Raw genomic sequence first — 72,089 nt, 5'->3', positions numbered from 1 at the left:
AACTCAACATGAAGGAGCCTCTAGGGTATAAGTCCAGAATGAAGCGAAGAAGCAACGAGGAATGAGTCTTCATCGCATAAGTCATGGCAGGACTACAAAGGACTCCCAAGCCTACTATTTGGTCAATTTAGTGTGTCCTAAATTGCTATTTAAAATGTCAATCCGAGAGTCATAAACTGCTGAAGTGAAGTGCACTGTATATGCAAGATAACCGATTTCTTATTTCTTTGTCGTTTTTGAGTTTTGGTTTGTTTTTGGGTTTATCTTCTGTTGATTCCCTAATGTGAGATGGAAAAATTGAAAGTCAAGTATGGATGGCAATGGTGACTTCTACAATGATTTTCCAAACTTTAAAGTTCTCAAAAAGGTTTTAAAATTTGTTGTGATGAAATCAATTCCTAAGAGAAAATAAAAATGTACCAAAACAATGAGCTAGTGACAATGAAGCCCAGTATCCTTGCTGCTGTATAAAAAGAGAAAAAACTGAACTCAAAGCAATTCAAAGACTGTAAGCAAAGCAAACTAAATCACACTACTTCAACTCATATTCTGACCCCTCACCATTCGACTCGCTCTGGCTATAGGAGGTAATCATAAACAAATTGACTAATCTAATATCTAAATTGCATGAAATGAAATTGCATAAAATGAAACTAAGATTAAACTACGCATGCATATTTCAATCCCTGAAAATGACATGAGTAATCTAATCACTAACTTGCAGAAAAGTAAACTAAATCATACTACATCAACTAATATTCTGATTCCTCACTATTTGAGTCGCTCTGGCTATAGGAGCTAACCATAAACAAATGGAGCAATATGAGATCTAAGTTGCATGAAAGTAAATGAGCAAAACAGAACTGAAAGGAATGACAATGCTGGATATAAAACTCAGAACATAAATCAGCAGAAGGATAAGATGATTTCATGTCATTAGTCATTAAAAATTATGTGAAATTGCCCGGGCTGTCTACAAGAACTTGAAAGAAAAATACTGATCAGTTAACAATCATGAGAAAGCATAAAGAAAGTATGGATAACAGTTAACATGAATATCATAACAGTGTAATATATACAAGCAAACGATTATGGAAGCAGTAACATAATGAAAGAAAGCAAGAAACTATATAGTAGTTACAGAGCCTTGGTGTACAGGGGCCCTCTGTAACCTCGGCCAATCAATACTCAGTCACAAATTGAACTTAAGAACATTGTCTTCTCATATGTTAAAATGCAGTCATAAGATAAAGATATAGCACGACACAATGGGCTCGTAAAAACGGTCAAGATTACATATAAAAAGCTAACTATCAAGCGTATGATAACGCGTTATTTATAACTGAGGATGCTACAACTAATTCCTAAATTCTGCACTACCAAATAGACACGTGAATAACCACGTCCTGAGATCTAGCAGTATGGTAGCCGTGACAATTAAATCTAAGGAGTGGTGGCTGTTTGATTTGGTTCACGGATCGATCCACAGGTGTTAGCACACCTCCGGAGATTGAGGAACTTGCCACGCAAATCTTCACATGGTAAAAACAGAGTCATGCCACCACAAAACTCTTAGGTTGACCACTGCTTTGACTGTCCTTGACCATGGTTGTTTGTGAGTGATTCGGCTGAACCAAGGGGACACGCTCCATGTACACATCATTTGCAGCTTGCCCATGTGGCCCGATTCTTCAGTAGACACCTATAACATGGACTTCAACAAAATGGCTGCGGAAACTTGAGCTGGCTGCGGAAAGTGACAAGTTTCTGCAGCTGATTGAATAAAAATCTAAATCAAATAGCAGTCACAAGACATAGTTAGGAAACCATTTTATAAGCTCTTTTTAAACTAATATGCAATGATTTGACAGCTTGGTGGGCCAAGTAAATGGAAAAGAAGGTTGAAAAGGTGTATAGGGAAGATGCAAGTTTGGGACTCAACACCTACTCAAATCGAAGCAGTATGGGCAATAAATGTCAATGAGGTGCTAACTACGATGCCCATGAAAAGGATGGCTCTACCATCATGCCATGATTTAAAAAATCGGCGAGTGAAGATGGTTTACGAACCATAACATGATGGGATCGACCCTATGGCAAGTGTATCGACAAACGGAGGCTAGTATGCAAATTGCAATGGAAAAATGGCTTCCCTAACCTATATTCTAGTGAGAAAACGATAACTTCCATGATGGGTTAGTAGTCATGGAATCGACTCAAAACTGTCGAAAAAGCGTCCAAAATGTCTTGAAAAAATCCATTCTCGACACTCCAAGCTCCCAAGTTAAAAGTTACATGAGACAAAAGAAAATCTAGTTTTGAAAAAATTTGACATTTTCAAAGCATATAAAATAGTTTTTTGACTCACCATTGTTATAGTTTGAGTTGAGAGCACAAGGAGTGGAGAAAAAGATGTAGGTTTTAACCCCGTACATAAATTACCTGCATACGAATTCTAAATCACAGAAAAATAAACAATGCGAGAGCATAACACATAAAACACATATACACAGAGATTTTCCCCTGGATCCCAAAATAGGGACTACCAGCTTGATTTTTCATTATATTCCTTTCAATGTTACAATACATATTTATACATGTCGAAGCATCCAATACCATGGACCGAAAACCATCGTATCCAAAACCATGGACCAAAAACCATAGGTAGGTTCGCCTAACCTAATATAGGGTCCAAAAAAAATTTTCCCGGGGCGCTGCCCCAAACCTCGTAGAGGGGGGCTACCCGCCCCCCGCTGTGTAATCGGCGCAACGAAGGGGGGGCTCCGCCCCCCCTCTAACCCCCTGGTTCACTACGTGGGTTAGTCGTGGAAAGAATATAACACAACACAACAATCTCCCACTTGTTGTTTTCTTTCCACAGGGGGCCACAGTAGAGCTTAGTCATTTTTCCAGCCCTGAAATGCCCATTGTTTCTCTACACCAAGAGAACTTCTCAGAGCTCACAGATTTTGTCAATGCATCTGCAGTATTCTTCAAAGTGTCCACCTTTACCAGCAACACCTTTTTGTCTTCTATCATATCCCTCACAAAGTGATACTAAACATCAATGTGCTTTGTCTTTGAATGATAAGCAGGGTTCTTTGCCAAGAAAATTGCACTTTGGCTGTCACAGTCTATTCTTATAGCTCCTTATACTAACCCCATACTTGAACACAATCTCTGCAACCAAACTACTTCCTTGCTTGCATGAGTGGTTGCCATGTATTCTGCCTCTGTAGTTGATAGTGCCACTACAGATTATTTCTTACTCATCCAACTGACTGCACCTCCAAATAGGTTAAACACATACCCACTTGTAGATCTTCTCTGATCCAGATCTCCAGCCCAGTCTGCATCAACAAAGCCACGAATATCCAACACTCTGTCCAATCCTGGTCTTCCTTGGTAGCACAATCCATAATCACTAGTGCCACGCAAATACCTGAAAACCCGCTTCACTGTTGTCCAATGCTCCTTCCCTGGTTTTGACATAAACCTGCTCAATACTCCCACTGCATGTGCAATGTCTGGTCTAGTACAGACCATTGCATACATCAGGCTACCGACTTCACTTGCATATGGAACACGGGACATGTCCTCTTCCTCTTCTTGTGTCTTGGGACACTGTTCAGCAGATAACCTCACACCTACAGGAATATGAACCTTCACCGGTTTACTATCCTGCATATTAAACCTCTGCAGTATTGTCTCGACATACTTCCTATGGTTTAACCAAAGCTTCCTCTTTGCTTGATCTCTTTTAATTTCCATGCCCAAAATATAGTTTGCAGCACCAAGATCTTTCATGTCGAATTTGGAGGACAATTGGGTTTTTAAATCCTGGATAATTTCTTTGTCATTTCCAACCAGCAACATATCATCCACATACAAGACCAAATAAATAACACGGTAACCAATTAATTTAAAATACACACAATGATCTGCTTTGCTTCTGGTGAAGCCAAGTCCCCGTATAAATGTATAAAATTTCTGATACCACATCCTTGGTGACTATTTTAACCCATACAGAGACTTCTTTAATTGGCATACTAGCTCTTTCTTACCCTTCACCGCAAAGCCTTCAGGTTGCTTCATGTAGATTTCCTCTTCCAAATCCCCGTGAAGAAATGCTGTCTTCACATCCATCTGTTCTACCTCAAAATCAAAAGCAGTAGAAATAGATAAAAGTAATCTAATAGAAGTTACCTTGGCAACTGGAGAAAAAATATCACCAAAATCAATTCTCGGCACCTGGGAATAACCTTTTGCTACCAACCAAGCTTTGTATTTCTCCACCTTCCCTTCTGCATTTGTCTTCTTTTTGAACACCCATTTTCTGCCAATGGGTTTCCTTCCAGGTGGCAACTCCACTAGATCCCAAGCCTCATTTTTGTGCAAAGATGCCATTTCATCAACCATGGCCTCTTTCCAGAGTTTTCCATCCTATGAATCTACTTCTTCCTTCACAGTTCTGGGATCATCATCAGTAACAGACAAAGAAAAATTTGAACAGAAAGTAGAAGGACTATACCTTTCTGGCTACCTTCTTTCTCGAACTGATCTTCTCACAGCCGGAGTTTGTGGCTCTTCATCTTCTGATTCCTCCTCTGCTGTAGAGTCTGATTCTTCCTCCTTTAGCTCAAACTCTATCTTCTCAGGTTCCTTTGGTTGGACTTCATGTTTAATAACATCTTTTACCTCTCTGAACACCACATCTCGGCTGTACACAACCTTCTGTGTGACTGGGTTCCAAAGCTTATAACCCTTTAAACCATCCTTATACCCAATAAAGATGCACTTTTCAGATTTACTATCCAACTTGGTTCGTTTCTCCTTTGGAACATGTACATATGCATCACATCCAAATACCCTCAGATGTGAAAGAGAGGGTTTCTTACCAGTCCATACTTCTTGTGGAGTCTTATCCTCCAACGCTGATGAAGGTGACCTGTTGACCAAGTAACATGCAGTATCCACCGCCTCTGCCCAGACTTCCTGTCCTAACCCGGCACCACTGCGCATGCTTCTTGCCCTCTCCATCAACGACTTGTTCATTCTTTCTGCGACTCCATTTTTCTGGGGTGTATATGGAGTAGTCTTCTGCCGTGCTATACCACACTTCTTACAGAATTCTTCAAATTCCTTGCTGCAAAACTCTCCACCATTATCTGTCCTCAGCACCTTTATCTTCTTCTCTGTCTGATTTTCCACCAGAGCCTTAAATTCTTTAAACCTGTCAAAGACTTCAGATTTCTTCTTAAGGAAATATATCCATGTATTCCTTGAGAAGTCATCTATAAATGATACATAGTACACAGACTTACCCAGTGATGGAACTTTCACAGGTCTAAACACATCACTGTGCACAAGCTCTAATATCTGTTTCGCCCTCTTAGCACCAGAGGGGAAACTCACCCGATTATGCTTCCCATCTACACAATTTTCATAGAAATAAAAATCCAGAGAGCTATTACTCATACCTTCTACCATACCTTTACCATGAAGTATTCGAAGGCCCTTCTCTCCAATATGTCCAAGCCTTTGATGCCACAGCATGGTCTTCTCTCTAGAGACCACTAGATTTTCAGTTCCACTTTCAGGAACCACAGAACTATTGCACCATCAACAACAGTGCTACCTTGCAGCTTGTACAGAGTTCCAGTCCGAACTCCCCGCATCAATACCAGTGCTCCCGAACCATCTTGCATGTATCCTTCTCGAACACTGTTTTTACACCTGCATCATCCAACTTGCTTATAGAAATCAGATTTCTGGCCAATGCAGGAATATGCAAAACACCCGGAAGTGTTCTAACCCTTCCACCTTGCAACTTCAACTTTACTTTTCCATGACCAATGATTCTAGCCTTCCTATCGTCTCCTAAGAAGACATCACCACCATCGTATTTCTCATACTCGCAGAACCACTCTCTATGGGGAGTGAAGTGAAAGGATGCACCTGAGTCAATCAACCATGCCTCATGATCTACATGTGTACTTGAAGAAGCCAAGTACACACACCCACCTTCATCTGAGGTGGTTTTTGCTTCTGCAGAAGGAGCATCATCAGATCCCTTTCCTTTATCATGAGCTTTAGATTTCCAGTCCCTTTTGAAGTGCCCTTCCTTTCCACATTTCCAGCACACCACCTTTACAGTTTCTCTTGGAGATTTAGATCTCCCTCTAGATTTAGATCTCCCACTCGATGACTTATTTTTGTTTCTATTCTGGGACCGTCCTGGTACAGACAAGGCATCACCATTCTGGCTCTCCATATTTTTCCGTCTCATCTCCTCCGTCAGCAAGGCTGAGACTATTTCATCAAACTGCAAAGCAGTTGCATTGCTACCTATTGAAATAACCAGACTATCACACGAATCTAGTAGAGAACACAACAAACTGATGCACTTATCTTCATCTAAAATTTTAATATCAACAGACGCTAACTGACTTACCACAGTATTAAATGCGTTCATATGCTCTGTCACTGAGTCTCCATCTTTCATCCTCAGGTTATACAGCTTTTTTCGCAAGAACAGTTTATTCACCAGAGACTTAGATTGGTACAAAGTCCCTAACTTGTCCCACAAAGCCTTCGCCGTAGCTTCCCCTGATACATTCAGCAATACTGAATCTGAGACACACAATCGTATTGTGCTCTTTGCCTTCCGATCCAACTTCTTCCATTCTTCATCGGTCACTCCCGTTGGTTTAGTACCTGGATCTACCGCGATCCACTGATCTTTATCCACCAACAGATCCTCCATCTTGAGTTTCCACAACTCAAAACTCTGACCATTGAACTTCTCGATCTCTATCTTTCCGCTGCTCACCATCTTCTTTCACCACCAGAATCGATCTCGCAGATCTCCCACTGAACAGGGTCTACCACAGGCCCGAGCGAAACCCCTCAGCAATAAAGGCGTCACCTTGAAGCCAAAACTGCTCTGATACCAAATGTAGGTGTTAACCCCGTACAAACATTACCTGCATACGAATTCTAAATCACAGAAAAATAAACAATGCAAGAGCATAACACCTAAAACACATATACACAGAGATTTTCCCCTGGATCCCAAAACTGGGACTACCAGCTTGATTTTTCATTATATTCCTTTCAATGTTACAATACATATTTATACATGCCGAAGCATCCAATACCATGGACTGAAAACCATCGCATCCAAAACCATGGACCGAAAACCATAGGTAGGTTCGCCCAACCTAATATAGGGTCCAAAAAAAAATTTCCTGGGGGGCTACCCGCCCCCCTCAAACCCCCCGGACAAGGGGGGGCTGCTTCCCCTCCTGTGACCCCCCCACTGCGCAATCGGGGCAACGAGGGGGGGCTCCACCCCCCCTCTAAGCCCCCGGTTCACTACGTGGGTTAGTCGTGGAAAGAATATAACACAACCCAACAAAAGAAGCAAGCTTTGCCTTTTGTCGAATCCGACAGTTCAAATCTTCCCAAAATCACCAAGTAACCGCCAAACTTGTCTTGCATCAATTTGTGATTGGTTTTAAGAATTTAGTTAAAGTTTCACCGTTGAATTTATGTCAAAAAATTTGTTGTGGCATATACAGGTGTTGGCTATATGCAACCTGCGTATACGCAGACCCTAGATGCAACTGTATATAAAACAGACCCACGTATACGTCATTTAAATTTCAAAACAAAAAACTAACAGTCCAAGCTTGTTTTTTTTTAGGATGACCATTACCTAGAGGGAAAGGGAACATGCCACTATTGATGACGAGGTTATGAACGATCAACAGGCCTTGTATGCCTTAAGAGGATGTGGTTTAATAAAATTTTTCAAAATTCCAAAAATGAAGGCAAATACTCACTTGCTCGAAATGCTCATTCACTACTTGAGTGTCGAGGACGACTCATTCATGATTGATCAAATGTCACTGAGGATAGAGATTGAGGATATCTATTTTATCACAGGCCTTTCGTGGAGGGGATAGGTAGTATATTCTATGGGCCGATCACGAGGTAGACTGCTATCGAGGACTATGTGCATATATACTACCCGGGCCATCCAGAAAATATTGGAAGCCAAATTCCAATCAAGCACGTAGAGAGTTTTTCATTGAGGATCATCCTGTTCACTATAGCCAGAGTGAATGGATCAACTTCCTTACACTAGGCTTCACGGCTTGCCATGAGCTTGGCGATAGACTATCTCACCACAGTATTTGATTGGTGTACTCCTCTTCTCACCAACTTGAAGAGCCGCCTATCATCTATCAAAAAGGGACAGACCAAAAACTTTGGGTATGGGACCATTCTGTGCTCCTTCTTTTTTGAGAAGGTCCCAGCGCTACGCCCTAGAGTACCAGTTCTAATCAGTAGCCCGTGAGATCCACAGATGGGCAGGTGGGCTGATATGATGAAACGACTAGGAGGTGGGGACGTACCGCGGATAGCTTTTGACAATGATTTCTTCTCCTGGTGGGAGTAGCAAATCATCGCAGTGGATGATTACCCCTATGTCGGTTCGAACTTCTGGGGAGATCCTAATCTAGCATTACCACCAGCCATGGCATGGGGCGATATAGGTAACAAATGTTTTTGATTTTATGATTTTTATGATTTTTCAAATATGAAAATGAACTTGAAAAATATTTTTGATGGGATTCAGATGACTAATGTAATGATCATATTTCAGATATTGGGCCAGCATGACTAGATGGTTTCCCACGGCATGGATTTCATAGCCGAGGTGCCGAAGAGGTGGCCGCCAATACAGAGCGGGTCCTATACACACTTCAGCAGAAATTGGTGTGGTTAACTCACCAAGTACCGATGGCAGCGGTAGAGGATATCCCTATAGACATGCAACGTTGCGTGGTTGGAATGCCACGGGACTGGGTTCAGACTTTTAGGCATGTGGCTAAGGCTATAGTCGCATACTTGGCTGCTCATCCTGAGCCGACTCATAGATAGTCTGGATATGATTATGGGCATTTGTGTCCCAATTTTTGTATATTATTTTGGACACACTTATGTATATTCAGGATATTTTATGATATATATATTTTATGATATATATATATATATACAGTTTCGACTTTCTGATGCTTGATTTTATTGTGATGAATGAATGATGTGCCAATCTAAATATTGATTAGCAATAGAATCTGCTAACCAATTATGAGATCTTGGAATGTGCAAATAAGTAATGTAAGTAAATGATCTTTCCAACAAACTCACCCTTAAATATTGGCGATATAAACATGGATCCCTAACCCGATAAATGTTATTCAATTGTGACACTATCAGTTGTGAATCAACATAAACTACCAACGAATCAATTCCATAAGCAATAGCTTCAGACAGTAAATTAATGACGGCAGTATACTCAGCCATATTATTTGATGCAGGACCAATGCATACTCCCCTTGACACCATCAACTGACCAGTTGGATAGTAGATCACGCAAGCTGCAGAAGCGAGGTTTCGAGTGTGCTGACTAGCACCATCAGCGAATCCAAAATAGACCAAGTCATCCATCAAGACCTGCCACAGCAGATCAAAAAGTGTTGATATCAAAAACTCCCTATGAGATATGTTCAAAAATACAAAATATACAAAGAAGCCATTGCATAGTTGCTACCTCAGCAAAGTACTTCTTAAGGTAGATCCAATCAGGGGGCTCCACCAACTTGCTCCTAGGGATTTTTATAGGTACATCCATGAACCAATCAATATATTACCTTTGGTAGACATCTGTGTTGGAGCCAAAGGAACCATACAAACATCACTAGTAGGTAGACTGGAGGACCTAGATTCAACTTCATGCAAAGGATGACAGACAAATAAATGATGATGTAAATCTTCCGATGGTCGATCTACAGCAGTCATTTCTTCGAATATCGCTTCATCAGACAGAAAAACTATATCTAAGAAATCTGAAGCAGAAGTGGAATCAAGGGTCCAAGTAGGGGCCACATCACCATCTAACTCCTTTCCTGAAGAAGAAGTGGGATGGTCATCTGTAGAGTTATCGGTAGATTCATATCTAAGCTCTGCTGCAGACATAGAAGATTCTATTTCACCCACCTTGCCATCATTCGATGTGGTCACAGATGAAGATAAGGCTCTAGGATCTGAAAAATAATGATTTTGAACAAACTCTTTCTGTAAAGGATCCTTGGAGGATGAAATTGTATCTATTCTAGCTGTAGGAGGGGGAAGATCAAATGTACCCATCAATGAAGAATACATCCCGACTCCCAGATTCTCAATAGGCAGATGGGGGTTATCCACCATCGGAACAGTAGAATCCGTAGTTGCTCGAGGATCAACTGGAGAATAATCCAATTGATCAACCTTAACAATTTTCCCCTCATGAGGAAAGAAAAGGACTCGGAATACAGTCGAAACGATGGCATCCATTTCATAAAGCCAATTTTTTCCTAAGAGGGGATTGTAATCTAGGTTGGCATCGATGATTTATACTTCGACGTTAACAACCTTTCCTCCAACACCTATAGGAAAGTCTGGGATAATCCCATGTAGCCTATGAGAATGACCATCAAATGCTATCAAGAGGGTGGGTGAAGGAACAGTCGAAGGCGATCCAATGGGCTTCCAACATGACATAGACATGACACACATGGAAGCTCCCTCATCTATAACCGTCCGAAAAATATTAGTTTTTTGGTATGTAGACTTTATCTGGAAAGCCATATGATGAGAAAGTCTCTTTTTGACATTATGCGTATCAAAAGTGAGAGCTAATGAATTATTTGGATCAAATTCCCCTATCGCCGAAAGCAAAGCACTTCGTTGAGCTGGACATGACTAGAGTACCTCTAAAGCAGACATCGCGCATGGACTCTGAGCCAGATCCTCCACAATGGAGTAATTCTGAGCTGCCCTAGCATTAGGGTTGATAGTAGCACGCTTGGCGGAACCTTTCGGTATCTGAGGTATAGACTCGACAGAGGGTCGCTCGATATGAAGTGGATCCGTAGTTCCGAGAACAGTTTTATCCTTGGATGTTTTAGCTTCACCATAATCATGTGACCGTGTGGCCACATTGACATGAGAACCCATCATGAAAACATTTGAGGAATTGTCCCCCTCCTGGTTGCCCCTTGTAGAGGTACCAGGGTTTGAATTCGCACCAGCAAGCAACTGTTGCCCTTGGGGGAAAGGGTTAGTTAAGACAGCCTGGGAGCTAGAAGACCCTTGTTGCACTAACAAGCACTGAGCATCTTGAATTTTGGGGCAGAGATGAGTCAAATGGTCTCCACTGCATAGCTTGCATGGAAACTTAACTTTCTTTTTAGACCCATTTCCACCCTCACCAGCACCATTGCCGGGATTGTTCGCATTACCCTTCCCATCTTGATTCTTATTTTTACCTCGTCCCTTCTTCTTCCCATCAGAATTTTGATTTCCTTTGGGGTTAGAAGCCTGAATGATGTTAATGGAAGAGGGTTGGGAAGGTGAAGGGTTAGACGATGTGACCTGATTGGTAGGAGCAGTTTGTAAAGACAACTACTGCAATTGGCTCAACAAGTTCACCGCATTGGTGTCTATTGATCCAATGATACCATCTGCATGAGGACCTGGCTTCGATTTGGCTATATCAACCTTAGTCCTAGGAGAATCAAGCAAGATTTTTTGAAGAATCCCAGACTGAGAGTAAATCAATTCTAACTGCTGGGCTCGAAAAATAGCTTGTTCTTCAGAATAGACTTCGGATAGAGAGACATCCTTGGAAATCTCAGGTTGTAATGATTTCAAGAACCATTCGAGACAGTATTTAGGAGGAATTTCATCTTTAATGAGCCTATTTCTTCATCTCCATTCTTGAATATGATCAGACATGTGAGTTGTCGTATCCTGACGGAAATTGGCCAGAAGTTCAATTCTAGCATCATAACGGACAAGAAACTAGAAATGGTTTAGAAAAATGTTAGCCAAATCGGCGGATGTAAAGCTGCCCCCTGGCAACTCTATATACCACTTGGCCGCATTGCCAGTTAAGGTGCATTGAAAAAGTCTCAACCTAATCGAGTCATCGATAAGGGAGTTTGATGAGCACCATAAATGGAATCTGGTTACATGGTCGCCCGGGTCTTCACCACCCTTACCTTCGAATTTTTGAATATCTGATGGGAGTTTGGTTGGGACCGGAGGCCAGGCTAGATTGTATCTGATTAGATTATTTTTCAATTTCGTGAGATCTAGCAAATTCAACGTTGCCAGAAAAGGAAGCCTAGGAGGACCTTATGGATTCCACCCAGATTGGGTGGAGTTCCCAAAGTTCTAAAAAGATTGGCCTGGATTTTGAAAGGCACCAGGTTGCCCGAAGTAACTAGTAGAACCCGCTGAACCAAAAGGTGACCCTTGTGGTCCAGAAAAACTCGAAGTTTGACCAACTCCAACCGAAACACCTCCAAAACCAGCGAAGTTCCCTCCTAAAGCATTATAAGGAGTCAATAACCCTTGATAAGGATTCCAAGCGGTAGCTAAGGGAGGAATACTTCGAAATGAACTAACTGTGGAGTACGGTGTATTCCCTTGTTGGCCAAAAAACAGATTCCTAGTTCCTATGCCACTAACTGCAGGGTTAGTCCAACCTTGAAAGGGATTACTGCCTTGAACTATAGAAGAAAAAGGCATAGATCCTATTGTCGGGTTGGAATGTGGTATATGACCACTTCCAAAAGGAAAACCCTAAAATGAAGCTGATCCACTCATCATGGATGTGGAGGCACTGAACGGAACTGATGGAATACCCTGTGAATGGGTGCTAAATGGGAAGAATCCAGAACTGGATACATGCGCTTGGGAACTTCCACTCATCGATGGAATGGAAGTAGACCCAAACAAAGGTGTGCTAGCAGTAGACCCAAATAAATATGTAGAAGGGATGGAAATGGTTCCTCCCCCTTATACTGATATAGGAGTCTGCGTGCCTGTAGCACTTGCGGTGGATGCCATGCTCCCAGCAGTGGTCATCGAAGGGATGTGCGTGATGTGACTTGGAATTGAAGGTCTATGTGTCAGAGTCCCAACGTATAATACTACGTCTGGATGATCAGAAGGCAGAGGCGAATTCGGAGCTGCTAATGGCTCTGAGAATTCTTCTACCTCAATATTATCTTCCAACTGGAAGAGAACTTGAGAAAGAACTAGAGTATTCCTCTTTGGCTTTGTGGTAGTACTAGGCCTGTCTTGTACATGAATTCCCCCAAGTGGAGGATCAATCCCCGATGTGTCTGCTACCATTGGGTGAAAACCACTGGCAGTATTGCCTTTGCGCCTTCTAAGAGAAGGCTCTAAACTTGGTGGTGAAAGACCACGAAGTCTTCGAGACCGTTTAAGCGATCAGTCAACCACTTTGAATTTTTTATTAAGATCTAATTAAAGACTCAAGAAAAAATGAAACTTAGGCCAACTACGAGCACATAGCACACACTAAAAAAGTCCCTAAAAGATATCAGCCAGTCAAACAACTTTCAAGTATTTCCGCTTCGGGTGATGAGGACCGAACACCAAAATACAAGAAAGTGAAGTAGGGGCCTTCCAATGATATTCTAGGATAATGATGGCCTAGGCCTACCAGCGAAGGTATCACAGGAAATTATGCTGACCTCCAAACAATAGCCTGTGCCAGTGCAAGCCCCCAAGCTTCGCAAGGGTGCCCTCCAGAAGTACTACTGAGAGTGATACAATGTCGACCTCAGGTGCCACGAGATTCCCCTCCACAGCCACCTATGTAGATCCCTAGGATAAGCAACTAAGGTTACCAACTCGTGTTAGAAGCCAAGCGGAACAATCTTGAGGTAAGATCCGACAAGTAAGAGAGGGGGTATCTCTCTTCCTTATCTTCAAAAACCCTCGTGCTTAACTCCCAGATTCGGAGCTTTCCTGGTCTCCCTAACACTATTGGATTTGCACTCGTTATTTATACTTCTATGTTTGACAGTTTAAAGTGGCCTTGGAGAGTTTTCTCTCCACTCGCCTAATCCATGGCCCTAAATATCTTAAAACTTGTTGGTATGTCTAGATTGACAATATAAAAAAGTTCTAGTATATTTCAGTTAGCGCTTGTTTTTCAATGGGTTGTTCTTAAGTCAAGGGATAAACGAAAGTGAAACTTGTCGTGTTCTTCGACGCAAAAGAAATTAATAAAAACTAAACTATATGCAAATGCACTTGTTTCGTTCTTCGATGAAAGAATTTCTACCAGGTTCTAAGGAACTTCTAAGAAAGCAATAAATTTCTCTTTTCTTTTCTTTCAACAAGCTTCACACTCACAAAAACTAACAAAAACTATGGATGCCCCAAAAGATGCATAAACTATCCTAATGCAATGAGTATATGCTGGTGCAAAAAACTTAAGACTACTCTAAAGCAAAAGAATGAAAGTAAATTATTTATCGCTTCTAATTAGCCACTTTAGATGTTTAGATAGAATATAAGTTCCTAACGCTCATTTTCATCCAAACGCTAAAAGCAAATCTTAAGACAAACAAAATGATCTTTCACTCACAAAAAGAAACCAAATCAAAACAAGGCAAAAGAAAGAAAAAACAACTTTTCAAAAGCGCTCCAAATACTATTGAAAACTTTGAGACCGAAAAATAGGCAACAAAAACACTTTGCAAGTTATCAACTCAAAATGGGTGAAAACTCAACAAAATAGGTGTTTCAAGATGCTCTTAACTACCAAAAAGCAGCAAAAAGAGCTTGGTGACAACGATCAAAAGAGCAAGAAAGACAACTTTCAAAATCGTCACTCAACAACTTTCAAAAAGTGAGAAAAGCAAATGGCCACAAGATGCAGTTTTGACACAAAGAAAGAAGATCCCAAAGATAAAGTTTGTCACAAAGATTGAAACCAATCTTTCTGCGTTGGAAGACCAGAACAGCCAAGATTCTCAGAAAGAAATATCGTATGCTCAAACACAAATGATGACACTTGCGACAAAACAAAAACAAGACCAAAACTTTCCACAATAGGAGAGAATTCGAAAGCAGAAACTTGTTGCAAAACCAAGGACTGACAACAAAAATTGACTGCTCAGGAAAATACTCAGACCAACAAACAAATCTTTTGAAACAGAAAGACTTGACAAAATCTTGGAAAATTAGGGCATATGTGACTGTGTCAATACATAGTGGCATGTATATGCGATTCAGCCCAAAGAAACCTGCATATACACTGGTTCATATGGGGAAACTTGCGTACATACACTACTGTAACCTGGAAAAACTGCGTATATAATAGTTCACAAGAAAAAGCAAAAAAGAGGTCTGAAGAAACTGCTTAGACTTGAAGTATGAGTTCATGCAGGAACACACAAATTAGTTATAGCAAGAACACCAATGGCTGAGCCCTAATTGGCTTAAATTAACCCAAACTAGGAACAACGATACTGTTGTCCCCAGTGGAGTCGCTAATTCTATTGAGGGACAAAGTCCCCTAGGGTTTTGGGTCAACACCCTAGCAGAGCGGGGGTTATCTACAGTAAAAAACAATAATTCCACATAACCATGATACTTAAATAAGCAAACTACGCGAAGAGATGTGTACCTGGGGGTCCTTCATTCGGGTAGATCCAGCCAGGGTTCAAACCCTCTTGGAGTTCCTCTAGATACTTGAACCTGCAAAACAGCCAATTCAAAGAAGCCTAGTAATATATGGACCAAGTATCATATAGAAATCAACTTCATAACATATTGAAAGATGGTTAGTTATACAATTGAAACAATTATTCATATGTAAACCATAACAATAACATCATATGCATAAAGAAGATTGATTTCGGGAACAAGACAAATGTTTCTTTATTGCAGATAACTAAAACAAAGCAAGGAATGATATCACCTGAATCTTCCTCTTGCTGGCTCCAAGCGGAACCGTCCTTCGGATCTGTCCAATCCCAAGTCTTCAAAAGGCTCCTTCCATGACTCACACAAAGATATCTCAACTAGTGAAATGACATCATAACTCAAGGAAACAAGGGTTTCCTGTAGTGGGGGAAGTGTTGGAAGCATAAGGATCTTCAGACCTGATCAGGGATAATCTCAATAGAGTAATTCTCTTTCTTCTCTCCCACCTAAGGCCTTCCCATTGAAGCCATTTTATACTTCTCCCAAAGTAGTTTTTTAGTTTGGAATTCGTTGGGAATAGTTGGGCCACAGGCACTAATAGGTAATCAACAGGTAAAACCTGTGATCTCCGCCCGAAATTAAGGAGATTTAATTTTTTTAAGTGTTTTAAGACATATACGCGGGTTGGGTATACACTGACCCGCATACACATGCATTTAGCTCAGGGCAATGTCGCGTACAGGGAGTAAAACACTATTTTTTTAAGTATTTGGACCAATTCTATAAGGAGGGGTTTCCCTAGGCCATAAATTCAGCATCACAAATATCAAGGGTGAGATTTGGAGCTATAACAACTTTAGGCTCATTTATGGGGTTGAAGCGTTAATTCCTATGGAGTATATTGTACCTAGTCTATGTATAGCAGCGCTCACAGGTATGACGGATCATGGAGCCCTAGAGAAAAGGCTCGCACAACTGGATGAACTGGAGGAAGAGATATTTTTAGTTGGATTTCATCAATAGGTCCAAAAGCAACACAAAAAGGCTTGACATGATCGACACATTAAGCTGCGCACATTTAAGGTAAATGACCTGGGTTTTCGATATGGTAGTAAGTTCGACAAATTTCCAGGAAAATTCAGGATGCACTGGTTAGGGCCCTATGTCATTAAGGAAATTATCGATGGAGGAGTGGTACAACTGGTCAAATTAAATGGAGAACCCTTCTTAGGAAAGGTGAATGGCAGTCGCTTGAAGCCATACACCGGCGGTTCGGCCATGTGACTAGATGAAGGTAGCATAGTCTTAGCGCTCCAGGTAGCTGAAAGGAGGCACGGGAATATAAACCCAGTTGGGGAGCTGCGCGATTGGAGAAGCAAGGAAGTGTCACTGGGTCTGCGGCAACGCAGAGGGAGCTGCGCTACCTAGGGAGAAATCACGCAGGTTGGCTAGAAAGTGACTGTTAAAGTCACTATTCATGAAAAGAAGGCAGAAGTGAGGCCAATTGGAGTAGGCAACCAACATTTAAGACGAAATATATGGCACAGATCCTTGAAAATCTGCCACCAATCTGACATTAATGAACCGATTTTGGGGAGAACGATCAGATTTGAATTCAAAATTCCCTATAAATTACAAGTGGTTTTCGAACAAGAAATGCTTAGCATTTTGAGTATTCAGCAATTGAGCTCTCAGGTGCCTATGAATCATGAGCAATACGAGCTTCTGATAGCTTCTGGGGTCTATGAGACTTTGCTGACAGACACACAAGAATTATTGTAGAATATCATGTTCACACCCCCCAAAGTTATCAATACCGAACAAGTAGTAGAGGAGCTGGCACAGGAAATGGAAAGGGAGGCAGAAGTAACTGCTTCAGAAGTGGCTGAAGTATTGGCAGAGGTCCCTAAATCCCTGAGAACGCCAAGACCGAAGCCAACCCTGTTATAGACATATTTAGGCACTACAAATCCAATCTCATATGTTGATAAACCAAGGGCTGTTTAACCCCTAAAAGTGTTGTTTCATACCCTAAAGAATCATGGTCAACTGATTACATCATTCCCCAAAAGTTCCACCTGAAAAACCACTCAGAACTGGCCAAAAATGGACCATACTGACTGCTCCACTGTCAGGGTGCGATGCATACTGAATTCTACACAAGCCAAGTGCAATGCATACTGAAGAGGCCTTCTATGGAGTGCGATAAGCGAGAATTGACAAATGTCTGAGACAGTTTGGTAAGTGGATTCTCATGGAATCTTCTAGAAACTTCTCCTATGACACTTGCCTCTCTGAATTCGCCCAGGGATGAGTAAGAGATCCAAGAAATCTCCAAGTGGAACCAAGAACAACAAGTGGAATGACACTAATAAAAAAACCCACAGATGACTCACACCCTTGCAGACATCTATAAATGGATCCCTCATCTGAGAGATCTAGAGGTTGGAATTTTGTAATTTGTAAGGAAGTTCTGATAGTTTATCTTTGAGAAAGAGCACTGTATTGTTGGGTGATCTTGCTTTTCATGAGGTCAAGAGGGCTTTGATGCTAGGAGGATGATGCTGGATCAGACAACTGGGTTGTAATCCTCCCTTATATTTTAATAAAGTTCTTTGAGTTTTCCTCCATACAATCGTGTATTTTTTAATCTTGTTGTTTGTGAATGCAATTGTATGTTCAATGTATTTCTGATTCTGCATTGTTTATGATATAATAGATCAAGATGCTTTGATAGTTCTTTGTTACTGTGTTCTACAGGTACTCTCCAAGCGGGATAAGTACAGAGAGAAGTTGCAAGCTCTGTCAAGGGGGAGAGAGATCAAGCAAGGAGTCAAGCTGAAGATCCAAGTTGGTCCCTTTTCTTCTCTCTTATCTATCATACATAGAGGAAATCACAAATTGCTTTGATTGTTTGTTTCTAGGATAGTTGTTAATCCTAGTGGGGCTAGCAAATCGAAAAGACACTAATTTTCCCAGAAAAAAAATGGTGACCATACTGGGGATCGAATAGATGTTTTGTTTGTTTTGTTGTTTGATTTATAAACTATATACGAAGCCTAAAGTTAGCCAGATAGCCTTCGAACTACTCTTGCTTTGTAATTGCAAAGTAGATGAATGCTGCTTCAGTCAATCTCTGGTTTAGTTTAGGATTTGAACATCTGACTTACAAGCATTCTAGATGCTCTTTTGGTAGCTTAGTAACCTCCCAAGATCATACCCCTGTACTTTGCTCTTTACTGTCCATAATAGCTCAGCTTAACTCACTGAAATCAGCTACAAATTTGAGCCAAAACCCATCTGGAAGCTAGTATGCATTGCACTTCCTAAGTGTAGAAGGTGCGATGCATCCCTGTTTCTGTGAAGAAAAAGTGCGATGACTGAGTAATCCTATTTCTCTTCCTGAAATTTGGGGTTTTTTGTCTTTGTTTTCAGCTCTATTTAGTTGTTTTTGCTGCTTGTGAACAACATCTCATTTCTGAAGCCTACTTGCTTTACATAGTTCAGCCTCCATTGATTAGGATTAGTAAATGTTTTTATGTATTTTTCCATCATTTACAATCCTTTGTCGAAAATTTGCTTGAATCGATCTGTCGTTTTGGTACAAAAGTGTCGTAACTGTCGTTTTGTCTCAAAAAAGAGAAGTGTTGTTGAGTTTTCCTTTTTTGGATAGTCAATTGAACTTTTTGCCATGTATTTGATTTGATTTGTTGATATTTGAAGTGTCAAATCATTTTCTATTCGAAATTGAAAAGTGTTGTTTAAGTCTTCCTTTCATTTTGAAAAGAAATTGTCGAAATGTCGCTTTGAGTAAAAATATTTCAGATCTTTGCTCTACTTAGTTTTCCTTTTTGGCATTTTTCAAATTAAAGGGAACAAAAAACAAATACATGCATTTACATTTGAATTTAGACTGTGTGCGGAAAATGATTTAGGAAAAGTGCATTTAGTGTGTGCTCTTTGCTCTTTGTTTGAAAGAATCGTAATCTTCTTTCTTTAGTAGCTAGGATTTTCATTGCTAAAAGTGAACAATGATTGTTTATCATTGTAGATTGCATTTTTAGGAATTTTACATCTACATCACGCGGTGAACCTTTGAAAGGAAAACTTCTAAACAAGATCAACTCTAAAATAAATTTCAATGAACTTAATAACGCTTTGGAACTTAACGCAACACATTTAGAGGTCTAGGCTAGAGACGTGTTCCGGCGTCATAAAATCTAGTAACTATCGTTTTCATCAAAGGTTGGGTGATTCCTCCTCTTTGATATGACAAGTGCTAGCACGGACTTGTGCTCCTTGTACCATCGAGTATATATTGGGAGACCACAATAGGCTTATATCCTCTATCCATAGGAAGTCATATCTGCCGCCCTATTGATCGCAATGCACTGAACACAACATTCAGGAAGATTGACTGCCATACATAAGTCCTTGGTAATTTCTCTTTAATTTACCACCAAGGTGTATATTGCAGTTTTGCGATTGGTTTAGTAATCCCTCTGTCTAGATTTCCAGAGTAGTCACTTTCGTTCCTTCTCGACTCCTTAAAAGAAAAGGTCCATTTGAGCACTTGTCACTTCAGCCTCATTAAAAATTGAAGGGGACTAGAGTCATCTTTAGCTTTTTCTCAACTCTTAAAAATTGAAAAGGAAAAGTTGTGTCAAAGCGTCATTAAAATTTATTTGATTTGGAATAACATTTTTTTCCCCTTAATTTTTGAGTTGATCGAGTAATCTGCAATCGTGGAAGAAAGTCAATCAAAACCCCATCGTTCACGGCGACTAGCGAGTCAACCATCTTTGACTTCGGAAACGGAGCCATTCCAGGAAAAACAGTCTCGTTTAATTGAGTCCAATTCACCTGATTTATTTGAAACTTGTGTTTCAACATCGTCAGAGACTACAGTTACTCCGATCATTTCTGGTACATCTGCCTTTACAGAAGAAGTTCCGCAGTTACAAGAGGACATTAGAATTGATCCTAGTGTAATGGTAGACACTTCTATACCTGAAACAGCTCCATCTAGAGTTGATCCAAAGACTGAAGTTCACTTACCTGAACATCTAGAAGTTGAGTTCCAGAATTCAGAAGGTGTCACCCCTCCAGTATCTGTCACTACAGAAGCTATACCTTCTTTGGCTCCAAAAATATTTTACGGACCTGATGGTCTACCTCTTCCACCTGGACTGATTACTATAGAGGAGATAGTAGAGGATCTTCCATCCAGTACCCCATTACATTTTGGAGCTGGGATCCACTTATATCCTTCTACCCCTGAAGTTAGTTCTTTTAATCATCCTTCATCGCAAGTTCCTGTCGAATCGCTAGGAAATATTTTGGATAGACTAAATATGTCTGAGCAACCATCAACATCTAGGACTTTTTCATCTGATACAGCTACAGCAGAACTTCCTGCTGCCATTCCTATAATGTTTGCTGGTATACCATCTATCCCAACTAGTTATCAATCACTAGCTGGAGTCCACTCAGGGATTGTTTCGACGACATGGTCTATTCCTATTTGTTCATCCGGAATCCCATCTGGTATTTCTTATGTTGAAACTCAGCAAATTGATCCTGCATGCTAGTATCAATTTGGGCAGACTAGTCTTCAAATACCGATATATCCTTTGAACACTTGACTGCCGCCATATGGAGGACAGTATGCTTTTTCATTGTTCCCTCCTGGAGAACAACCATATGAGAGTTTACAACAAAATTTAGGTCAAACTAGAATTACATCCAACTGTTGGGTACCAATACTGCCTAAACAACCAAGGGTTTTATATTCAATGCAATCGACTCAACCTATGTCGAATATTCCCACTACACTTGCTATTGTGACTGTGTCGCAAGTACAAGCACTGCCTCTTGTATGTCAACCTCAAGTCTCTCAAGTTGTGATACAACAACCTCTTGTCTCTACGACTCAATCACAACCTCAGGTTAGTGCTTCCTTACCTGGAATGACTCAGGCTCAAACAAGTATTATCACCCCGCATCTTGGTCAATCTTCCAGTAATGGGCAACAACAAATGGTTCAACAACCATGGCTGGTGCAATACCAACAACCGCAATTCCAGCAAACTTACCGAGGACTTGAGAAACAAGGATTTGTAGGTAATGGCCAATCACATTTTCAAAATGGTTATCACCAACCATACTATAATGGTTATGTCCAACAACCTTATCAAAGTTACCAGCATCAGATACATTATGTTGGTATGCAAAGACCCACTGCTTAGGCGATCCCATCTTATCCTGGGTATGCTTCACCAAATCTGAATCAACAGTTGCCTTTTGTAGCAACTCTAGAATTACCAAATTTGAACTAGCTGACAAATGATCCAATTGCATACGCTCCTTGGTGGCCAGCGATTCCTCATAAACTTCCCTCCGATATTCCTAGATTAAATGGAAATCCAGGTGAAGATCCATCGAATCACGTAATGACTTTTCGTTTGTGGTGCTCATCTAATACCCTAAATGATGATTTGATTAGGCTTCGCCTTTTTCAGAGAACGCTCATTGGTCCGACAGCGAAATGGTATATTGAATTTCCTAGAGCTTTGTTTGACAACTTCAGTGCCCTTGCCACCACTTTTCTAACCTATTAGAGTCGTCTGGTTAGTCCTCCGCCAGAGATCAAAACTCTTTATGGATTTCATTTTTAGGTGTCCCACTCCATTCACTCAGCTGCATTCCGCTAGGGGCATGCCATGATCTGACAGAGAAAGGTCATGCTAGTCATTTCCCCTCATGTCTGGCTCCCTCTGGCTTAGTTCTTTGTGTCAATAATCACCAAAGTCCATGACAGTCAAGGTCTGGTCCGTTAACGGACAAAAGTCATTTTTGGTCATTAGGTCTAGGAATTAAACAATTTGGTCTTTAATATGTCCAGTAAGCCATGCAGGCCAGAGTGATGCCCTTGCAAAGTAATGATTCGTAGAGTTTCATCGTCATATTGATAAACTTCGACTATTCTTCAAAACTCTGTTTTAAAGAAAAGTCAAACAGTGCTATTGATGACAAAATTTTCAAAAAGAGTCTTCAGTTGATTTCTTCAGGTGCAGTCATGGTTTCCTTGGCCAAATGCTCTGTAATGCAATCCCTGCAAAAAGTGTCGAAAATTTCATCATTTGAGCCAAAATTTAGAGAAAAAGTGAAAATTAGGGTTGTATTAAAGTCAGTGAAAAAGTGTCAAACAGGACATTAGAAAAGTGGGTTTTTTAAAAAGCAAATTCAAAACATGACCTCCAAGCCTATATACACAAGTTTCCATCATAAATCCAAGTCATTTTGCAATCAAAGAGCTTAGAGAAGCATTGCAAGGTCGTGGAGTGTGAAATCGCACGATTTGGAGCAATTGGAGGAAGATTCAGGGTGAGCGGCACACACAGGCAGGGGCGCGGCGCACACACAGGGCGCGGCACACACAGAGCCCACCTGCAGTGTTAATTTCTAACCAGCACGGTGCACACACAGCGTGCGGCGCACTGGGCTTTGCACACGGTGCACAGAGACAAAGCGCCAAGAACGTGCCAAAACTCCCTCAAATCTTTTGTGAAGCCCCTCCAATTGCAAGGTAGGCTCTCAAACTCACTTGTGCATCAAATTTGATAAATATATGGTGGTTTATTGCTGGTGATTGAATGCAAAAACATTTCATAAAGTTAAACTCAAGAAGACACCAAAAAACCATTTTGCTAGGGTTGTGCCATTATGTTGTTGCTGCCAAGGCTTTATTTTTCCTACCCTACCCCTGTTTCATGGCATCTGAGGTTTCATCAGAGTATGAGGAGGAAACTCACAGTGACACAGCTTCAGGAGAACAGGCTCCCAGGAGACATCATAGGAGTGGAAAACATGTTAGGGATGAGCCAAACACCCTCACTGAGTTGCAGGCATGCCCTCTTGCTATGTCATGTTTCCAGCACCTAGCATGTTTTGAATTTTGTCAAAGGGTGGCAAATGTTAGAGTTCATCGTGAGTTGGCCCATCTTTTTGTGATTCACCTACATGGAGGTCAGTCTACCTTGGTCGGGGTCACCTTCACATTGACACCCGAAACTATCTCAGTGGCAACAGGTATACCAAATGTTGGATAACAGTGGCATACGAAGAAGAAGGTGGATAGACATCATTATGAGCCTTGCATTAAGGCTAGTTGTTTGAGGCAGCTCACGAGAGTTTTCCCATTTAGATTTTTGAGAGATGAGTATGCTCCGCTCATGAAATTGATCATGAAATACTTCAGTTGTGAGGGGAGCTTTTCTCGCCTTTATGCCTATCACGTCAGGTTGCTCATGCACTTTACCAGGGTGTGGATGATGAACCTCCCATTTTTCATTTGCGGGAACATAGAGAGGATGAAAAATTTCATGCAGCATAAGACCCCTCAGCAGCAGCTCAACAATGTTTATCACTTTGCTCTTATCCGGATTTTGGTGGATCATCAGTTGGGATTGCAGGGTATTGCTTGGGAGGACTTCATCTCCTGTGACTTCTTCAGCGCTCCACAGGTAGTATCAGAGGCAGAGCATGAGATAGGTGGTCCATCTCATCAGTATGAACGCCATGAGACTGCTACTATGCCAGTATTCATCACCTACCAGAGAGGTAGTAGACATTTGTTCGCAGCGGCAAAGCGAGTGTTATCTCCACCCTGGGTGGAAGGGGCCTCACTTCCGACATCAACATCACAGGAGCAGGGCAGAGGTAAGGAGCCAATGCAGGAGGAAGGGCCATCAGGTGAACGAGAGACTGAATTCGTTCTCCTTCATGATGATGAGACAGATACAGAGCCAACAAATGCAGAGCTCAAAGAGATCATCCAGGAGCAGCAATCAGAGATTGAGGCCTTATCCCTTGACTTGGAGAGGGCCAAGTGGAACATGAAGTACCTGGAGTAGAGAAACAAACAGCTAGAGGATCAACAGGTGATTAGGGAGCTGCAAAACATTCGTGAGCATCACCAAGCTGCACAAAGGAGAAGAGTTGAGCTCACATCATTGGAACAAGAAATCAATGAGGATCGGGAGGCCAATCTCAAGAGAGTGAACATGCACTTGGAGAGGCTGCTGGACAAGGCTGACAAGGACCTTGCTCTACTGAGACACATGGCTTTCCATTACAGGGCACGAAACATGAGTGTAAAGGCCCGAATAAAGAGCTTGAAGGTGAAATTGAGGAAAGAAACAAGAAAGGAAAAAGAGAAAGATCGGCTTCGAATCTTGGATGAGGTTTCCTTGGCACATCATAACACTCTATAGAGAACCTCTAGCCCAAATTTCAAGGAATTTGGGGAATTTTTGGTCACATGACAAATTTTTGGGCAAAACACAGGTTTTTTCTCCCAGTGGCGGCGCTAAAAATTGGGAGCTCCAAATGAAGAATGGTTTGAATTTTTGGATTCAGCATGGAAAATCACGACTATTGGTGCTTGGACAAGAAATTTGGGCAAGATCTGAGTCTTCAGGAGGTCAAAAACACCCAAAAAATGGCCTCTCTGCCCCTTTTTTGACACACAGGAAGCAGTCTTGGGAGAATGAAGATTTGGAGGGGCAAATGAACACCAAATTCATAAATTCCAGTTGGGCTAGAAATTAGACAGGACAGGCTTTCCAAAAATCCCACTTGGGCACATTTTGGACACTTGCAAGTGCTCCAAAACAGGCCCCAAAGTAGCGCGGTGCACAGAGGAAAAATTGCCAAATTTGCTTCCGTTTCGCGAAATTTCGATTCGCGACTTCTCCAAGTGGGCCCGCTCATCTACACTTTGGTTTTTTGGCACCTAAGGTGGAATTTAAAGTATTTTTTTCCCCGGATTGGCTTCTATCCAAGTGGCGAAGGAAGGCAAATGGTCACCCAAGCCATTTGTCATGTTTGTAACGCTGCACCTGTAGCTGATGGTTGGCTCTTCATCTCCATTTTGTAATGATTCGAGTAACTCCCCAACCCTTGGGCGTTCTATCTCTTCATGGCACATTTTATATATTGTATGTAAGCTATTTGCAAAGGGTTGGTTGGCTTGTAACTTCTGGGAGACTGTGGGAAAGAAACTCTGTTTCTTCATTGTATATTTTTGACAGAGAATTAATGAAAGGCAGCCGCTCTGTTTCATGAGATTCATGTGGTTGTGAGTGTAGCAAATGTGTCTCTTATGTTTTCATATGTATTTCGTTATGTTTCATAATTCAATTCATGTTCATTTCCAGTGAAATTTTCTGAGTTAGATAAGGTAGAATTCAATTTTATTGCTCTGCCTGGGGGAAAATTTCATGTTTTAGTGTTCTTCTTCTGTTGAAAAGGATTCATGTTCCTATGCCCTTTTCACTCTCCTAAACAATCTCTCCATTCCGCGTTATTTCAAACTAAATTGCTACACTTTGCGCTTGCCTTGCCTCATGAAGTAATCTGTGCCTTTGTATTAAATTCTCTGTTCTTTGCTGACCGTTTGTCCCATACCAACCTAGAAGCTCGGTCATTCATAAAAATTGTTTCTTGTATCCCTTTTCACTTACTAGCCTAAGATCAATATTTCACTGTAAGTCATCTCAGACCGTTTTTGCTTATCTATTCACTGAGCGTGACTCAGAGAGAGCCCTCTCCTGTTCTAGTAGGGCTAGCTACCAGACTGAGCGTGGTTTGTGGTTACCCTGAATTTTGTCTTCCTTAAGCCTAGGGCAGATTTAGGTGCTAACATAATGGCGACTCCACTGGGGAGGAAAATGGTTTGCTTGAAGATTGTTTTTCCCCACTACATATCTCATGTTCAGAGCTAATTGTTGATGGTGAACAGTGATCAGACATAAGAAGGCTGAAATCATTCACCTGGCTACTCCATTCACTGAAGAATCCAACAATCAATCCTTCATGGTGACTCCACTGCAGAGAGATCAGTAGCTTTGAGATTTTCAAAATGGAGCGGGTAGCAAGAAGATACGCTCCCATGAGCCGAGATCACATCCCAGGTTTTCCAAATAAAATTCCGAAGGTAGATTGGTCAAGGAATCTGCCTACATTTAAAGATGATGGTAAGAAGGACGCTGCTTTACATCTAGTTCGATTTCACATGCATATTTGCAAGTTGAAGGTTGATTTTCCTGAAGATTGTTTGATGAAAATGTTTATGGCTACCCTGGAAGATGAAGCCCAATCTTGGTATGAAAGTTTATCACCTGCTTGTATCTATTTTTTAAAGGATTTTCATGCCCTGTTCATTGAAAGATATCAAGAATCTTATCCATCATTAAATCTAGTTCATGACTGTTTTAAACATGCTTCTACTTTTATTGAAAGCCTTGAAAGATACTATGAGGATGATAATTTTATGGATGATGAGATCATGGAAGCCTTGTACGAGAATCCATTTTAGCAACATGAAGAGAAACTAGAGGAGTCCCATCAAGATGCTTAGGAAACGTTGCAGCAGAATCAAGATCTTTGTATGGTGGAAAATGAAGGAATTTTGCATCTTGACGGTCAACATGAATTACATGAAATAGATCAGCAGGTTGAAGAGTTCCATATGGCTGAAAGTGATGAAAGAAAAAGCGTCGGTTCAGATCTGTCCATAGAAGAAGACAGCATGCAAGGAAGTCCAGTTCTAATTCCAGAATGTGATAATGTCAAGTCACCCATTTTAGTTTCAGATTCAGATTGTGATGACCAAGAAAACCTTGTACTAAGTTCCATGAAAGAGAACTCTGCTGTTAAAATCATCTGGGATGAAGAAGGTAGGGTTATGGATCCAAATGTTCTCATGTCATCAGAACACAGTCTTCATGAAGAAATAATCCAGTCAGCTCAGATCTTTGCTCAAGTAAGTGAAAACGTTCCTCTAGATGAATTTGTGGTAGATGATATAAAGGATTGTGTTGGGTTTCAAGAATCATCTGAAGTTTCTTTTCTCTTGATTGATGAATGTAATGAGGAACATGATAATCTGGCTGTCATATCATATGAAGATGACCTACAGTATATTCAGACCACAGAAAATCAGATCATTCAGGATTCCCTTTCAGATTCTTCTTCATATGTCTCATGTTTTGAAATGTTTTTCCAAGAGGAGATCTGCTCATCTATTTGTTCAGAATTTTTTGAGGATCAGGGAAAGACTTTTACTGAAGAAAGATCAGAATCAAAGGAGAAAGACACCTTGCTTTTTCAGCAGGAGGAAAGACTTCATGTTTTTCAGGATCCAATGGCAGATTTGTTGCAGTCAGCAGTGAAGGTGATTATTGCGGTATTCAATGATGAAGGGGATCATGGTCAATTATGTTTTTGGAGGCCTAGTTACCAATATCTATTGTTGACCAGAAGATCTGATCCAGAGAATCAATCAAGGAGGCATCTACTTGATTGGTTACATTGGAAGACACATTACACATGATTGTACATATTGCATTAGTACGCAGGTGGCTATCATCATGATTTGAAACCTCAAATCTCGATGGACTGCTACCATTGAATAAGTTTTGTCAGTTCTTGTTTTAGTTAAGTCAGTCATGAGTCATTTCCTTTTGCATTGATTCGGCTTTTTTAGTCATGTTGGTTTCAGTCTGTCAAGTTTGAGTCAATTTTTTGGTCATTTCAGTTTCATAAATGAGTCAGAGTCCTGTGTTGTTGTTGAAATGATGACTCCATAGCCCAATGGATGAAAGGCACTGTCTATCTCCTCCAGAGATCTGCTGTTTTTGGCACCTCCAAGGAGATACAATCCCCCATTGGAGCCAATGTTAGAGTCGGTCTGGTCAGTCCTCCGTCAGATATCAAAACTCTTTATGCATTTCATTTTTAGGTGTCCCACTCCATTCACTCAGCTACATTTTGCTAGGGGCATGCCATGATCTGACGGAGAAAGGTCATGCTAGTCATTTCCCCTCATGTCTGGCTCCCGCTGGCTTAGGTCTTTGTGTCAATAATCACCAGAGTCCATGACAGTCAAGGTCTGGTCCGTTAACGGAAAAAAGTCATTTTTGGTCATTAGGTCTAGGAATTAAACAATTTGGTCTTTAATATGTCCAGTAAGTAATGATCCGCAGAGTTTCATCGTCATATTGATAAACTTCGACTGTTCTTCAAAACTCCGTTTTGAAGAAAAGTCAAATAGCGCTATTGATGACAAAATTTTCAAAAAGAGTCTTCAGTTGATTTCTTCAGGTGCAGTCATGGTTTCCGTGGCCAAATGCTCTGTCATGCAATCCCTACAAAAAGTGTCGAAAATTTCATCATTTGAGCCAAAATTCAGAGAAAAAGTGAAAATCAGGGTTGTATTAAAGTCAGTGAATAAGTGTCAAACAGGACATTAGAAAAGTGGGTTTTTTGAAAAAAGCAAATTTAAAACATGATCTCCAAGCCTATATACACAAGTTTCCATCATAAATCCAGGTCATTGTGAAATCAAAGAGCTTAGAGAAGCATTGCAAGGTCGTGGAGTGTGAAATCGCGCGATTTGGAGCAGTTGGAGGAAGTTTCAGGGTGCGCGATGCACACAGGCAGGGCCGCGGCACACACACAGGGCACAGCGCACACAGAGCCCACCCGCAGTGTTAATTTCTAACCAGCGCGGCGCACACACAGTGCGCAGCACACTGGGCTTTGCGCGCAGCGCACTGGGCTTTGTGCGCGGCGCACACACAGCGCGCAGCGCACTGGGCTTTGCGCGCGGCGTACAGAGACAAAGCGCCCAGAACGTGCCAAAACTCCCTCAAATCTTTTGTGAAGCCCCTCTAATTGCAAGGTAGGCTCTCAAACTCACTTGTGCATCAAATTTGATAAAGATATGGTGGTTTATTGCCGATGATTGAATGCAAAAACATTTCATAAAGTTAAACACAAGAAGACACCAAAAAACCATTTTTCTAGGGTTGTGACATTGTGTTGTTGCTGCCAAGGCTTTATTTTTCCTACCCTACCCCTGTTCCTTATTCCCCTATGTCATTTTTCCTATTATTACCACCCTAACACTACCAAACTCGTATCCCCTTTCCCCTCCACCTATTGCTCAATACAAACCCCAAAACCCTACCTAGTTAAAACCCCAAACCCTAACATATCAAAATACCCAAAACCCCTACATATCCCTAAACAAAATTCTCCCTATAACCCCTATTCACATTACATTACTCCCCTCCTAATACTCCCTTGTTTCATTGTCCCCCTTGGTGGAAGATTTTCAAAACAACCTCCAACTTCACCATCATCAAAGGGGCAACCTAAATTCAGTTTATAAACAGCAGTCATGGCATCTGAGGTTTCATCAGAGTATGAGGAGGAAACTCACAGTGACACAGCTTCAGGAGAACAGGCTCCCAGGAGACATCATAGGAGTGGCAAACATGTTAGGGATGAGCTAAACACCCTCACTGAGTTGTAGGCATGCCCTCTTGCTATGTCATGTTTCCAGCACCTAGCATGTTTTGAATTTTGTCAAAGGGCAGCAAATGTTAGAGTTCATCATGACCTAGCCCGTCTTTTTGTGCTTCACCTACATGGAGGTCAGTCTACCTTGGCTGGGGTCACCTTCACATTGACACCCGAAACTATCTCAGTGGCAATAGGTATACCAAATGTTGGAGAACAGTGGCATAGAAGAAGAAGGTGGATAGACATCATTATGAGCCTTACATTAAGGCCAGTTGTTTGAGGCAGCTCACGAGAGTTTTCCCATTCAGATTTTTGAGAGATGAGTATGCTCCGCTCATGAAATTGATCATGAAATACTTCAGTTGTAAGGGGAGCTTTTCTCGCCTTTATGCCTATCACATCAAGTTTCTCATGCACTTTACCAGGGTGTGGATGATGAACCTCCCATTTTTCATTTGCGGGAACATAGAGAGGATGAAAAATTTCATGCAGCATAAGACCCCTCGGCAGCAACTCAACAGTGTTTATCACTTTGCTCTTATCCGGATTTTGGTGGATCATCAGTTGGGATTGTAGGGTATTGCTTGGGAGTACTTCATCTCCCATGACTTCTTCAGCGCTCCACAGGTAGTATCAGAGGTAGAGCATGAGATAGGTGGTCCATCTCATCAGTATGAGCGCCATGAGACTGCTACTATGCCAGTATTCATCACCTATCAGAGAGGCAGTAGACATTTGTTCGTAGCGGCAAAGCGAGTGTTATCTCCACCCGGGGTGGAAGGGGCCTCGCTTCCGACATCAGCATCACAGGAGCAGGGCAGAGGTAAGGAGCCAATGCAGGAGGAAGGGCCATCAGGTGAACGAGAGACCGAATTCGTTCTCCTTCATGATGATGAGACAGATACAGAGCCAACAAATGCAGAGCTCAAAGAGATCATCCAGGAGTAGCAATCAGAGATTGAGGCCTTATCCCTTGACTTGGAGAGGGCCAAGTGGAACATGAAGTACCTGGAGCAGAGAAACAAACAGCTAGAGGATCAACAGGAGATTAGGGAGCTGCAAAACATTCGTGAGCATCGCCAAGCTGCACAAAGGAGAAGAGTTGAGCTCACATCATTGGAACAAGAAATCAATGAGGATCGGGAGGCCAATCTCGAGAGAGTCAACATGCACTTGGAGAGGCTGCTGGACAAGGCCGACAAGGACCTTGCTCTACTGAGACACATGGCTTTCCATTACAGGGCATGAAACATGAGTGCAAAGGCCCGAATAAAGAGCTTGAAGGCGAAATTGAGGAAAGCAACAAGAAAGGAAAAAGAGGAAAAAGAGCAAGATCGGCTTCGAATCTTGGCTGAGGCTTCCTTGGCACATCATAGCACTCCATAGAGAACCTCCAGCCCAAATTTCAAGGAATTTGGGGAATTTTTGGTCACATGACAAATTTTTGGGCAAAACACAGGTTTTTTCTCCCTGTGCCTAAAAATCGGGAGCTCCAAATGAAGAATGGTTTGAATTTTTGGATTTAGCATGGAAAATCACGACTATTGGTTCTTGGACAAGAAATTTGGGTAAGATTTGAGTCTTTAGGAGGTCAAAAACACCCAAAAAATGGCCTCTCTGCCCCTTTTTTGACACACAGGAAGCAGTCTTGGGAGAATGAAGATTTGGAGGGGCAAATGAGCACCAAATTCAAAAATTCTAGTTGGGTTAGAAAGTAGATAGGACATGCTTTCCAACAAGCCCACTTGGGCACATTTTGGACACCTGCAAGTGCCCCAAAACAGGCCCCAAAGTAGCACGGCGCACAGAGGAAAAATTGCCAAATTTGCTTCCGTTTCGCGAAATTTCGATTCGCGACTTCTCCAAGTGGGCCCGCTCATCTACACTTCGGTTTTTTGGCACCTAAGGCGGAATTTAAAGTATTTTTTCCCCAGATTGGCTTCTATCCAAGTGGTGAAGGAAGGCAAACGGTCACCCAAGCCATTTGTCATGTTTGTAACGCTACACCTGTAGCTGATGGTTGGCTCTTCATCTCCATTTTGTAATGATTCGAGTAACTCCCCAACCCTTGGGCGTTCTATCTCTTCATGGAACATTCTATATATTGTATGCAAGCTATTTGCAAAGTTTTGGTTGGCTTGTAACTTCTGGGAGACTGTGGGAAAGAAACTCTGTTTCTTCATTGTATATTTTTGACAGAGAATTAATGAAAGGCAATGGCTCTGTTTCATGAGATTCATGTGGTTGTGAGTGTAGCAAATGTGTCTCTTATGTTTTCATATGTATTTCGTTATGTTTCATAATTCAATTCATGTTCATTTCCAGTGAAATTTTCTGAGTTAGATAAAGTAGAATTCAATTTTATTGCTCTGCCTGTGGGAAAATTTCATGTTTCAGTGTTCTTCTTCTGTTGAAAAGGATTCATGTTCCTATGCCCTTTTCACTCTCCTAAACAATCTCTCCATTCCGCATTATTTCAAACTAAATTGCTACACTTTTCGCCTACCTTGCCTCACAAAGTAATCTATGCCTTTGTATTAAATTCTCTGTTCTTTGCTGACCGTTGGTCCCATACCATCCCAGAAGCTTGGTCATTCATAAAAATTGTTTCTTGTATCCCTTTTCACTTACTAGCCTAAGATCAATATTTCACTGTAAGTCATCTCAGACCATTTTTGCTTATCTATTCACTAAGCGTGACTCGGAGAGAGCCCTCTCCTGTTATGGTAGGGCTAGCTACCAGACTGAGCATGGTTTGTGGTTACCCTGAATTTTTCCTTCCTTCAGCCTAGGGCAGATTTAGGTGCTAACATAACCCACTTTCAGTTACCCATAAGCTACGAAACGGGGATAGAACTCCTTACCAACTTTAAACAGAAAACAGCCACTCACATATCTAATCATATTCATGAGTGGTGACGTCGTCGTCGAATGGTAAAGACGTATGTTCCTGATCAACTTCTAGCTGAGTGGTTTATTAAGTCATTATTGCCTTCTATTACTGAGGATGTGGCGAAGGGAGGAGTTGTCACTGAAGAGCAAGTCATTGCTCATGCTCAATATTTAGATTTAATCTATACTCAGTCTGGCATGCTCTACGACAAAATTCCTAATGCTCCTAGACCAGAATTTTCCGTTCCTCCCCCTCCTAAATCGAATAGGGACTCTCACGCCGGTGATGGCGTGATCGGTACCTCAAGTACGCAAACCGCAAAGGCTCCATCTGGTAAAGCCCTTATAGTTTCTAGTCAAAAAGCAAATGACAAACCTCTTGCCTCAGAGATTAATGCCATGTCATCTGACAAGGGCAAGAATCCAAAGCAACCAGGGGGCAAGAAAAAAGGGAAAAATAATAAGAAGAAACAGGAAAATTCACCTCCTGAAAAATCTTTTGAGAACCCTGCTGGGCAAAAGAAACCTCGTTATCCATGTTTAATATGTAACGATGAGCATTTCACGAAATATTGTCCACATCGAGCTGAGGTTGCAAAATTTTTAAAGACTTCAACTACCTCAGCGGTATTGACTGATCCGTTTTCGAACCCAGAAACTAATCTGGTTGCTATCAATCATGCTTCCACATCCCAAGTGCTTATGTTATCCATCTCAAAGCAGCAAAATGATGCTTTGATATCAACAAGGAATAAAGATTATGGGAATCCACAGTCTTCAAACAACAAGGCTACAAATCAACCCAGTAGTTGGACAAGAACTTCGCCAGAAGTTGTTCTACCCATCATTCCTGAATTAACTATAAAATTGCCAAAGAGAGTAGTACATAAACTGACATTTAATCCTCATGCCCGAGCAGCACAGAATTATAATATAGTGGAGGGTCTGGCTCAATCACCATCTGCTATGGCGACACTTGAAGTACTACAGAATTTCCCCTCCCAAAAGCAGTCTTTGTTATCAGCAATAGGTGGGATTGATCCAGCGGATTCCAATCTTGTGGCCTTTAACCATAAAGGATATGAACCCAGTTGCCGGCACAACTCGCTTTCCTTATACAGGTAAAATCCCTCAGTAAAATTGTTCATCGCACAATCATTGATAAGGGGGCATCTACCTGTATTATGTCAATGAGTTGCTAGAAAACTTTATGTTCACCACCCTTGTCACGATCATCAACGACATTAAAAGCGTTCAATGGAAGAATATACACTTCATATGGGAACTTAAGTAACTTGCAAGTTGAATTGGGGGCAAGACAGTATAAATTGAAGTCGAGGTGATTGATGGAAACCTTGACTACAATATCTCACTGGGAAGGCCCTAGATTTATGCCATGGCTACTATTGTGTCTACATATTTTAGAAAGACTGCATTTCCCTTCCAAAGAGGAATTATAATCGTTGACCAACTAACCTTTTTCCTCGACAGTTCACAAGATACTAGAAGCATTCCATTGATCAATGGAAGTTCTTAATCACTTCAAAATGTCAGAGTAGGTCTCCTAAAAGACCCTTCCTTAATGGGTACTTTTGCCCTCCCGCCCCCAAGTAATCTGGCGGAAGTGGCCACAGTGGAAACCTATCATATGATAGCTTCTACATCATCAAAGATAAAGAAGAACTCGGACCATTTTGATAGTGTGGATCATCACGAGGTATTGCCCCCAAGCCCCATAGAATCTTTGTAGCAAACAATTTTTTGGGCCTGGGCAGCGAACCCAAATCAACACTCAGCGAGTGTTTGGATAGATAGGTCTCTAGAGTATGGTACCTCTTTCGATCCTTGGTCTCGTATACATTCTACAGAAGAAGGAATCATTCAGTCGATGATGATAGGAAATACACCATGGGAAGATTATCACCATCGTTCCCACCTTCAAGATAACAGTGAATATTATTAAAGAGACCTTAATCATCCTTCAGTTTTTGACTTTCTACCAAATACTGTAAATACAGTGGATTCCGAGCGAAATTTGTCCAATATTGAGGAAACTATCGCCATTAATATCTCGACCAAACCTAATGTTGTAGAGAATATTCATGTTGGCAAATCTTGTTCTCCTTCAGAACTGGAAATATACTGCACTCTCTTTCGTGAATTCAGAGATGTATTTGCATGGTCATATGAAGAAATGTCAGGCATTGACTCGAGCATCGTTGAACATGAAATCAAGATGTATCCAGATGTCAAACCAATACGACAATGGCTTCGACCGGTTCACCCAAAGAAAGTTGTTGCCATTAAGGTAGAAGTTGAAAAACTTTTGCATGCTGGTTTCATTTACCCTGTTCCTCTCACTGATTGGGTATCGAATATTGTTCCTGTGATGAAAAAGCAAGGAGCAATTAGAGTGTGTGTTAATTATAGGGATGTAAATCAAGTGTGTCCAAAGGACAACTACCCTACACCCTTCATTGACCCGATAATTGATGAATGTGCCGGATGCGAAATCTTTTCATTCATGGATGGATTTTCTGGGTACAACCAAATCAATATCCGCCCACAGGACCAGTCAAAGATTGCATTTATATGTCCATGGGGCACATTCACGTACCATAAACTACCTTTTGGTTTGAAGAACACAGGGGAAACTTTTCAGAGGGCAATGAACTATGCCTTCCATGACATCAAGCACATCGTTCAACCGTATCTCGATGATCTACCAACTCATTCGCGAAAGTGGACTGATCATCTGTAGCATTTGAGAGCCATATTTCTATGTTGTAGACACTACAAGATATGACTCAATCTACACAAGTGTGTGTTTTTTGTTGGTTCTAGTCGATTACTTGGTTTCGTAGTTTCTAAGGACGGAATTCAACTCGACCCATGTAAGGTTCAGGCAATCCTTGACATGCCTCCACCTTCAAATTTTCTTCAGATTCAGAAACTCCAAGGGAAAGCTAACTTTCTAAGGAGGTTCATTCCAAATTACGCCAAACTTGCTAAAGGTTATACACGTCTTTTGAAAAAAGAAGTACCCTTCAACTGGGATCAGGTTGTGCAAGCTTCTTTTGATGCTTTAAAAGGTTCCCTAGTAAAAGGATCATTAATATATGCTCCTGACTATCAAAAAGACTTTAACCTGTATCTTGCCACTACAGATACAACCATCACCATGGTTTTAGTGCAAGAAGACAATGGAATAGAACATCCTGTATATTATTTAAGTCGCAACTTAAATGATACAGAAAGTAAGTACTCATGTGTTGAAAACCTGACTTTAGTAGTTGTTCAAGTAGTATAGAGATTTTGACACTATATTCTCTTTCGAAAAACTACCATTTTGTCAGATTGCAACCCTATGACCTACATTCTGTCGCGTTAATTACTAGGGGGCAAATATTCCAAATGGATGGCCATTTTGCAAGAGTTTGATCTAGAATTCACCAAATCCAAATCAAAGAAGTCTTTCGTTTTCACAGAGTTACTTTGCGACCTCCCATCGTCATCCAACGATTTAACATCTAAAGCATCAATCGTGGATGAGACTGTTTCTGATATCATCAAGCGATCTATGGTACGGAGATATACTATTCTATCTCCAAACCCAAAATTTTAGGCCAAATACTTCTCACTCTTAACAGCAGCGTATTCGATACCAAGCCCGTTGGTGATACACTTTACTGTCGTGGTGTCGATACAATTTTGCGAAGGTGCCTCATGCATGAGGAGGCTGAAAATTTCTGAATGACTGTCATTCAGATGCGTGTGGGGGGAATCTATCTGGTTGTGCTACTGCACAAAATATCTTACGAGCTGGTTACTTCTGTTCCACTATATTCAAAGATTGCATAATTGCAGTCAGAAGTTTTCATGCTTGTCAGATTTTTGAGCGCAAAACCAGATTACCACTTGCACCACTGCATCCAGTAGTTGTTGTTGGGCCATTTTCTAAATGGGGCATTGATTTCATGAAATGTAACCCCACCTCGGTCGGGGGGAATGGGTATATTATAGCTGTTGTCAACTATTTTACAAAATGGGCCGAGGCGATGCCTACATTAAAAAATAGCAGTGAAATGACTGCTCTTTTCTTTTTTAATCATATAGTCTCTAGATTTGGTGTTCCACAGGCTATAGTCACATATCATGGATCGCATTTTCGCAATCACATGATGGTTGAATTGACTGCAAATTAGGACTATCCCACGATAATTCTACTCCATATTATCCGCAGGCTAACGAACAGGTTGAGGCAATCAACAAATTCCTTAAGCGCATGCTGCAGAGAAAGATTGGAGTCCACAAGAAGAATTGGCATTTAATCATGTACTGAGCTTTGTGGGCATATAGGACATCGGTGAGAAAGGTGACTAGATTTACGCCCTTTCAGTTGGTGTATGGTCTGGAAGTTGTCTTACCAATTCAGTGCGAAATTTCATCTCTTAAGCTCGCAATTGATCTGCTTCCCGAAACTTCGGAGGAAGAGGCTCATTTCTTGGAACTAATCCACTTGGATGAAACCCATCGTGACGCCGCGCTGGCTAACGAAGCACATAAGAAATGTGTCAAGGCACAATTTGACAAAAATGTCAAGCCTTGTGTCTTCTCAAAAGGTGACCTGGTCTTACTTTATGATCAGGACTCTGACAAATTGGGAGCAGGTAAGTTCGAACCATTATGGATGGGCCCCTACATTGTTAAATGAGTATTGACAAAAGGAGCCTACGAGCTGGTGGATTATGATGGGATTCCACTATCGCAACCCCAGAACGGGTTGTACCTCAAACATTACTATGCTTGATTAAGTGTAGTACGCTCTTTGTATATATGTTTTGTTACATTTTTGTTTTCTTTTAGAGTTTTCATTTTGGTTAGGTAATCCACTTTGCATTTGTTGCAGATGTCAGACTTTTTGGAACCATTTGTTGGATATTCCGACAGAGCTAGTCATAGTACGCGGAACCTATCTTCTGCAACCTAGGCCATTTTTGCTCCAAGCGGTGAGTTAGTGAGTTTCAAGGGGATATGTATTGGTCAATCAACGAACAACATCACTAAGTATAGCACATTGATTGAGCTTCTCTCTGATGCCATTTCACATGGCATATGCTGACCTATTATCAGGCTAGATTCGCAACTCGTCATCCTATAGCTTATGGGCGTTTATTCCATTCGAAACCCAGCTATTTATCGTATGTTCCTAAGAGTCAAGATTTTGGAAAGACAGTTTGATTCCATTCAATATCAACACATTTCCAGAAACTTAAACACATTAACTGATTCATTAGCAAATTATGTGTTAGATAGACATTTGCAGCATTTGTAAAGAAAAGCATTTCACATTAACATTTGCATCAGGATCGCATAACTTAACCAAAATAAAACTTCGAAAATCAAAAATATATAACTGTTTATAATTTTTACAAAATGTTTTGTGTCCAAGACAAAATCAGTCATATGACCAAGAAACTCAAAAATGAATGCAGAAAAGCATCCTAGACTAATGATGCTGGTGATAACATGTCACCACCTGTGCGATCATACGCAAGAGCCTAGTCCATCGACTTGGCACGCCAGTAGTATGGCGCTATAACCTCAGAGGTAACTCGTCAGTCCTCACATCCTGAATACCGAGAGTGAGGCCCTCGATCTAATCCTGGAGCATTGACAGGGTCTCCACTATGTCCAGGTCGTGAAGGATGCCCTCCCTACAGCCTCTCCTGCTGGAACGTCAGTTGCCGCCCTTGGGCGTGCTGCTGGTCACACTGGCCCAATATCTGCACAAATATATGAGTTTGATTAGTCTTGATAACTTTTAAAAACACAAAAACATTATAAAACTGATAAAAAAAGATGTGGTTGAACCATTTTACCCATAACACTCCACTGCTCGCCAGCTAGTAATGCCAAATCCGGGTCACCTCAGAAATCCATCCCGACGTATGGATACTCTGCGAAGACCATCTCCTAATGGTCAAACCACTCGAAGAAGGCATCAGAGAAGGAAATCTGTGATTGACCAGCATGTCTGGCCATAAGATCAACCCATCTCTGCATCCGTGGGTCCCTCGGTGCTGGCAATCCCAGTGAAATGTTCTGAGGTTGCATCAGTGGAATCCTCTCCAAGGTAAAAGTAGTCAATATGGAACCATACCCAAAATTCTTGGATCTTCCATTCTTTACCTGGAGAGCTATTCTTTTGTGATAGGAAGTATTGCCTCACACTAGTTGAACATCTTTGGTTCCAGGCATTCCAAGGCATACTGCATGTAAGATCTGTTTTCCAAATGAAGAACCGCTCTACCAGCCAATCCGATCAATGACATCTTGGATATTGATCTTGCCATCTCTGCTGGGCTGAGATCCATCTCTACAGAACTGACAAATATAGTCCCTCAGATTCACCCCCACAGGTGGATCCTGATAGTGGAAGAGGGGCACCACACCTCAATAACCCTGTCAGAAAGTAGATATCCCCGACTGTCAATGGAATAGACTTGCCTCTGATATAGAATACCTAGTTGATTAGATCCCAAGCATCGAGAACATACTGCAACAAACTGATTTTTTGCCTCATGGTAGATATACGAAAGAATTTGAGCAAGCCACAATTTCGTAATGCAGTAACTGTGCCCTGATCGTGTAAGGCAATCATGTCCTCTTCTTCATGTTCGCGTTCACGCCATGTGATGACCATCTTGATCCAACAAATATCTGAGGCACAGACAAAAGATGAATTAGGGTCCAAATTTGAGCAAAAACAGGCAAAAATTTCATGAGAAATCACTATGTAAAGTTTCCCTTCTGCACCCATCGCACCCTACCTTTGAGCAAGGTGAGATGCATACTAATTGGCCAGTGTACAGCTTAGTATGCATCTCACCTTTCGATATAGTCTAGGTGTGATGGTTGGAGAACGATTTCTTCAAACCCCAGGGGCCTAGAAAGAAGGGAAAACTTGCTCAGAATCAAGAAAAGATGGAATGAAAATGAAGAGCTCAGGGTTAGCTCCTACCCGGTCCTGACAGCGCGGAGAATAGTCCACTGGATCTCCAAAATCAGCTAGTGAAATTTGAGGGGGAAAACCACTCCAGAGCTCCAAAATCCAAAATTTGAAATGAAATGATGAAAATGAAAGGTAAAACTACTTTTTATGTTACTATTCACGTACTTCAAGTAAAATGTTAGTTTTTAATTCATTTTTCGAGCATATATATGTATTTCTAATCAATTTGATGGAGCAATTGAGCAGGTTGAATGACCGACGAAAGAATCTAACATGTTAAACGGTGAATTGAACATATTTGACTATTGTACTGAGCATATGTTGTCGCATGGTTCAAGCTCATTAAAAAATGAACCAGGCTATGAGCAATGTTAACGCATGGTTCAAGCTCGTTAAAAAATGAACCTACCACTGAGCATATGTTCCCCCAGAGTTCAAGCTCATTAAAAAATGAACCCACCTTCGGTAAATAACCTTTGTGATCACAATTATATCAACCTTTTGAACCTTGGTTGTGTTCCTTCCATCACCTCCATCCTTTTGGCCGATCATATGCTTCCACTTGATTGTTTACCATTTTTAGGAACAGCTGCAATGAGTGGTCCTATTAGCCACCCTCTTCACATCATCATGTTTTGAGAAGTTCCAAGCTTACCTGGAACCAGTTGCTACCCTAAACACCACTCGTTCCTAAAAACGAGTCTCCTTTAAACTCTTTTCAGACTCGTTAAATATGAAAATATTTTCGAGCAATTGGCCTTTCCAGCTCGCTAAAGTGATTGGAAGTTCCATCCCTCGGTATATTTTAATCTTTTTCAGACCTGAGGGATTATCTCATGAAAAATTTTGAGCGCTTGTCTTTTCGGCTCACTAAAGTTATTGAAAACTCATCCCTTGTGTATTATTTTACTTTTTTGGACTTAAGGGATTATGCTACAAAAAAGAACTACTGGAGTTTCCTTTTTGTCCCTTTTCAAACTCTCTAAACATGAAAAGGACCGAGTTATCCTTGTCATTAAACTCATTAAAACAATAGCGACAAACTTGTCCACCCAGACAAGAATGAGTTTCACTGTCGCTAGGCTCACTAAAACATAGCGACAGGTTTGCTCGAAGGGAAAATCATAGAACAAGTGTATGTTATCCTCCTCAAGCTTGACAAAAATAAAGAGGTACTGGTCAACAATGATTGGGGAAAAAGGGAAAAAAACTTGAAGAATTTTATTGGTAGCTGGTCACTCTTGAACATGACACTTTCACTCCATCACCATGATTGAGTCGGGTTGGGTTATTCCGTTCACTGGTCATATCACCATTGGTCCTCCATACCATCCACTTTTGGGGTTAATGCTACCAATCCATCTTAGCGTCACCAATATGTTCAAGAGAAGTCATTTAGAGAATTCACCCTCCATTTTTCATGACCGCCATTCCTGAACCTTGTATCATCAGATCATGTTTCACCTCCAGAAAATCATTTGCTTTGTTTCGTGTCATAGATGTGGGATACATTAAGGCCCTCCTATGATGGGTCACTTCTTGTCGACATTAGCTCATTATCCAAGAAGTTGACTCAGAAACAACCCTTTCAGTACTTTGAAGCTTGCATGCCTCAATGGCAAGTTTCTCACTTCCGACGACAGGTTTACATCAATGGCCTTTGACTGAAAGATTTTGCGTGGTGTTCGACATCGGATCATATATTCACACCACGTGAATTGTACTATAGTACCTTGAGGGTTATTATCATTATCAGTGATTCCTCTCACGACTGTTAACAGCTTACATTATTGGATGGTAATCAAGTGACGCCTTTCCATGTTCGACTTCAGGACATCTTTTCACATGGATCGACTTGTATATCGGGTGAAGATTGAACGAGTTTGAAGACCCCGGATCTAGTTTCATCCATTTGGGAAGTGATATATTTAGGAATATAAAGACATCAAATGTACACAGAAGCTGCACAGATGATCATCCAAGCTAGGGATGATGACTCTACATATAAATAATCACCAGTCTGCAACTGCAGATGGTTATCTGTTCTATGTACATGAAAATGTATTTATAAAGCTGAGCATGGGAATGCCCGCCTCAGCTAGATCATGAAAATAATATGATGATGATGTATTGTATTGTATCTTATATAAGTCACCTTCCAATTCGAATACCTTGGATCCTTATGATAAAGCATTTCACCTGACGTTAAAAGATTTACGACTTCATGCTTTAGGGGCAACTGTTATAGACATATTTGGGCACTTGTTACAAGGAAAAGTGTCTATATAGAACTGCTCTATCCCACTAAGGTGTGACAGCTGCCTTAGAAACAAACAGAGAAAAGCTACTTTCGTTTTTCCTTTATGAATTATAGATAGAGAGGAACAGAAAGACCAACCTCTATCTTGCGCTAATCTCCTGATTTGATTCCCCTCTTCTTTGATAGTCTTTAGCTACCTGCTCCCTTCCACGCCCAGCTTCACAAAGTACCTGTAAGATCACAGAAGCATAGCACTATACAAAGACATGGATCTATAATCATAAACAATCTAGGATCAGATGTAAATTGACCATACAAATGTAGCAAGCATCAATGATACAAGAGCATGGAGGAAAACTTGAATAGCTTTTATTGATAAACAAGAAAGAGCCAAGAGGAGTTACGACCAGTTGTTCTGACCCAGCATCAACCTCCCAGCAAAGAAGCCCCTCTTCACCTCAAACAAAGCTTAGATCACGCAACAATCTGATGTTTGTCTCAAGAAACCAACATCAATTCCTTACAATATGCAAAATTCTAGCCTCTGGATCTCTGGGATGAGGGATCCATATATAGATATCTGTAATGGAGATGAGTCAGCTCATGATTTGATTAGTGTCTTCCCTCTGATAGTTCTTACTTCCACTTGGAGATTGATGGTCTCTTACTCATCCTTGGTCGAATTCAGTGAGGCAAGTGTCACAGGAGAAGATTCTGGAAGCTTCCATTGCCTCTCCACCTCGCGGAATGACACTGCCATTTGTCATTTCTCGCCCATCGCACCCCACAGAAGGGATTTTTGAAATGCAACGCACCCACACAGTGTATTTAGGTGAGATGCAACGCACTTGGCCAGTGGAGCAGCTGAAATGATCCTGTTTTGACCAATTCTGAGCAGTTTTTCATGGAGAACTTCTGGGAGAAGCTGTAATCTGTTGACCTTGTTCCTTTAGGGGTTAGAACAACACTTTTAGGGACTTAGGAGCCCTTGGATTATGGACATTTCATGCTTGGGGTTGTAGGGCCCAAAAATGTCTATAACAGTTGCCCCCTAAAGCATGAGGTCGTTAATCTTTTGATGTCGGGTGAAATGCTTTATTATGAGGATCCGAAGTTCTTTCAATGCTGGGAGGAGACCTGTAATAAGATACAATACAATACATTATCTTCATAATATTTTCATGATCTAGCTGAGGCGGGCATTCCCATGCTCAGCTTTATAAATTCATTTTCATGTACATAGGATAGACAATCGTCTGAATGTAGACTGGTGATTCTGATAGAGCCATCATCCTTTTGATTGGATGATTATCTGTGCGGCAATGATGTACATTTGATGTCTTTATTTCCCTGAATATATATCGCAGCCCGGATGGATGAAACTAGATCCGGGGTCTTCAATCTCGTTCGATCTTCACTCGAAGTACAAGTCGATCCATGTGAGAAATGTTCTGAAGTCGAACATGGAAAGACATCGCTTGATTACCAGCAAATGATGTAAACTGTTAACAAGCGCGAGAGGAATCACCGATGATGATAATGACCCTCAAGGTACTGCAGTACAATTCACGTGGTGTGAATAAAGGACTTGGCGTCGAACACCACGCAAAATCTTTCGGTCGAAGGCCATTGATGTAAAATTGTCGCCGGAAGTGAGAAACTTGCCATTGAGGCATGCAAGCTTCAAAGTACTGAATGGGGTGTTCCTAGATCAACTTCTTGGATAATGAGCTGATGTCGACAAGAAGTGATCCATCACAGGAGGGCCTTAATGAATCCCACATCAATGACACAGAACGGAGCAAATGATTTTAATGGAGGTGAAAACGATCTGGTGATATAAGGTTCAGGGTGGTGGTCATGAAAGAATGGAGTATAAATGTATGGTAGTGGGTGAGACACAGGTGAATTCTCTGAATGACTTCTCTTGAACATATCGGTGACATTGATGTGATGGATTGGTAGCATTAACCCCAAATGTGGATGGTATGATGGGACCATGGTGATGTGACCGGTGAATGAAACAACCCAACCCGACTTGGACACGGAGTGGAAGTGTCATGTTCAAGAGCGACTTGCTACCAGCAAAGTTTCTTCAAGTTTTCTTCCCAATTTTCCCCAGTCATTGCTGACCAGTACCTCTTTATTTTTTTCAAGCTTGAGGAGGATAACATATGCTTGTTCTATAATTTGCCCTTCGGGCAAACCCATCGCTATGTTTTAACGATCCTAGCGATAGTGAAACTCGTTCTCGTCTATAGACAAGTTTGTCGCTATTAATCTTTTTAACGAGTTTAACGACAAAGATAACTCGGTCCTTTTCAATTTTAGAGAGTCTGAAAAGGAACGTAAAGGTAACTCCAAAATTCATTTTTCGTCATCTAATCCCTTAAGTCCGAAAAAGTATAAAACAATACAAAAGGGATGAATTTTCGATACTTTTAACGAGCCGAACAAAACAAGCGCTTGATCTTTTTGTGTAATAATCCCTCAGGTCCAAAAAGATTAAAATTTAGAGGAGGGATAGCACTTCTTGTCCCTTTAACGAGCTGGAGAGGCCAATGGCTCGGCAATCTTTTCATATTTTACGAGTCAGTTGAAAAGAGCTTAAAGGAGACTCATCTTTTGAGGAACGAGTGATAAAATGGGTAGCAACTGATTCCAGGTAAGATTTGGAATTTTCCAATCACGGCAGTGTTACAAGGATGGCTAGTGAAATCACTCTTCGCAGCTGTTCCTCAAAATGGGTAAACAATCAAATGGAGGTGAATGATCGACCAATGCAAAAGTGGAGGTGATGGTGCAAACACGATCAAGGCTTTAATGGCTGAAGTACTACATTCACGATGGTTATTTATCGGGGAATAGTTCATTTTTTAACGAGCTTAAACGCGGGGGGGAACATTTGCTCATGGCTTATGTTTATTTTTTAACGAGCTTGAACCTTGCGGTAACATTGCTCGATTGAATGGTCCCTTTTTTTACTTTACCATAAATAGCTTTGTTCTTTCAAAGATTGTACTGTATTTTCAAATGCCTCATCAAACTAGTCAGAAATGAACAATATATGCTTGAAAAACGAGTTAGAACACTAATATTTTACTTTGAACTAAGTAAAAAGTAATGAAAAAGTGTTTTTACCTCTCATTTTACCATTTCATTTGAACTTTGGTTTGTTGGAGCTTTGGAGGTGCTTTCCCCCTTTGACTTTCATTAGCTGATTTCGGGAGATTCTGTGGACAATTCTTGGCGCCGTCTGGACAAGGTAGGAACTAAACCTGAGCTCTTTCATTTCATGTTTTCCATTTTACATTCTGAGCTTGATTCCTGGTTTTTCTGAGCCTCTGGGGTTTGAAAAACTCATTTTGCCTTCAGCGCACCCTCTGTGTATTGAAAGGTGCGCTGGATGTTGGCCTGTCTAATGGACATCTGACATGCAATGCAACCAGAGCACTACTGTAGGTGCGATGGGCACAGAGAAGGAATTCTGTGCACAGTTTTTAATGGAAATTTTGCATGTTTCTTACCAAAATCAGGATCTAACTCTTCTCTTGTTTGTTTTTCAGAGATCTTTGGAGTAAGATGACCATTACATGGCAAGAATGTGAACATGAAGAAGAGGACATGCTTTCCCTACATGATCCGGTTACAGTAAACGCACTGCGGAACTGTGGCTTGCTGAAGTTTTTCCGCATTTCTAGCATGAGACAACAGATCAACTTACTGCAGTATTTGCTCGATGCTTGGGATCCTACCAACCAAGGTGTTCCAGATCAGGGGCAAATCTATCCCCTTGACTATAGTAGACATCTATTTCTTGACTGGCTTGTCGAGGCGGGGTGCCCCCATCTCCTTATCGGGTTCGGCCCGAGGAGGTGACTCTGTGAGAGATTATGTTTGCCGGTACTGTAGAGAGGGATCTCAGCCGAGTAAAGACGGCAAGATCATCATCCGTGATGTCACTGACAGGCCCCTCAGGACTATTCTGTTTACTTTTGGTAGGATGGCTGGTGGTGTGGCTCTTCATGTAGCCAACTGATCTTATATGCAGTATGCCTTGGAATGCCTCCAACCGAAGGTGTTCAACTGGTGCGACGCAGTACTGCTTGTGATGAAAGAACAGTTGACCAAGATAAAGAGTGGTAGGTTGAAGAACTTTGGGTATGGTTCCATTTTGACCGCCTTTGCCTTGGAGAAGATACCACTGATGCAGCCGCAGTATATTGCACTCGATTTACCTTCACCTACCGAACCACGTATGTAGAGATGGGTTGGCCATATGTCTAGGCATGCTGGTCAGTCTCAGATTTCATTTTCTGATACCTTCTTTAGGTGGTTTGATCGTCAGGAGATGGTTTATTCCGAGTATCCATATGCTGGCATGGACTTCCGGGGTGATCCAGATTTAGTACTGCCGGATGGTGAACAGTGGGGCGCCATTGGTAAAATCTTTGACCATATTCCTGTTTATCGTTTTTCATTTATAATGTCCTTGTGCTTTATTCTATCAAGACTTTAATCAAACTCATGTGTACATGCAGATGTTGGTCCTGTTCGTCCAGTAGCTCGCCTGAGAGTGCCAGCTGCCGCCCCAGCAGGAGAGGCTGTGGGAAGGGCTATCCTTCGCGACCTTGATGTGGCCGAGACTCTCACAGCATTACAGGAGCAGGTTGAGGGCCTCACTCTTGGTATTCCAGATGTGAGGACTGATGAGCTGCCCTTGAGGTTGCAGTGGCATACTACTGGTGTGCCAAGACGATGGACTCGTCTCTTACGCATGATCGCACAGGCTGTGACTTGCTATCACGAGCATCATTAGACTAGGGTGCCCCCTAGCATTTTGAGTTTTTTGGTCATTTGACCGATTTTGTCTTGGTTACAGAACATTATGTGTAAACCATAAACAGTTATATATATTTTTGATTTTCGGAGTTTTATTTTGGTTAAGTTACATGATCCAAATGCAAACATTGATGGTATGTTTCTTTTTATAAATGTTGCAAATGTCTATCTAACACATAATTTGCCAATGAGTCAGTTAATGTGTTTAAGTTTCTGGAAATATTTTGATATTGAATGAAATCAAATTGTCTTTCCAAAATCTTAACCCTTAGGAACATGCGATAAATAGTTGGATTTCGGACAGAGTAGATACCAGTGAGTTGTAGTATTACGAGTTGTGAGTCTAGCCTGACAATTAGTCGGCGTATACCATGTGTGATGGCATCAGAGAGAAGTTCTATCAACGTGCTATATTCAGCGATGTTATTTGTTGATCGACCAATACATACCCCTCTGAAACTTACTAACTCACCGCTTGGATCAAAAATAGCCCAAGCTGCGGAAGATAGGTTCCGCGAACTACGACTCGCTCTGTCGGCATATCCAACACATGACTCCAATAGGTTTGACATCTGCAACGAATGTAAAAAGTGGATTACTTGACCAAAATAAACACTTTAGCGAAAACAAAAACATAACAAAAGCATACAGGTTACCATTACGCATAGTAACTCTTGAGGTACAACCCGTTACGAGGTTGCGCCAGTGGAATTCCATCATAATCCATTAACTCGTAGGCTCCTTTTGCTAACACCCGTTTAACAATATAGGGGCCCATCCATAAAGACTTAAATTTACCTGCTCCTAATTTATCGGATTCTTGGTCGTAAAGCAAGACCAAGTCACCTTCTGAGAAGACACGGGGTTTGACATTTTTGTCGAACTGCGCCTTGACTCGTTTCTTATGGGCTTCGTTAGCCAAAGCGGCATCACGGTGGGTTTCATCCAATTGGATTAATTCCAAGAAACGAGCTTCTTCTTCTGAAGTTCCGGGGAGGAGATCAATTGCGAGTTTGAGAGACGAGATTTCGCACTGGATTGGTAAGACTGCTTCCAGGCCATATACCAGTTGGAAAGGTGTAAACCCGGTTGCATTCCTTAGCGATGTTCGGTAAGCCCACAAATCTGAGTACAGGATTAGGTGCCATCTTCTCTTGTGAACTCCAATCATCCTTTGCAGCATGCGTTTCAGGACCTTGTTGATTTCTTCAACTTGTCCGTTGGCTTGCGGATAATATGGAGTAGAGCTGTCGTGAGACAACCCTAGCTTGGCAGCTAATTCGACCATCATGTGATTGCGAAAATGCGATCCATGATCTGTGACTATAGCCTGTGGTACGCCAAATCTGGCGACTACATGATTGAAAAAGAAGAGGGCAGCTGTTTCACCAGTATTATCTAATGTAGGCATCGCCTCGGCCCATTTGGTAAAATAGTCAACTGCGACTATGATATACCCATGCCCCCCGGTAGAGGTGGGGTTACATGTCATGAAATCGATGCCCCATTTGGCGAATGGCCCAATAGCAACTATTGGCTACAGAGGTGCGGGTGGTCTTCTGGTTTTGCTATCGAAAATTTGACAAGCATGGCAATTTCTGACTGCGGTTATGCAATCCTTGAACATTGTTGGCCAAAAGTATCCTGCTCGTAATATTTTTTGCGTTGTAGCATAACCGGATTGATGCCCCCCACACGCGCCCGAATGACAATCATTCAGGACTTTTTCGGCCTCCTCATGGGTGAGGCACCTTCTCAGAACTGTATCGATACCGCGACGGTAAAGTGTATCACCGACGATCATGTAGTCTTTTGCTTGGTATCGAATATGTTTTTGTTCGGAGCGGGAGGTGTTTGGCCTATATTTTTGGGTTTGGAGATAAATTATTATATCCCCATACCATTCATTGCTTGACGATATCAGAAACAAACTTTCGTCCATGATTGTTTCATCGGATGTTTCATCGTTGGACGATGATGGGAGATCGCATAATAATTCTGCGAAAACCAGAGCTTTCTTTGACTTGGATTTTACAAATTCCAGATCAAAGTCTTGCAGGATTGCTATCCATTTTGAATATTTGCCCCCCAGCAATTGTCGCGACAATATATAAGTCATGGGGTTGCAATCTGACAGAATGGTAGTTTTTCGAAAGAGGACATAGTGTCGAAATATCTGTATCGCTTGAACAGCTGCGAGTGCTAGCTTTTCAACATAAGAATATTTGCTTTCCGTATCATTTAAGTTTTTACTTAAATAATATATAGGATGTTCAATTCCATTGACTTCTTGAACTAAAACCATTGCGATGGTCGTATCTGCTGCAGCCAGATGCAGGTTAAAATCTTTTTGATAATCAGGAGCGTACATTAATGATGCTTTCATTATGGATTCTTTTAAAGCATCAAAGGAAGCTTGCGCAACCTGATCCCAGACAAAGGGTACTCCTTTTTTCAAAAGACGCGTATAACCTTTAGCAAGTTTGGCGTAATTTGGAATGAACCTCCTCAGAAAGTTTGCTTTCCCTTGGAGTTTCTGAATCTGAAGCAAATTCAAAGGTGGAGGCAAATTTATGATTGCCTAGACCTTACATGGGTTGAGACGAATCCCATCCTTTGAGACTACAAATCCAAGCAAACGACCAGAACTGACGCAAAATACACATTTTTGTGGATTGAGTCGTATCTTGTAGTGTCGGCAACGTAGAAATATCGCTCTTAAATGCTACAGGTGATCAGTCCGCTTTCGCGAATGAGCCGGAAGGTCATCGAGGTATGGTTGAACGATGTTTTTGATGTCATGGAAGGCATAATTCATTGCCCTCTGAAACGTCGCCCCTGCGTTCTTTAAACCAAAGGGTAATTTTCGATATGCAAATGTGCCCCATGGACAAATAAATGCAGTCTTTGACTGGTCCTGTGGGCGGATATTTATTTGATTATACCCGGAGAATCCATCCATGAATGAAAAGATTTTGCATCCGGCGCATTCATCAATTATCTGGTCGATGAAGGGTGTAGGGTAGTTGTCTTTTGGACAAGCTTGATTTACATCCCTATAATCAACGCACACTCTAATTGTTCCTTGTTTTTTCATAACAGGGACAATATTCGATACCCAATCGGTTAGAGGAATCGGGTAGATGAAACCAGCATGGAGAAGTTTCTTAGCTTCTGCCTTAATGGCGGCAGCTTTCTTGGGGTGCACCTGCCTTAGCCGTTGTCGTACTGGTTTGACATCTGGATACATCTTAATTTCTTGTTCAACGATACTCGAGTCAATGCCTGGCATTTCACAATATGACCAAGCATAGACATCTCTGAATTCGCGAAAAAGAGCGTTATATATTTCCAGTTCTGAAGGAGAACAACATTTGCCAACATAAATATTCTCTACAACATCTGTTTTGGTCGAGATATTTATGGCAATAGTCTCTTCAATGTTGGACAAGTTTCGCTCGGAATCCACCGTGTTTATAGTATTTGATAGAAAATCAAAAACTGAAGGATGATAAAGGTCATCGGAAGTATCTTCTCTACAATCCGGAAGAAGGGAACGATGGTGGGATTCATTCCATGGTGCTCCTTCAATTACCATTGATTGGACAATTCCTTCGTCGGTGACATGCACTCGCGACCAAGGATCTGAAGGGGTACCATATTCTTTAGACCTATCTATCCAAACGCTTGATGAGCGTTGATTTGGGTTTGCCATCCAGGCTAGGAACATTGATTGCTACAATATTTCCGTTGGGCTTGGGGGCAAAACCATTGCATGATCCATGTCGATATCGTTTTCTGAGATCTTTTTAGAAGATATCATATTGCAGGTTCCTACCGACGCTACTTCCGCTAGGTTGATTGGAGGTGGAAGGGCGAAAGTTCCCATTAATATAGGATCTTTTAGTAGGCCTACTCCGATATTTTGAAGTGAATGGGGGCTTCCATGGATCATGGGAATGCTTCCTGTAACTTGAGAACCATTGGGGAGGAAGTTTTGTTGATCGACGATTGTAATCCCTCCTTGAAAGGGAAATGCAATCTTCCTAAAATAGGTCGACACAACAGCAGCCATAGCATATATCCATGGTCTTCCTAGTAGGATGTTGTAATCAAGATTTCCATCGATTACTTCAACATCTATTTCTACCGTTTTCCCTCCTAGTTCAACTTTCAAGTTACTTAGAATACCATATGGGGTATATGCCCTTCCGTCGAATGCTTTTAATGTCATCAAAGATCGCGACAAGGTTGGAGATCCTAAAGTTTTCCAGCAACTCATTGACATAATGCATGTAGATGCCCCCTCATCAATAATTGTCTGATGAACAGTCTTGTTGAGGGCTTTCACTTGAACAAGGAAAGCTAGTTGAGCTGGTAATTGAGGATCGTATCCTTTATGATCGAAGGATACAAGATTGGAATCCTTTGGGTCTATCCCACCAATGGCTGATAATAAAGCCTGCCTTTGGGATGGGCAATTTTGTAGTACTTCAAGAGTCGACATAGCAGATGGTGATTGGGCCAAATCTTCCACTATATTATAATGCTGTGCCACTCTAGCGCGGGGATTAGATGTCGACTTGTGTACTACTCCCTTTGGCGGTTTTATTGTCAATTTAGGAATGATGGGCGGTGCAACTTCTGTCGAAGTTGTTGTCGAACTACTAGGTTGATCTTTATCCTTGTTGTTCGACAGCTGTGGATTCCCATAATCTTTGTTCCTTGTCGATATCAAAGCATCATTTTGTTGTTTTGAAACCAACAACATTAGCACTTGACACGGGGAAGCATCTTCACTCTCAACCAGATTTGTTCCTAGATTTGGAAACGGATCAGTTAACACTGTGGAGGTTTTTGAATTCTTGAAGAATTTTTTATGCTCAGCTCTGTGTGGACAATTTGCGGTCCAATGATCCTCATCGCATATAAAGCATGGATTTTTTGGTTTCCTATCTCCAGGAGGGTTTGAAGAAGATTTTTCAGGTGATGATTTCTTCTTCTTCCCTTTTCCTTTCTTCTTGCCCCCTGGTTGCTTGGTTTCTTTGCCTTTATCTGTCGATACGGCATTTACTTCCGAGGCAAGAAGTTCATCTTTTGCATTTTGACCTGAAATCTTACGGGCCTTTTTGGATGTAGCCTTTGTCGATTTCGTGTCTGTTGTGCCAATCACGCCATCGATGGCATGAGAGTCATTATTTGATTTAGGAGGAGGAGGAATTGAGAATTCTGGTCTAGGGGTGTCAGGTATTTTATCGTAGAGCATGCCGGACTGAGTGTAAATCAAGTCCAAATATTTCGCACGAGCGATGCCTTGCTCTTCTGTTACGACTCCCCCCTTTGCCACATCTTCCATGATGGAAGGTAGTAATGACTTGATAAACTATTCAGCTAAGAGCTAATCGGGAACATACGTTTTTACCATTCTACGATGACGTCGCCACTCATGTATATGATTAGATATGTGAGTGGCCATCGTCTGTTTGAAGTTGGTAAGGAGTTTCGTTCCCGTTTCGTACCTTATTGGTAATTTAAAATGGGTTAAAAAGGTTGTGGCTAAGGTACTGAAGTTGTCGAATGAAGCTCTAGGCAATTTGATGTACCATTTTGCCGCTGGACCCGTTAGCGTCCTCTGAAAGAGGCGAAGTCTTATCGAATCATCATTTAGGGTGTTTGATGAACACCATAGATGAAAGGTCATCACATGATTCGATGGATCTTCACCTGGATTTCCATTAAATTTAGGAATATCTGATGGAAGTTTATGCGGAATTGCTGGCCACCAAGGGGCGTAAGCGATTGGATCGTTTGTTAACTGATTTAAATCAGGTAACTCTAAAGTTGCCACGAAGGGTAATTGTTGATTCAGGTTAGGTGAAGCATACCCAGGATAAGATGGGATTTCCTGAGCAGTTGGTCTTTGCATACTGGCATAATGCATTTGATGCTGGTAACTTTGGTAAGGTTGGTGGGCATGACCATTGTAAAATGGTTGATTTTGACCGTTTTGAATATACGGTTGTCCACTATTTGCAAAGATTTGTTGCTCAGAGCCTTGGTATACTTGTTGGAATTGCGGTTGTTGGTATTGCACTAGCCATGGTTGTGAAGCCATGTGTTGTTTCCCGATACTAACAGTTTGACCAAGATGAGGGGTAATTGTACCCGCCTAAACCTGTGTCAATCTACCAGTCGGCGATTATGGTTGAGTTGCAGGGTCAAGGGGCTGTTGCATTGCAACCTGAGAAACCTGAGGTTGGCATACAACAGGCAGCGCTTGAACTTGCGACACTGTCACAATAGCTGGCGTAGTTGGTATATTTGACATAGGTAAGCATTGTTGCATTGAGTATACAACTCTTGGTTGTTGAGGTAGTATTGGTACCCAACCGCTTGAGGTGGTTCCAGTATAACCCGAATGTTGTTGTGAACTCTCGTATGGATATCCTCCCGGAGGGGATAATGAAAGGGTATACTGCCCCCCATACGGTGGTAATCCAGAACTCAAGGGAATGGTTTGCCCTTAGGGGCCGGACTGCCCAAATTGACCTCCAAATGGATCAATTTGTTGAGACTCAACATAAGAGTTTCCGGATATTATTCCGGATGAACAAACAGGAACAGACCATACTGTCGAAATGGCCCCTGAGTGGGCTCCTTCTAGCGGTTGAGAGCTAGTTGGGACAGATGGTATACCGGCGAACATTGTTGGAGCGATAGCAGGGAGTTCTGCCGTCGCTGTGTCAGACGACACAGTCCTAGATGTTGACGGTTGTTCAGACATTTCTAGTCTATCCAAAAGATTACCTAGCGATTCTACAGGAGCTTCCGCTGGTGGTAGACTAACTTCTGATGAAGAAGGATATAGAGTGATCCCGACTCCAAATTGCGATGGAGTACTTGTTGGAGGATCTTCCACAATCTCTTCTATGGCAATCAGACCAGGTGGAAGGGGAAGACCGTCAGGTCCGTAGAATATTTCTGGTGCCAAAGAAGGTATGGAATCGGCAGCGACAGATGTTTGAAGAGCAAGACTCTTCGAACCGGTTGAAAATGGAACTGGTTCGGTAACACAAGTGTTTACTCTCAAACTAGGATCAGTATCACTATCCTTCTATGGCTGCTGAACTTCTTTTGTAGAGGCAGGGATTCCAGAAATGTTTGGAGTAATCGGAGTCTCTGATGTTGTTGGAACACTTGTTCTAACTTTAACAGGAGATTTAGAACCGGTTAAACGAGTTCGCTTTGTCCGTACTAGCTTCAATTCCAGAGACAAAGATGGTTGACTCGTAAGCCTCCGCGAACGACGGGGTTTCAATTGACTTTCTTCCACGATTGCGGATTACTTGATCAACTAAAAATAAAGGGGAAGTATGTTTCCGAATTAAATGAATTTTAGACGCTTTGACACAACTTGTTTTTTCAATTTTTAAGAGTCGAGAAAAAACAAAATATGACTCTAGTCTCCTTCGATTTTTAATGAGCTTGAAGTGACAAGTGCTCAGATGGACCTTTTCTGTTAAGGAGTCTGAAAAGGAACGAAAGGGATTGCTCTGGAAATCTAAGTAGAGGGATTACCAAACCAATCGCAAAACTGCAGAATACTTTTTACGGTACGGCAGTCAATCTTCCCGAATGTTGTGTTCAGTGCATTGTGATCGATAGGGCGGCAGACACGGCTTCCTATGGATAAAGGATTACGCCTATTGAGGTCTCCCAAAATATACTCGACGGTACGTGGGAGCACAAGTCCGTACTGGCACTTATCGTCCCAAAGTGGAGGAATCACCCAACCATCAGTGAGAACAACAGTTACCAGGCTTTACGACGCTGGAATACGTCTCTAGCCTAGACTTCTAAATGTTGTGCGTTAAGTTCCAAAGCGTTGTTAGATTCATTGAATTTATTTTAAGTTGATCTTGTTTATGAAGTTTGCCTTTCAGGTTCACCGCGAGATGTAGATGTAATTCCTAAAATGCAATCTAAAATGATAAACAAACTTTTTATCTTCTTTGTGCAATGAAAATCCTAGCTACTAAGGAAAAGAAAGACAGAATCTTTTCACAAAGAGCAAAGAGCACACTCTAAATGCACTTTCCTAAATCAAGCCAATCAGACTGTCTATATGCAAATGCACATGCATGTATTTGTTTTCGACTTTCTTAGTATATGAATGCTAAAAAGAAAGTTGATGCAAAAATCTGAATTTCTTTTCAAGCGACAAATATCAAAAAGTTTCTTTTCGAAATCAAAAATGGAGACGATCACAGCATCTTATGATTTTGAAATGAATACTTGTCCTTGACACTAGAAAAATTACAAATTCAGACCAAAAGCAATAGTAATAGGATAATCGACTATCAATAGCAATCAAACTCTTTCCTACAATTGAAATCGACACTTGCGACAGTTTCAAATCAAAGGACGACAGTACGATTATGCTACTTTTGCAAAGGAGAACAGTAAATGACTCAACAAACACACAAAAACATCTACAGTTCTTTTGTACAAAGGAGGCGGAATAATAGCAAGGAAAAGGGGTTTCAAACAGACATATATTGATCACAGGCAGCAAAATTCAGGAATAGAACTGGAAAGAATGAATCACAAAAACCAAAACTGCACAGAGCCTAGTCTGATCAGCACACCTGTAACACAGAGAATTTGAAATGCAGCGCACCTTGTCCACTCGGGAAGTGCGCTGAAGTTCAGATCCTCTGAACAGTACCTACGCTGGGCCAGAAACGAGACTCTGTTTGGGTTTCGGGTCACAGTTTGCAGTTTAGTTCTTGGGTTTTGGCCGAGCAAAAAGCAATCAATAATGCAACAATCAGGGGTAGATCTAAGGAGGATCTAAGAGCTATCACAAGGGCAATCAGATAGTTTGTGAATCAGTTGTTTAACTCATAAACAGATCCAGTAGATGGATTGAAATAGCAGTTATCTACTTTGCATTTGTTATGGCAAATGCAGTTCGAATGCTACTTGTAAGTTTATGAAACAAACAACAAAGAATGATAAACAAACAAACTAATTATCTCCCCAGCGGAGTCGGCATTTTGTTATAGGGAAAAGTGTCTATATAGAACTGCTCTATCCCACTAAGGTGTGACAGTTGCCTTAGAAACAAACAGAGAAAAGCTACTTTCGTTTTTCCTTTATGAATTATAGATAGAGAGGAACAGAAAGACCAACCTCTGTCTTGCGCTAATCTCCTGATTTGATTCCCCTCTTCTTTGATAGTCTTTAGCTACCCGCTCCCTTGCACACCCAGCTTCACAAAGTACCTGTAAGATCACAGAAGCATAGCACTATACAAAGACATGGATCTATAATCATAAACAATCTAGGATCATATGTAAATTGACCATACAAATGTAGCAAGCATCAATGATACAAGAGCATGGAGGAAAACTTGAATAGCTTTTATTGATAAACAAGAAAGAGCCAAGAGGAGTTACAACCAGTTGTTCTGACCTAGCATCAACCTCCCAGCAAAGAAGCCCCTCTTCACCTCAAAAAAAGCTTAGATCACCCAACAATCTGATGTTTGTCTCAAGAAACCAACAGCAATTCCTTACAATATGCAAAATTCCAGCCTCTGGATCTCTGGGATGAGGGATCCATATATAGATATCTGTAATGGAGATGAGTCAGCTCATGATTTGATTAGTGTCTTCCCTCTGATATTTCTTGCTTCCACTTGGAGATTGATGGTCTCTTACTCATCCTTGGTCGAATTCAGTGAGGCAAGTGTCACAGGAGAAGATTCTGGAAGCTTCCATTGCCTCTCCACCTCGCGGAATGACACTGCCATTTGTCATTTCTCGCCCATCGCACCCCACAGAAGGGATTTTTGAAATGCAACGCACCCACACAGTGTATTTAGGTGAGATGCAACGCACTTGGCCAGTGGAGCAGCTGAAATGATCCTGTTTTGACCAATTCTGAGCAGTTTTTCATGGAGAACTTCTGGGAGAAGCTATAATCTGTTGACCTTGTTCCTTTAGGGGTTAGAAAAACACTTTTAGGGACTTAGGAGCCCTTGGATTATGGACATTTCATGCTTGGGGTTGTAGGGCCCAAAAATGTCTATAACAGCACTGCAACCCCAATCTCATATGTCAATAAACCAATGGCTCTTTAACCCCTAAAAGTGTTGTTTCATACCCTAAAGGATCATGGTCAACTAATTACATCATTCCCCAGAAGTTCCACTTGAAATACCACTCAGAACTGGCCAAAACTGGACCATACTAACTGCTCCACTGTCAGGGTGCAATGCATACTGACTTCTACACTAGCCAAGTGCGATGCATATTGAAGAGGCCTTCTGTGGGCTGCGATGAGCGAGAATGGACAAATGTCTGAGACAGTTTGCTAAGTGGATGCTCATGGAATCTTCTAGAAACTTCTCCTATGACACTTTCCTCTCTGAATTCGCCCAGGGATGAGTAAGAGATCCAAGAAATCTCCAAGTGGAACCAAGAACAACAAGTGGAATGACACTAATAAAAAACCCATAGATGACTCACACCCTTGTAGACATCTACAAATGGATCCCTCATCTGAGAGATCTAGAGGCTGGAATTTTGTAATTTGTAAGGAAGTGCTGATAGTTTATCTTTGAGAAAGAGCATTGTATTGTTGGGGATCTTGCTTTTCGTGAGATGAAGAGGGCTTTGATGCTGGGAGGATGATGCTGGATCAGACAGCTCGGTTGTAATCCTCCCTTCTATTTTAATAAAGTTCTTTGAGTTTTCCTCCATACAATCGTGTATTTGTGAATCTTGTTATTTGTGAATGCAATTGTATGTTCAATGTAATTCTGATTCTGCATTGTTTATGATATAATAGATCAAGATGCTTTGACAGTTCTTTGTTATTGTGTTTCTACAGATACTCTCCAAGCGGGATAAGTACGAAGAGGAGTTGCAAGCTCTGTCAAGGGGGAGAGAGATCAAGCAAGGAGTCAAGCGAAAGATCCAGGTTGGTCCCTTTGCTTCTCTCTTATATATCATACATAGAGGAAATCGCAAATTGCTTTGATTGTTTGTTTCCAGGATAGCTGCCAATCCTAGTGGGGCTAGCAGATCGAAAAGACACTAGTTTTCCTAGAAACAAACCCCAACCAAGGAAACCGGGAAAGATAAGAAGGGCAAGCATCCTTTCATACCGATGCACACCTTGCCAAGGAGAAACCCACCAAATCCCACTGCACAAGAGAAAGGCAAGGCTATAAATCTAGAAGCAGAGGAGGAGGATATCGAAGACATCATGATGGACGATGAGGATGTGGGAGTGGAAGTAGAGGAGGCTGAAGCCCAGGGTGCGAACCCCACTACATGGTTGCCGAAGTATGTCCCTCCGCACAAGCCTAAATCCAAGGTCCCAAAGGACATTGATGAGAGTAAGACTCCCCTGCAAACCCCTCTACTACTGGATGAAATTGCTTTCAACAATCCACGTTTGGCATGGGTGTCGATACTGAAGCTTGAATATTGGGACTTGGCGGACCACGAGAAGTTCCCGCACCTGGTGACCGAGCAGCTAATGCGCCACATCATAGACACGAATAGGGGGATGACTGCCTTTGAGCCGCGGAGGTGGCTCAAGGGAGTAGAAAAGGCAGGGTTGCTCAACCTACTCTGGGTGCTACACTATAACTGCACCTCGGTGACAGTTTTACTCATCAAGCAGCTGCTATGCTTGGTGCATGATGGGTGTCTGTGGCTGGAGGAGCTGATACCCATCACCAATATGTTGATTCACCGAATAATGCGCCTGTTGTATATAGGTGAGAATCCGACAATGATCTTTGGTGGCAAGGGTGGCGAGTAGGCTCTCGCAGAGTCAATGAAGGAGAAATTCAAGTTGATGAAGAAGCCACAAGGGTACACTATCTCTAGCATCTGTGACCCCACTGTGAAGGTAGCCACACAGATCCTTGTAGTGAAGGTGAAGCGTAAGTGTCGTGTCGATGAGGTTCCAGCGCCTGTCGTCGTGCTCGTGCAATAGTGCATGGAAGGAGTCCAGTTGAACTACCTTCGCGGAGAGTTCCCGATGAACTTCCGCAAAGCGCAAAAGCTCAGCAAGATGTTCCTTTATACATGGCTCTTGCTGTCCATTCTGCTAATAGCATGGGAGCTACCAGAAGACAGCTAGTTCCCTTTGGTCGCACCAGACCTCCCTGAAGCAGCGAAGTACGCTTCGCTGTGGGCGACCAAGGATGCGTAGCGGGTTCAGGACAACAAGATCTTTTAGATCTTGATGGAAATGAATATCAGGATGACCATCAATCGCAAGCCAGGATTGTTTCCCAGAGCTATGTTGAGTTTAAAGCTGATTTCCATCGAGAATCAATTAAGGCATGGAAGGACCCTACGCAGAAGTGGCACAACTTACCATATATGGCCACTGATGATACCATCGATGCAGTTCTTGATAAATGGCTGACAGGGTGGCGCACTACCATGGACTTGGCAGTGGGTGGAAGCAAGTCCGCTACACAGAAGAAGAAAAAGCAGGCCAAGATGAAGATGGCGCAGCTGGTCAAGAAGAGGAAAAATAAGGCCACTAAAAAGGCCCAGACACAACAAGAAAGAAAGGAGGCAGGTGGCACAGAGGGGGCTTTGACAAAGGCATGCAGTCATCTTCACTTGAGACTGAAGAGGAAGAAACAGAGCAGCACGACGCGGACCCTTAGGAGATGTCCACCCGCATTAAGTGCCCAAGAGAGCTGGAGAAGGGAGGGTCCAGAAAGAAGTCCAAGGCAACCAAGACTTCGCTGGACCCTATCACATTGACGGAGGGTGACTTACATGATATCGGTGACACAGTCAAAGATGGCACCACGAAAGCCCTACAGCAATTTGAGCAACAACAGCAGATCATCCTAGGGGCCATCCAGACTGGGTTGCAGGAGTTGTAGACCCACGCATCGCAGGATGGTATGGTGTCTACCAGCTTGGCTATCGACACTTCAGAGGCTGCCGATATGCTGCACATGAAGGCTTCCAGTGAAATAGTGCTACCGAATGGAGCACTGACCACGAAAAATGAGGCTCATAGGCCCACTTTCAGCACCTTGAAGGGAGTTGGGCTGAACCTAGCAGCGCTTCCACTCAAAGCACTCCATCTCTTGCAGGATGGAGTAATTGCAGAGCTGAGGGCCCGTGAGCATCGTGCCCTCCAGGTGATCAGCGAGCAGCAGATCAACAATTAACAGATAGCCCTACAGAGAAATGTTGCCATCACCGCTGAGGCCGAGGTGACCAACCAAAGTAAGAAGATTATGCAGGTCATTGAGGAGGCATGCAGAATGGTCCTAGAGTTAGCCATTCTAGAGGAGGAGCCGGTCGAGGTCTACATCCGCAAGTTGGCCTCAAGAGTGCGCGGCACTCAGACAGAGATGGCACGAGTTCAGCTGGAGTTGATGTTAGGAAACAAACTCACAAAAAGATAGAAAAGATAGATCAACGCCTTAGAATTCAGCCTCTTTGAGGGGGAAACCTCCTTTACATTACACAAATGAACAATTCTTGGATGCTACAAATGACTAAACCTCCCTTCTATATATAGGAGTCTAAGGGTCACAATATAATCAAGCCTACCTAACAGTAATAACATAAGGGCACAAAAATAACAATAGTGGGTTTCTATGGGGAATACTAATAACAATATGGGGACAATAGGGGCACAATAATAACAATAAGGGATACAATGACAATAGTGATGGGGTAATCACTAGTATTATAGGGGCCTAACATGCCCCTCTCCTTCTGAAAAGTGTTATCCTCAATGCTTGAGTAGTTCTGGATGCTTCTGTATAAAATTCTCATCCTCCCATGTGGAATCTTCAACAGATAAGTTCTTCCACTTGATTAGATACTCCAAAATTGATCGATTTCGTAGCTGTTGAGTTCTTATTTCTGTGACTGCTTCTGGTTCCAATATGATTTTTCCTTCCTCGTCAATTTCTAGCAATATTGTTTGAATTGGGAGCTTGTCACCTATTACCTTCTTTAAACATGAAACATTGAAAACTGGGTGCACTCAAGAAGCTGCAGGAAGCTCCAATTTGTATGCCATAATACCAATCTTTTGCAACACCTTGTATGGACCATAATACTTTGGTGATAATTTATTATCCTTCTTAGCTTGCTTGAGGGACATATGTTTATATGGTTGTAGCCATAGGAATACCCAATCACCTCCATCAAAACTTCTTTTGCTGCGATGTTGATATGCCTATTGTTTCATTCTATTCTATGCCAATGTGAGGTTATCCTTTAAGAGTTGGAGAACTTGTTGTTGATGCTCAATGTGATGTTCCACTACTTGAACCTTAGAATTTTCTTGTAAATATGATGTGATGGATGGTCGATGATATCCATAAAGTGCCATAAATGGGGTCATTTTTGCTGCAGTATGGAAGGAAGCGTTATACCACCATTCATCCAGAGGCAACCATTTGACCCATTGTGTCTGCTTACCAAATACAAAGCAACGAAGATATCCTTCCAAACATTTGTTTACTATCTCAGTTTTCCCATCAGATTGAGGATGATAAGATGAGCTATGAGATAACTGAGTACTGAGACAAAAAAATAATCCTGTCCAAAAATTTCCAGTGAAAATGGGATCTTTGTCGCTTGCAATAATATTTGGGTTTCCATGTAGCTTTTGAATTGTTTCCATAAATGCAGTAGAAATTGTACTGGCTTTAAATGGATGTGATAATGCACAAAAGTCTGCATACTTGGTAAGTCTGCCAACTACCACCATGATGACACTCTTTCCTTCAGACTTGGGTAAACCTGTGATAAAATCCATTGAAACCTCCTCCCAATGTTGGCTTGGAATGGATAAAGGTTGTAATAGACTTGGGGTATTAATTGTTTCAACTTTATTTTGTTGGAAAACCAAACATTCCGCCACAAACTTTTGAATATCCGATTTAAGGCCATCCTAAAAAAAATCCTTCTTAACCCTGTGGTAAGTTTTTAAAAATCCTGAGTGACCTCCTAAGGGAGAAGTGTGCAATTCCATAAGAATATTTTGTTTGAGTTGGGAATTCTTACATAGGTATAAACGATCTTTGTACCATAACGCATCATTTTTGCAGCTAAATGTATCAGATGTACTGGGATCTTGTTGTAAATTTCGAATGAGTGCCCACACTTCTTCGTCATTCTTCCATTCCTCCCTTGCTTCGTTTGTCCAATCTAGTTGGATAATAGAAATGGTGCACAACAATGCTTCCACATCCTCATCCTTTCTTGAGAGTTCATCTGCCACAACATTTTGCTTCCCTTTTTTGTAGATGATTTCAAAGTCATAACCCAACATCTTTGTGACCCATTTTTGTTGCTATTCAAAGGATAACCTTTGCTCTAAAAAGTATTTAAGACTATCATGATCCATTTTTACCTTGAAGTGTCTTCCCATTAGGTAGGGTTGCCATTTCTTAAGTGGATGTAGTATTGACAACATTTCCTTCTCATAAATAGCTTTGTGTAAATACTTTCCCTTGATTGGACAACTTTCGAAAGCAATGGGTCTTTCATCTTGCATTAAAAAAACACCAATTCCATTTCCTGAAGCATCACATTCCACAATAAAGGTTTTTGTGAATTTCAGCGTAGCTAAGACTAGTGTTGGGCACATTGGCTCTTTAAGATGTTCGAAAGCCTTTGTTGCTTCTAGAGTCCATGAAAATGCATCTTTCTTCAATAATGTTGTTAGAGGTGCTGCTATTCTCCCATAATTCTTAACAAACTTGTGATAGTACCATGTCAACCCGAGAAATTCTCGCAGATGCTTTATGGATGTGGGGATTTTCCATTCCTTAATGGCTTTAATTTTGTTAGGGTCTACCTTAGCACCTTCATGAGATACAATATGACCCAGATATTCCACCTCTTGTACTCCAAAGAAACATTTGGATCTTTTTGCATATAATTGTTTCTCCTCCAATAGTTTGAGCACCCTGTCAACATGTTCAACATGATCCTTCCAAGACTTGCTATAGATTAGTAAATCATCAAAAAATATTAACACAGATTTTCTAAGGAAGGGTTTGAAAATGGAATTCATCAAACCTTGAAATGTAGAAGGTGCATTGGTAAGGCCAAAAGGCATGACCAAAAATTCATAATTACCCTCATGAGTTCTAAATGTTGTTTTCAGAATGTCTTCAGTCTTCATTCTGATTTGATGATATCCTGAATGAAGATCCAACTTGGTGAAGTAAATTGATCCATGCAATTCATCAAATAATTCATCAATGATAGGAATGGGAAATTTATCTTTAATAGTGAGCTTGTTGAGGTCCCTATAATCCAGACACATGCACCATGATCCATCCTTCTTGTGCACCAATACTACTGGAGCAAAGAAAGAACTTTGACTAAGTTGAATTATACCAATCTCTAGCATTTCTGCAACCATATGTTCAATTTCACTCTTTTGGGCATAGGGATATCTATACATCCTAATGTTTGGAGGAACACTTCCTGGAATCAAATGAATAGCATGATCATGATCACGAATAGGTGGGAGACCTTTTGGAGTCTCAAATACCTTGGAATGATTGTCCAAGACTTTTTGGAGATCTGGAGAAATAAATGATTTCGATGTGGGAACCTTTGGCGAACATAATTGTGCAATTAGACCTCGTTGTTCCTTCTTTAGAAGCTTTTTCATACTGTTAGAGCTTATTATCTTTCCCAGTTTCCCTGCAATACCCCTTAATATAACTTCCTTTCCTTCTGCATAAAATTTCATGAAAAGTTCTTGAAAATTAAAAGCTATTGTACCCTAGGATTATAGCCATTGGACTCCTAGTACAACATCAACACCACCCATTGGAATGGAAAGCATTGGGCTATTCAATACATAGTCTCCCATGGATAGCTTGATATTATGGCACTTTCCCAAGAAATTTATGGTTCCTCCACTTGAAACCATCACTTGACACTCTGGTGTTGGATATAGGAAGCAATTCAATTCCTTTGCTATCTTACAATGAATAAAATTATGGGTACTTCCCGAATCAATCAACACTATTACCTTTTTCTTCTTTATATGTCCTTCTATCTTGATAGTTTGAGGAGTGGTAATTCTAGCCAATGCATTAAAAGATATGGTCGGATTCATTTCTTATTTATCTAAGGTTTGTTCCTGGAGTATATCCTCTTCTTTTGACATTTCTTGTTCATTTTCTTCCTCCTCTTCACAATCTATGTAGAATAATTTCTTCTTAGCACACTTATGACCTTTAGTGTATTTGCTATCACAACTGTAACAAAGCCCTTTTGCTCTTTCTTCTTCCAATTGATGTGGTGTCAAAATTGTAGGTTGTGGAAGGCTAGGGGCAACAACACTTCCATCTTTATAGTTGTGAGTGGTAGGCTTCCTGGTTGCCATAATTTTGCTTTCCATTTTTCTTGCTAACCTGAATGCCTTCTCCAATGAATCAGGTTCCCAAAGGCGAACCTCATGTTGGATATTATCCTTTAAATTCCCTATGAACACATCAATCCTATGCTCCTTTGGAATATCTTTTACCCTTATTTTCAATTTTTGGAAGTCCTCAATGTGCTCCATCATTGAACCCTTTTGTTTGAGATTTATCAATTGGCTAAAAAAGGTGTTGCTTTTTGTATCCTCATAATGTGCTATCATTTCTTCCGTAAAAATTTCCCAAGTGACAATTTGTTTACGAGACCAAAGCCATCGATACCATGCAAATTGATTTGGTTCCAAATATAAATTTGCAATACGTACTGTTTGTGTGTTTTACAAATTATGGAGATCGAAAAATTGCTCCATCTATAGTATCCATGTTCCGGGATCCTTGCCATCAAACTTCCTCATATCTATTTTTGGAACATGGTGGGTCTTCAATCCAACATTAGAGTCTATGAAATCATGATTAACATTTCTTTTGTTCTCATCATGAGTTTCCTTTACTACCCTTTCACCATTAGTGACCATTTCTTGTAGCAACTTATTCAAATTTATCTTCAATTCTTCCATCTTATCGTCCATGCCATTCATCTTAACATCCATGCCATTCATCTTAGCTTCCACACCATCCATCTTAACTTGAATGCCATTCATATTAGCTTCCACACCATTCATCTTGGCTTCATTTACCTTTAGTGAGAGTGAAATTTGTTGTACTTGGTCTTGTAATTTTGATATATCATGTTGCATTTCTTCCTCTTCTTCACAAGTCATGCTAGAGCTTTCAGGTTGCTTACTAGGTGTTTCCATTTTCTTTCTTCGGGGCATTAATTAATGCTAATAATTATTCACTATTCCCTTTGAATTCCTTCAAACTAATTTTTCAAACCAATCTTATGCAAAATTTAAAAAAAACTACACACCTTTTTTTCACTTTGTAAGAGCTCGATATTGAATCTGTTGTATCTCTGTAACTGTGGATCTCAAATATCTAAAATCTCGTCCTGTGGTAGCCCTTTGAGTCCTCTTTCTAACCCCACAAGTCTGATCAAGATTGGATTCTCCAAGGAAGAGTTATGCCAAATCTCCCACGGTGACCTGATTATAGACTAGTTTAGTAGAGTAAACTTGTACGACATGCCACATGTCACTGTTTCGACTTTAGTACTTGAAACTGATACACAAAAAACTATAGGCCATCCTCTTTATAAAAATTCTAACTAAATTTCAATCTGATGCTCAAAACAAAATTTATGACGATTTTTTCCAGGTCACCTGTTTGGAATGTAATTCAAGAGTCTACAAAAACCCCAACTTCCTTAGATCATATCTCCGCACATATAGTGAGACAAGCTTTGAAATTTGGATCTGAAGTTTAGAACGCTTTCAGCTCAAATGGGTTTTGTTTGTATCTTCTGAAACATTTCAGAAAAAAAGTTATAGCAAAAATTCCACGATGACCTGTTTGGAGCAGCGAAACCCTAGAATCCAAAGCTCTAATACCAAATGTTAGGAAACTAGCTCACAAAAAGATAGAAAAGATAGATCAATGCCTTAGAATTCAGCCTCTTCAAGGGGGAAACCTCCTTTACATCACACAAATGAACAATTCTTAGATGCTACAAATGACTAAACCTCCCTTCTATATATAGGAGTCTAAGGGGTCACCATATAATCAAGCTGACCTAACAGTAATAACATAAGGGCACAAAAATAACAATAGTGGGTTTCTATGGGGCATACTAATAACAATATGGGGACAATAGGGGCACAATAATAACAATAAGGGATACAATGACAATAGTAATGGGGGAATCACTAGTACTATAGGGGTCTAACATTTGAACCTGCAGATTACAGAGCTTCAGTTGAGGGCCCAACCTTCAACACCGCCAGAGGTAAAAGAATAGCAGGCAGCCGTTGTCACAAAAGCAGTCGTGACGGTGGAGAGTGCAGTAGCAGATTGCACACAGTTGTTCAAGCAATCATTTGAGGTCCTGACAAGCTTACAGGAGGACTCACATATACAGAGGCTAGAGATGGAAGCGCGTGAGCTACAACAATGCTACGATGAAGTTAAAGGCATAGCGCGAACCATCATGCTGACACAGAGGTTAGCCAAGCTATAGGAAGCCAAGCAGCTGAAGGAATAGGTGGATGCATCTTTGCATAAGGAAGCAGTGTTGAAGATGTGACTAAAGCCCTAGTTGGAGGAAGCTTACGCAATCACTGGAAACATTGAAGGCAAGCTTGCGACTCTGCAAGCGACAAAACAAAAGATTTAGGCTGATAGCGCATGAGCAGTGACCAAGAAAACATTTGAAGATGCGAAGTAGGTGGCAGCTTAGTGCACGGCCGAGGTAGAGGTCATATGGGTTGAGCTAGATGGGCTTCGCATAAAGATCTCTGCACCTACTGAGTGACTCAAGGGCGAGTCACGATGTTTGTGTTGGGGGCCTGTTGGGAGTGGGATCCCCCAAGGGTAGTTTTGGGGCTAAAAGTCCATGTTTAAGTCAAATTTTGTAATAAAAATGTAAAGAAGGTGTTATGTGTCATAAAGGGTAGTCCGCACTTAGTTTTGTAAAGTAAAGTCCGCTGTAAGAGACCTACCCATGGTCCGCGAAACATGGGATTGTATAAAAGGAGCTAAGCTCTAAGTAGTTTGAGAGACATAATAGAACGATGAATGATGTAATAGAGTCATATCTTTAGAGCAAGAAGTCTAAGTCCTGGGTTGTAGCATAGGTAGAGGCTCTGCAGCTGAGTGCACAAAGGCCTAGGGTAGAAGTCCGCAACTAAGTGCGCAGACCCCTCTATCTGTGTGCGCAGGGCAAATAGAGTTTGTAAACACTTGGAAGATATTAATAAAGAGAGATATTCTGCAAGTTCTGTGTATTTGTTATGTTGATGCATCTAGAATTTTTATGTATGAATTTCCTTTATTATGCTTGTATGATGCGCGAATGATTGCAATTACATTGAATAATTGAACGCATTTACAAATATTTGTTTACGCGGTGTTAACTTTAAGTATTTGATGAGATAAGCAAATCACTTAGATTAATTGGGGAATCTGCATGGCACGCTGCTATAGCAGTGCGAAAGTACCTGAGCAGTAGGTTAGGGCTACGCAAAGGTCAATCGTACGTCTTCACGAAGGTACGGAAGGATGGAATAGAGGGCTTGTCTTGCAAGCCCTAGTGCAAAGCAACCTATAGAGGGAATTAAATGACATCACAACCATCTCAGGGTGTGGAAACTTGGTTCCAGCATCCCCCCATACTGCTTCGGGTGAGACTTTGGTCCGCACTCCATGGGCTGATGCTGAAAGGGCCAGTAGTGTAGGGATTTGTTTGGCTATTTAACATTGAACTTGGGTTAGGCCCCCTCAAGCCAACATAAGTAGACTAACTTGATTACCTATGGATGGATAACAAGCTAGGGTGGACTTCCAAAATATACTCGACAGTACGTGGACGTGCAATCTGTAGTAGTGTTGTCTAATGCGTAACCGTTCGATGAGAGCGTTCCCATATACTTATGATGCATGGAGCGTGATTCGATATACTCAGAGGTACGTGGAGAACGATATGATACACTTACCTGTGGAACGTGATATCACCTGTGGAATCCAACAATAGAAAAATGACAATTCCTATGTTTAAAGATGCCAGAACACATATCTAGGCTAGACCTCTATGTGTGTTGTTAAGTTTAAAATTATTCTTAGGTTAATTGATATGAATTTTAAAGTTTATCGTGAATTATGTTTCGATTTCAAGTCTCAAAACTCGATGTGACCTGAACACACCTATGATGCAACTAATATGACGAAAATAACTCTATTCATTTTCCTTTTAACAATGAAAGGACTAACTAAGTAGGGGAAGAAGAAATCAATCAACAATGCAACAAAAAAGTGATGCAACAATCAATCTCCTCAACTTCACTATTCTAATCAAAATCAAAGCCCTATATGCGATGCAAAGATATTTTTATTTTCTTTCAAATGTTTCAAATGCAAAGAAACATATGGGTGCAACTTGATCGCTGGCGAAAAGAAACCACACATACTTTAACTGTAATGTAAAAGTTTCTTTTCAATTTCAATAATCAATCGATGAATAAAATGAATGCAAAAACACACAATTTCACACACAAATCCCTAGATTCAAATGCAAAGATTTTTCTTTTCAAACCACTTAATTTTCGAAAATGATGAAAGCTAAGATGCAAAGTTTAATCATTGATTCAAACAAACTTTTTAGAACGATGACTAAAACACCAATTCATCTAAGCACTCAATGATCAAATGAAATCAATTTGTAAATGAACTATGATAAGAACAAAGGAAAATCTAAACAAATCCTTCTCAAAGGCACTTAAAAAATGAAAGTAAACCAAATGGAGGTTCATAGAGACCACAAGACGCTCAAAGACTCAAGGAAGAGCAATTGGAAGAAGGTTGATCAGAGAGAAAATCAAGACAAAAGAAAATTTGTGCATGAACAAGGGCCAACATATGTGAAAAGGAGACACCAGTGCTTTGCAACACAAGCACAGAGAAGGCTCAGCTAGGGTGCAATGCTCAGTATCTAGACCAGAGAGTGCGTTGGTCAAGAGATGCAAGGTTCTGACACAAAAATTGAAACTCAGTGAAGGGTCTTCCTAGGTCTGTTCTTCACTAAATAAGACAATAAAGGTCAGAAGAAGAGGTAAGACAAGGACAATGGACAGAGAAACCACCAAGGGAATACAGCATTCCCCAACGGAGTCGCCAATTTGTTATGTAGAATCTACGACTGTGGAAAGAAGTATCTTCCCTAGGCCTAGTGGACTAACCTAGAATAACAAAAAGACAAAGAAGCTGATGTTTTCCTTAAAGTAAATAGATAACAAGATGAAGCCTACCTCGGATCCATCATATGATTCACTCCTTCCTTGGCTTGTATGCTCCAATCCTAGCTTTGATCGCTATAATTAGAACATGCACAATCAAGCAACACAAGCCAATGATCTATGGGATCTATGCAACATCATTTAATCACTTTATTCAATAGATCAACATGGTATTGTAATACACAAAATCATAACATCATATAAAAAAAACAAAGAAGTCTTTGCATTAATAGAAATGGAGTGAGTTACAACCCTATGGTTTCCAATAACCAATTATATTCTCCTCACAACTTCTCTTCTATCATAATATAAACATTTCTTGTCATAGTGCTAATATCTATACATAGATAAATTGGACATGTAATAGTCATTAGACATGAGAGAATAGTGAGGAAGGTCAAGAGTCATGAGTGTGAACAAAAGGTCATGGTAGGTGAACAATCACTTCACTTCTATAAATATACTTGTATGCCTCATTTGTTAGGGACTTTGGCACTTGAGCTAGGGCTAGCATTAGATAGCTTATTTGTGCCTAAGGAGCTATAGGTACTCAACTCTTGGTAGCTAGTAGGGTGATTTACGGTAAGGTTAGGGTTTTTCTTTGGATGATGGTATGAAAAACCCATGTTCCACTACTGGGCCTTGATGGACTTTTTGAATATGTACTTGGATATGTAGCATGGACAATAGGAAGTTCTTCACTTTTAGTATGAATTCCTGTGCATCTTTGCAATGGTTGTATTGAATTTCTTTTATTTCCATCATGTTTGTATGTGTGCTTTCATGTTGGCATATGTTAATGAACTCATTCTTAGCTTATGGCTTTCATGTTTTCTTTGAACCTTTTCTTTCTTATTCCTTTCCATGCCGGTAAATTATTATGAACTAAGTTACATTTAACCTCTGGCATGTTTCTATTCATGTATGCCTAAGATGGATGTAGCTTGCTAATCCTTCTTGTGGCATGCTTCTTTCTATTTCTTTGTTGTTATATCCTTGTACCTCGTTCTGTATGTCATCAATCGTGGGTTGAACTCATCCCCATTGTATGGGTATTTCTTTATTTCTATTACTCTAACATCTCCACTTTTGACAGATAGGAGGGAAATTCACATGGTGGCATCCAAGCCCACATACTAGATGGGGCTCTTATCCTAAACAATCTCAGGTCTAACTGGGATTTGACACTGGGGAGACCCCCTAGCTGTGGTTGGGACATTTTCCCTCGTCAACAAGTGGGTTAAATTTACATTAATTTCATAATATGCGTTAAAAATTTATGTAAGGATAATGGGTGACCTATGTGAGTGTCTAGTTTTTTAGAATTAACTATTCATTCAAAGAGGGGGAAATATACTCACAGTGTGTACACTTTGCAATAGTGTTTAGACTATATTGAAATTTTTGGGATCTAAATACTATTTATTTTTTTAAATAGAACAACAAAATGGTCTTATATTGACATATTTATATGGGCACCAACTTTCTTTTTAATGTGATCGTTAACAATAAAACTAAGAATACCATGTTAAAGAAGATGGTGTGAGGAAATGTATTGTTATTTTTGCAATTGTATTTTTTGTAATGTAATTTTAGTGATATTGAATTCTCATTTCAGTAAATTTTGAGAATAGTAAAATTATTAGGTGATAAAGTTTACCACAAAATTTCTAAAAATTTGAATTCTAAATAAAAATAATTCAATGATCTTGAAAAATAATAGGGATCTAGCCTTATTGAAGTTACTAGCTTTTGCAAATTGTAAAAAACGAATACTTACTTTTGATTAAGAGTGTTTTTTTTATCTTCTCTTGACCAATAGTTTTTTAAGAAATAGAGTAACCATAGGTTAAATAAACACTCTTTTATAATTTTAAAAAATATCTTGGCCAAGAGTTTTATTCAACCCCAACCCAAGAATATTTCCATGCCAACGTAATGTACTGCCTATAATATTCCGTTCAATATTTCTATATATATTCTTGGCCAAAATATTGTTTATATCACTCATATTTAAATCAACTCGGGAAAAAGAGAGGATAAAGATTATTTTTTTACGACTTTGGTTTATGTGATTTTTGTTATCACTTGTCAAATTTGTCAAGTATTACTTTTAGAATTTTGGCTTTAGTACATTGGATTTTATCTTATCATTTGTGAGATTTTGGATTTGGAATATTGAAATCTGCCTCTTGTTGTGGAATTTTGGCTTTGGATATTATAATTTGCCTCATCATAATTTGGCTTTGAGATATACCTAAGCTTGTCTTATCACTTATGAAAATAGGCTTCTCACTCGAGCAATTTTAGCATGGGATAAATCACATTTTTAATTCTTTGAAAATGGGATGTAATAAGGATTGTGAAATAAAGTATGATCACAAGAGATATGATTTAAATGAAATGAATAAGAAAATCATGTATATAAAAGAATCAATAGCAATGAAAGATATGTGGAGGCACATGGAGATGTCAAGGAATTAGGTTGAAAAATGTTGAGGAATTCTTAAAAAACATAGACGGACAAGATAATTCTGTTATTGAAATCAATATTGAGTAAGGAAATGTTGGTATTGTCATCAATGTTGAGTCCATAATTTCCTAAATTTGGAAATTTTAGTTCTTAGATTTAATTTAATCAAGCTTTAAAAAATATTTGAAACATATAGATTGATTGTTCAATTTACAAATATATATTTTTAAGGAGGGACAATATATAACCAAGAAGAAGATCCTACCTCACCAATAAAT

This window comes from Pinus tabuliformis, chromosome 8 (genome assembly GCF_031772625.1).
Source record: "Pinus tabuliformis cultivar Carrire ecotype Pingquan chromosome 8, CPIR1, whole genome shotgun sequence".
Classification (NCBI taxonomy): Eukaryota; Viridiplantae; Streptophyta; class Pinopsida; order Pinales; family Pinaceae; genus Pinus; species Pinus tabuliformis.
The sequence above is the reverse complement of the archived record's forward strand: the minus strand, read 5'-3'. Positions refer to the sequence as shown.